We start from the raw sequence: 72,089 nt of genomic DNA on the forward strand, positions 1-72,089 counted from the left end.
ACACTGTGAAGAACAAACAGTCCAGACACAGATTGTCAGCCACAAAGCACCAGGCTAAAGCCCTGATTAGAAGCACTGGAAGTGCAAAGAATGGAGCCATATAGATGTGTGTATATATATATACATATATAACTTACATGAAAATACTGCAAATCATTGGTGTGGTATGTGGCCACATGGCCAGCTGCCCTGCTGATACATAGAGGAGAGGGAAAGGCCATACAAAAGGTTAATGAGCAAAGCTGCCATTTCCAAATGAAAATGCATTCCCTGAGACAGAGCCCTGCAAACAACCGCATGGGCAAGGTGCTCAGCCTGGGGGGGTCAGAGCAGCCAGGAGCAGCTTGGTTGGCTTTGCTGGCTTTCTGCAGCCCCCAACCCTGCTAACACACCCAGCGACGCTGGCCCCACACTTATGGGTATCAGCAGAAAGCAGCAGCTCCGTACCTCTGTGACAGCATGGTTTGAACACAAGAAGAGCATGTGGTGCTCAGGAATTTCAGTACTTTGCAGCTGTGGTTGGTCCCCAGCACCTTGCTTCACTGCGGGTTGTCACCCAGCAGCTGGGAAGCTGGAAAGGTGCTGGTGCTCAGCCCCGAAGCTCCCAGGTTTCACCACATACCATATGGTGTGGGGCAGCCTCACTTATCAGTTCACTCCAGATGGAATTTAGGTTTTAGCACACTGAGGTTTCTCCTTGGACATAAACAAATCACGCATGGAAGAACAAAGGCAACCCAATTCATACTTCGTCAGCTTTTACACTGGGATTTCACCAAGCCCTGAGACAGATGAGGAGCCGAGGAGCCATGGAGCCCAGCACAGACCTGATGTGTGTCTGCAATCACTCTGCTGGTTGCCTGGACTTTAAAAATGCAGGAAGGCATAAGAAATGAACTGCAAGACCGAATAAAGTTGTAAATACAGTGAAAGCAGAAATGCTGAATTCCTACACCAAGCATTTGAAACACTAAAGCAAAACATGCGTAATAGAGCTTTCATAGAATCATTTTGGTTGGAAGAGACCCTCAGGATCATCGAGTCCAACCATAACCCAACTCTAGCACTGCCCCATGTCCTGAGAACCTCATCTCCGTCAGTTCAACTCTCCAGGGATGGTGACTCCACCACTGCCCTGGGCAGCCTGTTCCAATGCCCCACAGCCCATTCTGGGAAGGACTTTTTCCTAATATCCAATCTAAAGAGCCCAAAAGAATGCTTTCACTGCTGGGTGACTTAGGCTCACCAAGTTTTTATCTTGTGACCACTTAGTTGTGCTTTACCATCCATACAAATCAGATGCCAACCTGGAACACATGAGCTGCACCACACCATACCAGCCAGTGGGGATGGCACCAGGACTGAGAGACACTAATCCTGCAAACACAGAAGAATCAATCCCATCTGGTGACCCAGGACCTGGTTGGGTTAAGGTCTTCATCAAGAAACCTGAGTACTGGCCACTACTGAGACGTAGGTGTGGCATGACCCCATCCTTTGCGCAAGAAATATTAGCTATTTAACAACTGCTGGGAAGACCAGCTGGAGAGAGGTGAAAGTCTCTATCTGGAGCCTGGATAAAGACAACACATCCATCATTCAGCATTAAGGAGAGAATAGCTGTGAGCAATGATCTCAAGTCCCTTAATGGTGAGTGAGAGCTCACACAGATGTGTCAGCCCAGCTTTGATGGAGTTTTCACTGCCATGACCAGGGGATATCCCTTTTGGCCGCCAGGAGCTCTTGCCTTGGAGAATGAAGCCTGAAAAGCCAAATACAAGCATAAAATAACAAAATAATGGAAAATGCACATCTCATGGCCCCATGCAGAAGGAGAAGCCAGCACACTGCAACCCTTACTCTGGTGTGTATCAGTTTGTAAGAAAAATAATAGACACAAACCCAAACAAACATGCAAACAAAACACACGGAGCACCACACCTAGCAAAGCCTCTTACTCAGCAGCCATGGTTTCAGGATCTGCAAAGTTTTTTCTCCCCTGAAACACCTTCTGAATTTCAGTGGTATTTGGGAAACGAAAACTCCAGCACGCTCGTTAAACAAATCTCGGCACTTTATCAGCAGAGCAATGAGGGAAAAAGAGACCACTGAAAGTGGTCGGCATGTCAAGCTGAAGGAGAGACCACTGGAGTGGTTCCTTGGTGGGCTCTTCCTTGGTCACACAAGCAGGAGCATTGCAGCTCTGCTCTGAGAGCACATGGCAGCTGCTTCCATGCTTCAGAGAGGAGGCAAGAGCAGGCAAACCTCTGCAAACAACCTGACACAAAAGTGGGAAATTTCACTTTCCAGCCTTTGCACTGCATCAAATCCTGGGGCTCGGATTCTTGGATTTACATTCCTCCATGGTTTCATTTTTTCCTAAAACAAAACAAAAAAATATATAAAAAATCACAAGCTGTTAAGCTTCAAAACTTAATATTTCCTTAACTTGGAGCTTTTCAGCTCCACAGCTCTTGAACATAGACCTCTTCAACTGAAGTCTCCTGAATTAAGCTGTCTCCAGCAAGGCACTATCTGAACCCTTGGCTGTGGAGCCTCCTTCTCTCTGGGATGGCCGATGCCTTCCCACGCCACCACTGCAGGCTCCTGCTCCGGGCAGTGTCCCACCGGCAGGACACTCAGGTGGGGGCTTCAGGGCCACCGGTGTCCCCACACGTGGCACGTGTCACCCCCGGGGCAGTTCAGGATTGTTGCACACAGCAGGTACTGTGACATCTGGTGACATCCCAGACCTCTCAATGCCCCATGCCACTGTCCTCAGGGATGGCACAACTGAATGAGCAACCTTGGAGCAACTCAAGGTGGGCCATGAGACAGAGACAGGACAGCTCTCTCTGAAAACAACACTGGAAGAAGTATGTTTTTACTAATCCTTCTGAAGAGGAGCTGTAGGCCACACCTTGCTTCAGAGCAGGAGCTCAAAAATTAAAACAGATGGGTGGGTCATCTTTCATGTTCACACAAAAATACAGTCAAACGTGGCCTCTTCCTGGAAAATAAATGTCACAGGTCAGCAAAGAGACATCTCCATTCTCCTGGGGCATGCACAAGCATGTCACAGCCCTACAAGCAGGTAAGGCTGGATGCTCCATCCAGCTGGAGGTCCGGTAGCAAGGCAGGGCTCGGCTGTTGTCACCAGCACCCTTCACCGGGGCTGAAATGAGGGCACCAGCCTCTGTGTGCTCTCAGGGACACTTGGCCAAGCAATACAGAAGGGGGAACAGATTCATGCAGGAGCGCCACATTTGCAATGGTGTTCAGGCTTTTTCTGGAGACCGAGAGACCAAGGCTGACCAGGGAAAGACAGTGCTACTCTCAACAGCGATGGGTGGGAAAGACTGGAGGAGGAATTGAGAAGGGTCAGAAGTAATAGAGAGAGAAGACTGAGGATGGACCAAGTCAGCAAGGAGAAGGCTGTAGCAAGATGGAGAACTGGGAATGAGTTGGAAGGGACTATGCAGAACCACAAAGGGGACAAACAGAAGCATATCTCCTAGTGTGAAACCCTAAAAAAGAATCTTCATGTCCTTCTGTAGTCTCTGGAGATCACAAGGGCTGGGTCCCCTTCATCATGGTGATCCTATGACATGTTATTGCTCTTAGCTATGAGAGGGTCACTTAGTTAAAACCTGTTTCCTTGCAGAAAATTTGAAATAATTGCTTAAAAGAATGGGGGAAAGAGTTTAGGGGCAGGGAAGAACATTCTAAAAGCCAGAGGTGGCTTTATTACTAGATTGAAAGCTATTAGCTGTAGTTGTCCACACACATGCACCTGCACACAGGGAACAGTGAAAGGCCACAGGTATTACACTTCGGGAAGCAACACTCCAAGCAATGCTGGCATAATATATACTGCCTCAATATAGCATGATCTGCATCACTAGAAGCTGCTCACCGAGGACATTCTTGGGAAAATATCACAGTTAAAGCTTTGGGACAAACGTAGGGAGTAACGGGAAAAGTTACATGAACCAGGCACAGGTAAGTGGCTACAGCAGAGAAATGCCAAGTACCTCAACAAGCTACAATATGCCTTCAATTCTCCCTGCAGTTATTTCTCATTTAAAAAAATAAAAAACCTTACACTTAGTTTGAAAATACCTTTGAAAATTTATATCCTCATTCAAGAGAAACTTATTTTCTCCTAAATACCAGATAAGTCAACAGAATTGGATAGGGCTTGGCAGGCTTAGGGCCCCAGCAATTAGCTGAAGGGATCTTGAGTAAGACTGCAGGACCCTTCTCACAGAATTGCCTTTGGTTTAAAAGAAAAAAGACAGTTTGTAGTACAAGAATGACCAAACAAGATGAGCCAGGTGCATCAATCCTGCTCTGAGTGGCGTAACTGTGTTCCTTGCTTTTGTCAGATTTCCCTTCCCTTGGCTGGCCAAGTCTCACGTCACTACCCACGTGGTCACCCTGGGGTGCAGGCTCTGTTGGAGGTCTCCTCTCACTTCTAGGCCTCAACCACCTTCTACTCTTTTTCTTTTTTACTCAATGCCCTTTCTCAGTCTTTGTGTTTTTACAGGATCCTTTTCCCAGAAAAGCTCCTCTGGCTTGGTTAGGGAGAGCTGAGAGAAGTGATGGAAGGGGAAAAGTTTCTGAAGGAAGGAGCAGAACCAAAGTCATCCCCCTACAACCAACCACAGGCTATGTGCAGATGTAATTAAGAGTCCAGTAGTCTCTATGAAACACTTTCATAATTTTAATTAACATGTAATAATTTTGATCAATTTATTTGGTCTAGTAAGTCATGGCTTAAAATCCACTCTAAAAATCCTCTTGCGTAACAGACAACTCCAACAGTCACTGAAGAGCTGATCTAACACAACAAAACATACAGAATTGCTGCCGAAAGTGTAAATATAGGTAAGATCCCCTGGTGAGTGCAGGGGATTCCCTCTGCTGTCCGCAAAAAGGACAAGTCAGGCACCTTCAGACACACCTCGTAGTCCTGAGCCGCTTCTCCTGGGCCCAGTGACGCAAGCTCAGCTCTCCTCGTTCAGATTATGAGAGCCAGGGCTCAGACAAAGCCAGTCTTAATAAATACCAGATCACAAAACCTCCAAACCTCGCTCAACACAAGCCCTCGCACTTGCCAGGACCTACTGCCCACCAGACCAGGCCAGGGACGAAAGGCACTCCATTGAATGCTCAGCTCCAAACCACCCCATTCATTTGCAGCTTTTCCTGTGACATTTTATGAAGTAGAATCCAGTCTTAAATTCCTCCTTGGGAAAATGGCAAGACGAGTAAGGATCTGTGCGCTTGTTCCACAGGGAAAGAGGGAAGCTGGGAGAGTTTGGCTGCTAGTCAGTAATGGTACATCAAAAGAAGACAGGACATAGCTTGGGGTATCTGGGTAAGATTCTAGAGGAGAGGACAAGGAGCATGTTCCAGCATGAACTTAGCCCCCGAGGGACTGTCTGGGTGGCAAGAAGCCCAGAACCACCACCCATCCTGGCCCTGTTTTCCATTACCTCAGCCCACACACACTCCCTTCCACCTTCTGCCAGCCACGCTCCAGTTGTTCCTCTCCAAAGGCCACAACAAGCCAAGCAGCACAGGCAAAATAATACAGCCCTGCACTCATCACAGCACTCAGGGTCCAAGGTGCCATTTTGGCAAGCTGGTTTGATTCACAGGAGCAAACAGAACCCTGAGCAAGACAAAGTGGCCACAAGCACTTTTTTTTTTTTTTAATACCTCAAAGGACAAAGACACAGACCAAGCAAGACCTCCCAGAGCTGGAAAAGGTTGTTTTACTGCAGGACAGCATCCTTCTGTTATCACCTCCTCTGAAATGACACTCGGCCACACCAGACTTGGAGATCCAATAACTCCATAGGGAGCAGCTGCAGCCAGCACCATGCAGCAAGGGACAGTGAAGGGTCCAGTGAAGTCATTTTTATGCCATGATGCAGATGCCTCATGATGCTCAGAAATGTGATGTTATACCACGGCTACAGCACAGGAATATATTTTCCTTTACAAGTGCCCATACAGGCTCCACCTGCCCCTGTAACCCCTGTGCTGTGCAGCTGCCCCCCACAGACCCACTTTCCTTGGTGACCTATGGACAGACAACATGCCAGCTTTTCTTCAATGTTTAATACTCTGAATATTTTATTGGCTGGGTAGCCTCTTATTGAAATTACTGTACAATTTTCACTTATTTCAGCCAAAATTGAGGGCAATTTTGCTTAAATAAGCCTGTCTCTGCCATTAGCTCTATTTCACCAGGGATATTTGCTCTCACTTGTGCATATGACATCATCTATTGACATAACCCCACCAAAACAGGCATTTCAAACCCTTATGCTCTGCCATTTCACATGCTGCAATTATGCCCAAACAAATCTTTGATATTAGACTTCCACTGTGTTGCACTCCTCTACCATGCACTTTGGCTTTGTTTTTCCAAAGGGAAATATTTGCTTCTGGAGACTTGCATTGGTTTCCATCATGCCTAGAATCTCAACTATAGCAACTAAGGTTTTAATAATAGCAAAACTTACATATATTTCCAGCGACAATTTTACAAACCAAACTACATATTCAGCTTCTAGAAAAGCTTTGGAAAAACGGCCAATAAAACAGAACACAGTTACATTAACTCTCACACATAGTAGGGATTAAATTAGTTTAATAGTTACCATACAACTGCTTAAATGTTTTTAAAGTATTCTGTCTTCATACCATCACTCGGTTACTACACATATACAGCATTCAAGCATGAGGTGTTACAGCATTTAGACAAGAGCCTTGAGGAAGAGTTCAGTGCCAGGCACGATATCCATGTTTTCCTCCTCTTTATCTGAAAGCCCTTTTAACTTGGCATTTCTACTTCACAGGGCAACTGAGAATGGTCCAAAACCTCATTTTAACTCAGCCTTTACGTACTGTTGGTAGGCAATAATGGTCAGAAAAGCCCAAAGGGATTGTGATAAGACTACGTGCCCATCCAAGCTTTTGGGATTTGCTGGAGATAAGCTGCTCATCACTCCCAAGATTGTCTCCCCTGGCACTGCTCTCCCCCAGTGAGCTCTCCAGACATTCCACCCAGCTCCCTTCTCCCAAAGACCCTCCCAGGAGTCACCTCGGAGGAACAGCACAGTCAGCAATTCCCAAATCAAGAGTATTACATTTTACAAGCAGAGTCACGAGCCCTGCAAACTCAGTTGTTAGAAAGAAACCACAAGCCAAAGAGCAATGAAGTGGGTCAGAAATTGAGATACAGGAAAGGCTGCTTTAGGCAATCATTAGTGGTCACCTCCAGACAAGAATAAAGTCCCATTCACCACTTAAGTCTTCTCACCAATCCTCTGCTTCGTAGCTGTAAAGCTTATAGAATCGGAGTAAAGTTGCTTTTAAAGTTGACAACATAAATGAGATTGATGGGTACTTGGTAAAGGGAAGTAGCTAAAACACTTAGCAGCAGTTCCTATTGGAACTTAAACCTTGTTATCTTCTGGGTTCAGCATGTACACTACCCCCAACCCATAAAGAAAGAAACGATAGTACTTTATTAAAATACCAAAATTTATTTTTTTTTCCACATACATTTAGTCTCCCCAACATTTCCATTTGTCTGACCACCACCACCAACACCATGCCTTATCAAAACATTCCATACATACTTAAAATGAAGCTGAGGGTGGAGTCCTGCCTTTAAAAACTAAACAGGCATTTTGGACAACACATTCTTGGCAAGGTAATCTGGATGACATTTATCAGACACGTTAGGGAAAGCTCTTTCAGCATTTGTAAAAAGGACAGCCAAATAATGGTTACTGAAATAAGACTGCAGACTTTAATGAACTGTTTAAACCGTTTTCTTTTCTTACAGAGTCTGTCTCCACTGCCAGAGAGCTTGAATGACCTGGAAGTGTACACAAAAAGTTAGAAACTGGAATCCATTTTTCTCATGATTTTCCATTTACTACCTCCACTTACACAATAAAATATTGACATTAAATTACAACAAAAAAATACATTCCTTTCGGAGAAAATCAAGTTGAAAGCAAGACATTTGGTCCTTCTGCTGGAAGACTTATTCACAGTAAGTCACAATAGCAGGAATTCAGTGAAGGTAAGTGAGAGGATGGGTGTGGACCCGCTAGGCAAATATTGGCTGAACTCTGCCTACCCTGGCTCCTGTCAGACCAACTCCAGTAGCTGAGGCTCACTGCTTCTAAGCTCTCTTTCAAGAACCTATCAATTTGTCTATCAGACAAGTTTACTCTGAACCACTGAGGGAAGCAGGAAAGCATAAGGAATTCCATCATTGGAACGAAGTTTTAACTCACAGCAATTTTAATAGGAAAATCTAAGACACATTTTGGCCTAGCGTATGTTGAGTAATTCAGAAACTTGCTTCCTGATACCCTCCTACAAGAGCTCAGTTGACTTTGGGAGAAAACGTACCAAGAAAGCTATAATCTCCATCACAGAACAGTTCCCCTCTCAGACACCCTCCCCAACAAAAGGCTGAACTGCAGACTGGTCTAGATGGCCAAATTCAGCAACAAGGAAAACCACAGCTCATTTCCTTAGCCAATATGGTGCCAAAAGGAAAATTCTGTGGGTTTAGTAAGCAAGAGATAATTTAGCAACCATATAAAAACTGGAAAAATGTAATAAAATATTGGCTTTCCCATCTTACCTTAAAACCCTTCCCATTTACTTAATTTAAAGTATTGTTTGTGGTTCCTAACCCGTTGAAACAGTCCAAAGCTTGTAAAGATTAAGAAGTGGAAAAAGAATCCCTAAGTCAGGTTATATTATACAAGTTTTTGGACTTTATCAAGTTCCAATAAATTCAGTTACCTTCTGGTCCTCCGTCCTGAAGCAATTCTTAACATAGTTGGCAAATTTGGGTTCCAGCTTAGGAAGGGAAGAACCCTATTTTGAAAAAACCAAGCTTTAATGTATGCAGGTCATTTAGTGATTCCAATACAGAACTTATGAAGCTTAAACCCTTTGCAATACATGTGGAATTTTACTGAACTCACCTTGCAACATCCCAAACCAATCTGCTTTTAAACATTTTAAAAAGTTTGCTTCTCTACAGTAACCAGGTATTTATCACAGGAGTGCTTACATGCTAAAATGGCTCTACAAGCACTTTGCTCGTGCTCAGAAACACCCCAGTAAACATCCACTGCTAAAATAACCTTGTCTGTAGTAATTCATACACTATTCAGACAAACTTGAACTAATTCCATATTTATGGATTCTTACAAGAGGATGAAACCTGAAACATTACTATCCTTCAACTTCAGCTCTCTAAAGCAAAAAAAAAAAAAAAAAAAAAAAAAATCACAACAAACCAACCCATCTCCTACTTGCTCTTTAAGACTCATCCTAATACACTAGGTCTGTGAATCTAAGAAACTGTTCTAGAGACATGTCTTTGTGGCTCAGAAATTGTCCTTGTGTTTTTTTAAAGCTGCTAACTTGTTCGCTGTCTGCTAGAAATGCTATTGTATACAGCAATGCACAAACCTTTTGCCTTACACTAAGGTATGTTCTAGCACCATCTTGGAAAATATTAAATTAAGCTGCCTGCTACTGCTTCTACACATTTGTGCTTACAGAGCATTTCCCAGTAAAAACTCTTCAGCAGCAGCAAATACATTCTAAAGCTCTTTGTCAGTTATCTGGTCTGTGTGCATCCCTCCATAGGGACATCTGTCTACCACGAGCAGCTTGGCACTTCTGCTTACACTGCAGAAACACCACTAATCCTGCCTCCTGAGACACACAAAACTACACAGCATCACTAGATCAAGACGTTATTTTGACCTGGCAGAACAACACCATCCATCACTGTCAGGTTCACAACTTAGGGATATGCATTTCGATCCTGATCACAAGCTGTCATTGATCACTTTGTATTCACTCTATACTCAAACACCTTTTGCCTTATTTTGCATTTCCTGGGACAAAACTGCCTCAAAATGCCAGGAATCTAAGAAGGAGATAATTGTAATTCTTTAGATGACTTGACTGCCCATGGAAGGGAGGAAAGGTTTTAATCTCAGACCAAACTAAAACAAAAAACAAAACCCACACACAAAAATATTCCCACATAAACATGCAGTTCTTCAGAGCAAAGAATTTGGTTTAGTCACAAATGAGCATATGATCCATATGCACACTCCCGAGTAGTGAAGTAACACCAGAATTCACATAGTCCAGATGTCAGGTCCTCATTAACACATATTCTGCAGAACAGATGTGTACTCAACTGCAGCCCTAGCAAGCACACAGCTTCCAAACTTGGCTAAGGGGGAACAAATTGCTTTTACCCGTTACACTTTTATCCAACCAGCCTATAACTAAAATGCAATTTTATTTCTTGTACTTAAATAGCAGCTAAGAAGAATACTCATACACACAACCATGAAGTGCTAGTCAGGGCTGATAGTAACCAGAAGCTGAGTGACTGCTCTGTGACCTTCCAAAGATGAAACATCCACTGAGGGGAGACTCAATTAACCCTAGACCTCCAGTTCAGAAAGCAAATGCTTTCAGGTTTTAATTGATTCATTAATGGATACCACAAGCACCTATCTCCCCCTTCTGGAAGTTTCAAGGACTTACAAGCATCTGGATATCTAAGTTGGAAACTGCTTCAAGACCAAGCTATTCCAAGCATGTGAAAAACTCTGCTTTATTCTAGTTGCCTAAAAAATGTGTGCACTAGTTAAGACACCTTTGATTTTAATATTTTGTTGGCTTGGGGTTTGTTTGGTTTTCTTCTGTTTGTATTTGCTTTTTTGTTTTTTATTCCCCCCAAATTTTAACTGAGATCATCCACTAATATCAAATTACTGATCATCACTACTGGAAGAATAAAAAAATCAAACCACAAAACAGTGTTTTTGTTTAGCATGAGCACAAAGGCTTTTTTTTTTGTCCCACGTGAATCTTCCATTCTGAGCTTCAACATCAACATACTGAGGTAACAGCACAGCAACCAGTGACATACAACCACTTCTTAAAAGCATTCAGTTCCTCTGACTTATGGAAGTCTAAAGATAAAGCTGACAAACCTACATTTCAAAAAACTCACCTTATCTATGGACGCTTGCATTTTTGCTTTAATCTCCTCTAACGACAGAGGGACTTTTGGTGTTTTTGGAGTTAGAGTTTTATCCTTCTTGGAATCTGGAGTCTGAAAGATTAGTTTCATTAGGAACTTACACATATATACTACACAAAAAGCCCAGAGACTTGTACATTTAGCCATGGGATCACCAATATTCACAAGGGACAGCACGTCTGATTTCCACTGAAGCAATAAACAGTATCCCTTGAATGCTTCATATTAAGATTCAAAAACCTAACTTAATGGTTAGTACACTTAGCATTCAGCAAGAAAACTAGCTTCCAAACAGGAATAAACATTTGTTTTACTCGGTTGTCATCACTTACTTTTGATTTAGATGATGGTGTGGATGGCTTAGAGTCTTTTCCATTTTGCTTTGCTTTCTGTATATTTTTTCCTGGAGCCTCACGGACAGGCTGCAGAGAAAGCACTTATGGTTATTTGCCATGAAAAACTGCTATCAGTTTTAAGCTTGTGAACATAATACTCAAAACTTAGTGACAAATACATACCATTTAACCTTCAACAAAAAAAGCATTATTGCCTATACATAATGATCAGCATCAACTATTTAAGCAAAATATGTATGCTGCAGGAAGACAAATGAAAAACTACTAGTACAGCACAATATAGAAACATAATCAAGTTTTGTTATTTGGGGGCAGATATGGCATGGGACTAATTCTAGGTGGCACCGCAATTCCAAGATCTGACTTGGTGCTTGTCTTCTGTAACATAACCATTACCTCTTGTTTGGCACTTCATACAGAAATATCTCAGATGTCATTGGCAATGTCACATGTATACTTACAAATTCTTATTACAGATTCTTATATTCCTACATAAATCAAGGGACCATTTCATTCAGCCACACTAGATTTAATTAGATGGCAGGAAATCTGCAGTTCAGATTGTCTTCAACAAGCCTTAAACTATTGTGCACCATCACCTACAATAATTCATTAGGACAGAGCAGCAAATAATGAAGTAAAACATTAAACACTTGTTTCTAAACAGCACATACAAACACATAAATTCACGCCAAAGTACACAAGTTCAAACAAATTACTACCTTCTAACTCTGCAGTTGTGAAGCTGTCCTAGATTATTTTACCACCAGATGGCACTCAAGGGCTGATGTAAATTCACATCTGAGCACTTGGCTGACTGAAGTGAACCTTTTCCAATGGGCAGACAGATCTAGATCTCTTTTTTATTGAAAGTTAGGCTGCTAGCAAGACCTTTTTCACAGCATGAAGGGCTAACTGAAATGGCAAAGCACAAGCCACATCTTTGAGCAGGATTCTGTCTGCTTTAGTAGCCAACACAGAATCACGCGAGCCTAGCAACTGCAGGTGTACACACACACCCTTAAGAATCAGCCATTCCACATGGATTGGATACACATTCACACCCATGTTCTAATGTCCAATTAGAATTTCTTTACATAGGCTAAGCTAAATCCAAAGCATCCCATTCACGTATTCCAAAATAGCTGTGCTTAAACTCATTAAGGGACTATCTGCCCAATTACTGTCATCTCTTATACTGATATCTAGTCCATAATAAACCAGAATATCGCTCTAAGAAGAGGACACCTCAATTAGCTTCTGCATTATAATAAATGCAGAGTGCAAATGCCAACAGTTATCTCACTTACACAAAGACTGCTTCCCCTCATTCCCTGTCCTGTTTTCAGCTGTGTGTGGTGTTTAGCTGCCTGCCAGGTTCAACTACAATACCCCCCTTCTGTTTCAGGGGTCTTTGTAGGAATCCTCAAAGATGACTCCATCAGGACAGTTAATAAACACCTATTAGCAAGTCAAAGGGTATTAGCACTTGCTCCCCGTCTGAATACACTTAGCTGCAGGTATTAAGTCCATCTGGTCTTACCACTCACTTCCTTTTAAGTTTATTTAAACGGGCTGTCTAACTTCACCTTCATGGGTAAAGATGGTCACAACGTGTGTGTGTATATATATATATATATAGATATATATGGCACTTACTTTCTTCATTGGTGTTTTTATTTCTTCCTCATCATCCTCCAAGTCATCCTCATCACTAGAATTGGAAAGGTAGTCACTCACAACTCAGGATTCATACTCACAGTTTTAACCACTTCCCTCCCCAATAACATGCTTTACTCATGAAGGGAGCAAGTAATCTTCCCAAGTCTACCTTATACCTTGTTTTAACATGTGGCAAGGTGTTAGGCCAAATACTCTACTTCCTACTGTTAAAGCAGTTAAATGCATTCCCTTCTGCTTTAATACTGAAGGAGTGTATCTTAGGACTGACTAATAATAAAGACATTCTAAATTTATTTAATGTTAATGAATTATATAAAACTAAGTTTCATCACCCAGCATGACACATCTGAACAACACTAATTTAGTTTACATTGGTGATAAACTTGAGGTAATTCTACTTATTTTTGCAGCTAAGATAAAAAAGTAGTTCACTCACTTATCATCCAGTTATGTCACAACTCATTCTGAAAATTAACCCTGTATTCCAAAATACATTATCAAAACAAGAGTACGTACTCATCATCCTCATCATCGTCATCTTCATCATCCTCCTCATCATCTTCTGACAATTTTGGTTTTTTCTTTAAAAATATCAAGTATGTTAAATGTCAGTATCATTTTGTCTTAATAAACAGCAGCCTTGATCCAAAATGATTTGTGGCATTAATTACAAGACTAATCTTCCACCATTTTAACTAAAGAACAAGTTACTGCTGCCAAGCCAAAAAGCTATTGACAAATTTACAGCATGCTCTGAGCACATGAACCCTTTCTTCTACACTACAGAACTTCAATCAGCATTTAAACTCTTGCAGAACACTGATGTTTATACCAGAATCTGCACATACCCAGTTACTGCAGTGGACAAAACTTCCACATTAGCTTTCATATTAGCCCCTCCAGCAAAGCTCTGGTAACTATCCGTACTTAACTACACTTCTGTAATTGAGTACTTGTCAAGACTCAAAACACAATTCTTCCCCACAGATGTCAACAGGCCACCTAGCATATAATCACAGCAAAACATCTAACTGCTTGCTCCTAGAGGTAGCATTATTATCAAACCACAAGAAAATTCTGCAGACAAGGTGACTGAAAGTATATGTACCTGTGGTGTTTTGGCTCCTCCTCCACTTGCTGGTCTCTTTGTCGAAGTGTTCACAATTTTTGTATCATCTTCCTCATCATCTGATTCTGGTTCCTCCTCTAATGCTGATAAAATGATGGCAATGTATAAAAAACTCCATTTAAGAACAGTTAAAACAAGATTGCTAGTAAGAAACAAACGGAAGAGTGTCACTCACAACTAAATAGGCAAGGTCTTACTGAGATACTGAATCAACAGGAAGAAGCTTCTTACTAGCAAACTAACCACTGAGATCCAAAACGGGTGAATAACCATGAATTGCCTGTAACATTCCTCACAGAAGATAAGCTACAGAAAGCCAAGAATTACCTTTTCTCAATTTCTAAAGAGAGACATTTAAGAGAACTTCTAAAGACCAGTTTCAAAGACAATTCTACTAAGGAGGTTAGTCCTGGCTTAGTTTTTGGTGCAAACTCAAAACTTTCATAGGCAGTCTCCTCAGACTCTCAACTGAGAAGCAGAAAGCTCTCAGCTTTCTGCTGTGGGACACACTGTGAACCTAAAACCCATTTGTAAGGAGAGCGATTAGAACTCAAACTGCAAGGTTGACAAACTCCCTCCTTTATCCACAAAAAACACAGGGCAAGAAAAGGTAGGCAAGCATTTCTCTGAACTCCTTTGTCCCACAGTTACCTCACACCTCTGAAGACAGGGAATTAAAGATTCAGAGGGTCAGTTTTAGAGAAAGTACCACTTGAGATATCAGATACATCATCTAAGTTCTGTTGGTGCTGACAGGTTAGCAAGATCACAGATTAGCAACCAAGTAACACATACCTACAAGATGTTGACCGCTGATGTAAACAGGCCCTGAACCACATTTCAACCTCAAAGCCACTGGCGGTGTGATCTCAAAGCCACCTAATGAAACCTAAGCAAAAAAACCCCACCACTTTATTTATTCAAATATTAAAGACAAAGAAAGTTTAACAGATAATCCATTCTAATGAAACCAGGAGCACAAACATCTGTAGGCTCCCTAATATAATTACCAGACCTATCCACATTTGTTTCTACTCAGCAGCATTACCAACTTCAACATTATCCATCTCATCCACCCCCAGCATTGTGGAGTTCCACTTGTACAGCATCAGTAACACTGATTCAAAGAAATCAAGACAGGCTACAGATGCAGCTGCCTGCAAACACATACATTTGAATACATAGAGATTATATGCATAATTACTAAAACTTATTTATAAAAATGTATCATCGGAGATCCAATTTATTGTAGATTTTCCCAGGTTCCTGTACTTACTGTAGGCTGCACTGACATTTTCAGAGATGCCAGTACTACTTTAACAGGGTTGCCTTCATAGTCCAGTGCTTCTGCTTCTACAACATGTAGTTCGTCTTTGGCTCCAGCCCCTAAAGTAACCTGTGAAGTAAAGAAGAGTGGACATTCTGAGAGTCTTCCCAAATATTCTGAAGTCTTTTAAACTAAACTGCATTAACTGCCCAAGGGAAGAAGTACAAATGCAAGTGTAGAGGAAGGGAAACAACAGCTATCACTACTACAGAACCACCACCTTTATCCTTATCCTTCCTGCCATGTTTCATCTGTCAATTGCTTCACTTTTTACAACACTACCTGCTTTCTGCTTATTTGACATTCAGTCTTGAGACTGAACACATGCTCAAACTCAGTGCTGTCATTTATGCATGTGCCTTCTGCATTAATTTACCAAGGACTGGAGCTGCTGTTCCAGAGCATTCAAATTTCAAGTGCCTGGATTCCTTACCCTGGGTACCAAGTCTGGCACTTCGTGAAGATTCAAAATCATAGCTGCAGGGAGGCAAATGAATGACAGACATGGGACAGGCCTGAAATTCCAGTTCTCTGAACCTCTGACATCTGAGTCAGGATTACATGCAAGAGGTGTGAAAACCAAGAATCCCTTGAAGTATTACAATTATTCCCAAGACCAGTGAACAAGGCTGTGTTTCCTTTCCCAATGCTCGTGACAAGAAAGCTTTCACCCTCCCTGGAAGATGTGGGTGTAAACATTTCAGGCAGAGACACCTAAGCTCCCATTCTCTGGTTGCTATAGCAACCCAGACAAGATGTATCAGGCTGAACGCTGAGAAACAGAATATATAATTCAGTACTCCTGACAAGTTCTGTTACTGTAAGTTTAAAGAGGCAAATTGTTGCACTGATCTCACCTCTCAAATAGGCTGACAACAACAATAACCTATCTAGTTGGTGGAACTACCCACCAGGACAAGAATTTAAGAGCATGCCCTCCACCACCAGTTCCTCCTGTCATTTGCACCAGTTCAAGCAATACTGCAGCACTTACTATTAATTTATTTACTGAATGTCTGGCAAGTATCCATTCATGTACTTTTATTTCTGCACTGAAGGAACGCACACTGGCAATAAACATGCAATGAAGCAGTGACCATCCCTCTTTATGTTTTCAGTTGTCATTGGTAAGACACCTACAGAAACCCTCATGACACTTTCCACCTCTACACACTTCCATCCTCCTGCCCTTTCAATTTTAGCCTTGTTTTCTCCCCACCTCTTTCTGTACCTCGCACCCATGTCATCTCCACAATTATATCTTAACTGATGTGCCAGTCTTTATATATCTAATCTTATCAGGTACACAGATCAGTAACCAAGTATTCGCTACCTTCACACTTTACCTTCCATCAACTTCTTCCTCCACTTGCCAAGGTATGTCCTGTTTGTAGTTATGTTTAAGATCTTGCAGGCCTCTTAGACATTTCTAGTTTGCAATTTGCTATTTCAACCTCCATTTCTCCTATATATAATATTTTGCCTTTAAAATGACAGGTTATTGAATTAAGACTTTTTTCCTACAACCATAAAAACTAAGCATTGGTTATGCATCCAATCTGCTTCATCCCCTGAGAAGAGTGCACACCATCAAAAGAGATGCTATAGGTAATTTTCCAAAAAATAGGATTTTTGGATAAGGCCATACAATTTGAGTATCACTGATCAATTACATCTGCAGGAAAATCATTCAAATATGAGAACTAGCCACATGAACTTGTCCTATACACACTCTATGGTTATATTCTTCCCTCAAAGGACATCCTAATTAAGAACAAATTAGTCACTGCCAAGGCTGTAATTTTCATAAAATTCAAGGACTTAAGACACATGATTCACTAACTGTATGTGTTCTAAGTACCACTGTGAATAAGTTTGGATACCGTTATTGCACAAGTCTCCTGTAGGAAGCAATTCTGCTGTAGGAATTAACCCACAATTATAACACTCATTTGTTTTCAGGTATCATTAAGGCATCTCTGTGTTTAAATTGTAATAAACTCTAAAGCAAAGAGATGCTACAGCTCTTTAATTCTTTGACCCTGAAGTTGCGGCATATTATGATTCTGCTAACGAAAAGTAACATGCACAGGCCAGAACAAAGGCCTTAAAATATTATATCTCGCTTGTGTGGTTGCAGAAAGATTTAAGGACATGTATAAGCACTCTCAATGAACAGATTCTGATTTCCAGGGTTACCATGCTCAGTGAATAGTCTGTTAGATGAACTAGCTGAATGAAACCAAGCATTTCCCAGTTACATCTTTAGAGAAAATAACACTAGGGACAATAAGTCAAAACATAAACCTTCTTCCCCCCTTAGTTATTAGCGGCTTAGGGAAAAAAAATGTTACTGGAATTATATTTGGAGAATATAAAAAAAAAATATAAAAAAGCTTTTCAAAATAAAGTTTCTAATAAATTCTGCTAAACTGTGCCCATGCATGATTCTTTTAAGTCTATCCTTCCCCTATGCTCCTGTAGCATCTGAACCATTGTATTAGAGATGTCAGTGTATACTCCAGCCTTTAATTCCAATTAGTACACATGTTACCCTACTGTAAATTTATTTTTAAACTTTTCCAGTCTTGCATTGCTTGCTGTAAACAATAAAACATCAGTAGATATTTTAACCTTTTTTTTTTTCCAATACAGCAAATTTTTTGGGTGACATGATATGCTCCACTCCCAATAAGAATAGCTTATTATTTTAACAGGTTCACATAAAAATACCAGTAAAATAAATTTATTAAAGGAAACAAATGTACATTAAAAAAATCACGTCTCAAAATATCACACAGCAATTATTAAAAATACAAAAAGATACTTGCCGTTCTCAAAGATAACTGATGCTCATTTTCTTCATCATCTACTTTGAACTGATACTCCTTGTCTGCTTTAAGCTCACAGCCTGAAGAAAAAAAAAAAAACACAACACATTAAATTATAAGCATACTATTTTATTTACACATGGTATTCACTAACCACTCCTTATTTTAAAACTTGCTGCTTCATTGCTCCGCACTGAGATGGAAAACCAACGGCACTCCAGGCGCACAGGAAAAGAAGCACGTGGAATGGGGAAAAGCCCAGGCGAGCCCACGGCCTACAGCCAGCCTCGCAGCTCCCAGCCTGCTCCGTTAAAGCCCATCCGCCGGCAGACCGTTCGCGATCCACGCTCTCCGCGAATATAACCTCTCCCGGGACGCCATACGCCAGCGGTCGGGCCTCCTCCGGGACCGGCGGGCGCGCCACGGCCCGTCACCCTCCACGTGCTCCATCGCCCGCCGCGCCATGTGCTCGGCAGCCGGCCGCTCCGAGAGCGCCCGCGCCTATAGAAACGGGCGGGCGGTGCGGAGAACAAAAGAACGCGGGGCCAGGCCGCGCCACCGCCACGTGCGAACAGCACGCCACGTGGGGCAGCGCGCGACGCCAACGGCCGCCGCATGACCCCTCGCCCCACAAGGCCCCTCTCAGCCTCCCGCCCCGCTGAGGCGCCACGTAAGACGCACACCAGACCGCGGCCCCCACGCCGGCCCCGCCGCCTCGGACCGCCTCTCGCTCAGCCCCAAGGCCTAAGGAAGCGGGCGAGAAGGATCAGCAGGCACGGGGAACGCGAGACTGGGGGAGCCACAGGCCGTTACCGAAAAGGAAGGTCTGCGGGCGCAGGGGTCCCATGCTCTCCATGTCCATGGCGCTGTCCTCCATCTTCTTGGCCTGCTGCGGCGAGAGGCACGAACGGCAATGCTGCGCTGCGGGCGGACGCGCACTAAAGGAAGCACCCTGCCCGCCCACTCGCAGATATAGACCGCGCGCTCTCGCGAGACCCGCGCGCCGGCCACGCCTCCTCTCGTCCTCCGTGCGGCCTCTGCGCATGCGCCGCCCGCGAGCGCGGGGGAGGGTCGCGAGCGCGGTCTGCAGCGGTCTGTGGGGTTGAGGCGCTTCAAGATGGAGGCGGCCGGGGTGGAGGAAGCGCGCGCCGCGGGGATATTCGCTCCTCTGCCGCGTGTGGGGCCGGCGGGGCTTCGACAGCGTGCGGGGAGAGGGGAGCGAGCGCCGCCCAGGCAAGTGCCCGGTCGCCGCTGTCACCTGAAGGGACCGGCCGGGCGGCGGCATGAAATGCCTGCAGGGGCCCGGCGGGGTGGACCCGGTCGCTCCGGGGGGGGCGGAGCCTGCCTGCGCGGTATCTGACTGCGTCCCGCTGGGCCCCTCAGATGCCTCCCCGGGCCTGGGGAGGGCTTTGTCTTGGTGGGATGCTCTCGGTATTTTATTGTGTGCACCGTAGAACCATTTTGCTGGAAAAGACAATTCAATTTTATCGAGTCCAAGCATTAACCCAACCCTGGCACTGACCCATGGCCCTGAGGACCTCATCTCCGCAGTGGCACCAAACACCCACCTTCAGGCACCATAAATGTTCATGAGCTCACAGCCCTTGTCAGCTTTAATTTAAAACCTTGAAAAGCAGCCACTTTCCTGTCTCCACACCCGTTTGGGTGAGCTGCCATTCTGAGTTACTGCTGCCTGTGCTGCTGGGCTCTCAGGACCAGCAAGCAGCAAGTTTGGGAACCTCCTTTCAGCTGGTGTGTGATGGGAGGGAAATACTCCATGTGAATTGGCACGTGGGGACTTCTGTGTGTCACAACACAAAAATCAGAATTTGGTTGTTTGCTTGTTTTTTGTAGTAAGAGACACAAGCCCTTCAAAGGCTTGTGTATGCATTACCACCTTCGCTGGCTGTGGGCACATCTTGGAACTGTTCCAGGCTGCCCTCGTGTCCAGACGCTAGTCTGTAAAAGTCAGATGTGTTGGGTGCTGTAAACTAGCTACTCTCAGAATTTCTTTACCTGAACACCTGCTCTTCAAAAATAAAAGCATATAACCTCTTCATGCTCATGTCTCTCCGTTAATTTGATATATGTAGTTTGTATTCATAGCACTTGCGTTCATATTTATAAAGTAAGACAAATTTTGTTGCTGAAAATGAGACAAACTGAAACAAAAAAGAACTGACACAGTGGTAAAATGAATCTTACCTGTCAAAACGTGGCATTCCCCTCCTTTCTCACTCTCCCAAAAGCTCACCCCATTGAAAAATAGTAAATACAGTTCTGCAGTACATATGCATTCTGCTTATTTTCAAATGTAAAGTCTCTCATTTGCAAGACACAATTATTTTTCCAAATTCAAAGTGACTTGAGCCGTGGGTTCATTGGGATACGTCCCCCTACGATCCTGTTAAAGCAGATCATCTGCTGGTGCAGTATCTAATACTAATTAGAGCTGATTTGGAAATGCTGATACAAGATTGTCAGGATTGTTTTGGTGGTTTTTTGTTTGTTTGTTTTTCCTATTTCTCATCCATCTTCCTACCAGCTCTTCTCTTTGCTTAAATACAAAGTGACACATAACATTTGGCAAGAGTATTTAAGCAAAACCAGAAAAACTAACCATCTTTTTATTTCCTTTCCATCCTGTAGTAGAGGCATTGCTAATTTGCAACCTGTGCGTCACTGGTACGTGTAGAAATAACCCCCTGATGCATGTTAAGTCAAGGAAGAGGAGAGCGGGGCAATCACTTAAGCATCAGGAACCACCCTCCCCATTCACTCCTTGTAAAATCTCCCTAGGAAACCAGAGAAGGAAGAGTGTTTATTTCATTTTCTAGCCTTTGCTTTCGTTCATTTCATATTATTTTAAGAAGCAATTACTTCTAAGGGTGGCCCTTGATGTAGGAAGAGAGGCATTTGGTAATGCAGGACAGAGGAGATAAAGGATTTGTGAAGCGGCAGAGGCAGGAAAACACGGATCGTGGTGGCTGGTGTCACTGACAAGGGAAGGACACCGTTAACTCATCAGACATTTCAGCCAAGATGAGCTGTACAGATACAGATAAAACATTTGTTTGATGTGGCTTGAAAATGGGAACTAGTATCGACATTTAAAATGGAGTTTTGGCATCACCCGAATGACAAACAGAAGGTGAATGCTACATGGTAATAGTGAGAGAGGCTGCAGCTGTTAGCATGTGCATTACCTGGTGCAATGCCAAAAGGAGGACATGGCTACTGGTGAAAACAACCCCAAAACCTACTCCACGCAGCAAAAATCTCCTCAAAAAGCAGACTGAGGTTACAGCATTCCACCCAGCACTGTCAAAGGGGAGTGGTGCAGCCACAGCATGTTCTTATTCATACAGAGTTGCTTTTAATTCGAATACAGTCTTCCATTACTGGGGAAATAAATGTGGGAGGATACAAAGGACAGTCACAGAGAAGCAAAACAGGGGTAGGAAGTAGGAGATATAGGCTTACTGCACCTTGTTTGGCTCCACAGGGCTTTAGAAGGGCTGTCGTGTATCATGACATCTATTATTTCTGTCATGTACTAGGATGAGAAGTCCATTACAATATCGGTCATTTTACTCTGCTCAACCCTACACTGTGTAGTACTCAGGATAGCTGAAAAAGCTTACAAGTGATTTAGAAATAGCTGTACAGGGAGAACTGAGGAAGAAAATCGGAGTCAACATGGTTTCCCTTAATTGAATACTTTTTTCAGTAAGCTTTTACAAAACTTAGGAAATTGCATTTTAAACATGGTTAAAGCCACAGCACAGTTGCAGTCAAGCAATCAGAAGCCACAGACACTATAAAGATTTCCTATGCAATCTTAATTTACCCACTGACATGATCTTCAGTTGACATAACCTCTTCACCGGCCTCCTACTCCTCTGACCAGTCAATAATTTCTGCCTCAGAGAACTCAAGGCTGAAATCTTGAAAGGCTTCAAAACATTTACCCTTCCTTGACATCAAAAAGGCTGCTTGAAAACCTGAAAGTCCAAATCTTTCCATTTAACCCGAAATAACCGCAGATTGCAATCACCAGATGGAGCAGCACAAGGCAGGTGCTAGCTATGATCATTAATACACCATTAGTGATGCCTGGCAGCAAGAGCAGGATGTTGCAGCGAGGACAGGGCTGTCCTGCAGCCCTTGGATCATCTCAGGCTCTCAGGCCAGCCTAAGGTGCCCTAGAGCTAGAGGTGCTGCTTTGAGCACACTTGTCCTCCAGGTTATCATCCCCCTCTGCTTCCAGGTGGGTTTGCATCCAGCTCCAGCCAGGGAGATGTGATGGAAAACCATCCTCATCTGCTTGTCTTCTTTCTTACCTGCAGCTTTTTACTGCTGATCCTGCCGTGGGTGGACACTAGAAGTTTTCTTCATCCTCCTTCGCTAATGTATTGTCCGTTCCATCCCCAGCTTTGCCTAGAACACTGTCCTGGTTTTGTTAAAGACAAGTTTCTCTTTCAGTGAATTTTGCCTGTCAGCTAAAGCCTTCATATTAACTGCATTTTCCTGGAGAACCAGACACATGTTTTGGTAAAACCTAGCAATGGAATGCAAACTTATTGATAAGCATGGATGGACATCTCGTGAGAGGGGTGACAAGAAACAAGTGACCAAGAAACCGACCAACTGTGTATAACATTCCATTCACGTGAATACTTCATATAAAAGTGGGAGATCACGAGGATCTCGTCCCTTTTTTTGCCTTTGCTTTTTTTTTTTCCTTATGGCCGACATTAGGAGAGGACCTTGCTAGTCGTCCCTGCGAACTGAGGCCTAGTGAGAGCCTGAATCCAGCTCCGGTTGGCTTCAGAGTCCAATTCCAGGACTTTGGGTGCCGGCTCTGCAGTTGCTGAGACTTTCAAGATTGGTTTTGTATATTTTGTATTGTTTTCTCTATTCTTATTAGTAGCATTAGTAAAACATTGTTAATTTTTTCCGACTCTCTTCTCTCTGTTCTTCTTTCCCTCCTGATCGCCTCTCCTTAGTGGAAGAGGGGAGAGGGAGGGGCAAAGGAGAAAGTGGGGGGGAGAGGGGGTTAACAAAACATCTGCCAGGGTTTTATTGTCACCCCACAATCTAAACCCTCGACAAACACGTTATTTATGCAGGGCACTGTCACGTTCTGCATCAGAAGGTCCTTCAGCACTGAAGAAAGCTTTGTGTTGGAAGAGGAGCCAGCCTGGTGACCTGGCTGACAGAATGTGCTGGTGCTGCTCTGTCTCTTCTATATCCTTGCATATAGCTTTCCAGGGATGCTGCTCATGTTAGGGCCCAATTTCAGACATTCATCCCCAAAAGGGAAGAATGACAGACAAGCCAGGGTGTTCACAAAGAAGGCACTCGGGTATCAGGGTGATGGTAAGAAACAAGGTTACATAGGTAGATTGCACCAAATGTTAGTGTCACTACAGTAAAATTTGAGATAGCCTGAAATTTATCTTTATTTTTTTAAAAATCTTGAATACTCTAAAGGCCTTACCAATAGACACAGGATCTAAACATTTGGTGTGAAAAATCAAGCCTTGAGTATGGGACAATTAGTTCTAATTTAGAAATAATACAACACATACCTGAATGTAGGTCTGTTAACAAAAATACATCAAAATTGTACACTTGGAGGTTATTTTTGCTTGCAGCTGATGTTCAGATATGGCTCTGCTCATGCCCAAACAGATGGTACTAAACTGGATCTCAGCAATAATAAACAGTAAAAGTTGGATTTTTGCAGTGACTTGGACAGGTCACAAACCAGGATCTGTAGTGGGGTCAGGGCTTTGAGTGTCACAGGACCCAGATGTCCCAGTGCCTGGGCTTGCAGGGCCACACTGTGGGGAGGAAGGGATGAGAGGAGACAGGGTGTACGTGGAATGCTTCTCCTATTGAGTTTACGACCTGAAGCAGGGCTGAGCTTTCTCTGCTCACCTGCCCTCATGCTGGACATGAGCTAGAGCCATACCTTTAAAGAGGGAAAAACTGTGTACCAGATACTAATACAACTCCACGGGAAATAGTATCCCAAATGTTTTCACTAGCCCTTGCCAATATTCAGGACAGTCCTTACCAAATGAGGGTCTCTGAGCCTTAAACAGGATATAATCAGTAGATAAACTGAATTCTACCAGCTTCTGTATGTTGTACACATACACTACTCTGTAGCAACATTTTGGATCGGGATGTTCCTTCTTCCCCAGGAACCATGACTCCAGGGCATGGCTTATGTATAGATTGCTTCTCCACCTGCACACTTTTCTGGGCTGTTTTTTCCTGGAAAAAAATGGCCCTGAAAGTCAACATGCTTTGAAACTTTCTGTGCCCTGCTATTCTTGAAGAAGAGACTACCTCCCAGTAAAAGGAGCAGGATGGAAGAGACCCTCAAGATCATAGAGTCCAGTGATAACTCTGGCACTAAACCACGTCTCTAAGAGCCTCTTTTATATGTCTTTAAATTCACTCCAGGAATGGTGACTCCACCCTGGGCAGCCTGTTCCAGTGCTTCACAACTCTTTCTGGGAAGAATCGCAGTATCCAACCTCAACCTCCCCTGGCGCAACTTGAGGCCATTTTCTTTTGTCCTGGCGGTTGTTCCTGGGGAGCAGAGCCTGACCCCCCCCGGCTCCAAGCTCCTTTCAGGCAGTTCAGAGATCAGAAGGTCTCCCCTCAGCTCCTGTTCTCCAGCTGAACCCCCCAGGTCCCTCAGCCGCTCCTCATAAGACATCCACTACTCTGCTCCAGTGATACCAGATGCCCTTGCCCCATGAGCCTGTCTACAAACCCTCCCCCTGGAATATCATTTACTGCTGTGCACTACTGCACCTCCTGCCAGCCCACAGTACTTCTCTGCTTGTTAAACCCAATGAATTTGATCCCCAAATGATGCTCTGCATCACTGATGATGTGTATGAGCTCTGCTCAACACCTACAGGTGACTGAGGCTGTGGAAATGGAAGGGAATATGTGGTACTCCACATCAAAGCAGCCTGCTCTGGTGGCCTCTCTTCACACCTACTTCTACAGTACAGGATTTCAAATATTCTTCCAAATATTGTCCCCTGTGCCTCATGGTTCCTGCAGGCTTGGGGAAGGGCAGAGCTGAGGCCACAAGGTTGGGCACAGCACACACTTGTCCAATTCTTGATTTTCCTGTGTTTATTGTACTCCTTTGTCACTATACCTTCACCGTCAGAGGCTGAAGCGCAGATGCGATGTTCAGGAAACGTGTAAGATGCCACCAGTCAACTATCATTTTGGGCAGATACTCCAGCTACAAGTTGGGAGAGAGATTTCCTCTTCTGAGAGCTGTCTGTTCTCATTTCAAGATCAACAGCACCATCTAGTGACCCCAAATCAGCTTCCTACAGCCCTGTCTGCCTTATCTCCCACATTCCATAGGTCCCTCCAGGCCTCCCAGGTGAGGTTTATCTGTTTGTGCCTATTTACACCTTCCCTGCCAGAGGATTGCTCATTAGAAGGTCTTGCACGCTGGAGGCTGAGGGTACTCACCTCTGAGCTGGGATGACCCAAATTAACTCATAGGCTGAGAAACATCACTGAGCTGTGTGCCAGACTCCGTTTGGCTCAGGGGGGATCTTTCCTGCCTGCCTGGGCACCTCTAACAGCTTCCACATGCACGAGAAATCTGCTCAGGGTAAGAAAATCATCCTCCCTTATTCTTCCCTCTGTTCTCTGCTGTATTTGACCTTGCTCAAATGTTGTGTAAGGACCTCACGTGCACGAGTCAAAGGTCATGTTTTGTCCCCAAGATTCCACTGGCTGATAATACAGATGTCAAGAGAGTCAGAAGCATGGCCAGAATTATTTCTGGTCTCTCAACGTAGAGCAATATGCAGAGAGGCATCTCCAAAACTCCAGTGTTCTGTTCCTCTCCCCTGGTCACCCTTCCAGGCAGAAAACTCATAGAAAAGATCTGCAGAATCCGCACACAAACCTGGAGAAACCGATGTTTACTTACTATCCCAGCTCCTGCACTGCTGCATTTCTCTCCATTCCTTGACTCCCCCTTTGGGCACCTTGCAGGCTGAGGATGCTGCAGGGAGAGAAATTAAAGGACCACACGTTTTCAGCTGCTCATGGTAAGGAATTTCGAAGGATTTGTCAAGCCTTGTTGGGCTCTGTCATTCTCCGTTGCGCTCCGTTGGGGCTTGTTGGGCTCTGTCGAGCTCTGTCAGGTTTGTCGAGCCCTGTTAGGCTTCATCAGCATCTGTTGGGCTCTGCTGGACTTTATCAAGACCTGTTGGGCTTTGTCACACCCCGTTGGGCTCTGTCATCTTTGTGTTGTCTGGAAGCCCCATGGAGAAACACAGAGATGAAGCGAAAATCTTGTTGGGTTTGTGAAATGAGCCATATGTGTCCTGGGCCAAAAGTGGGGTGCTGAGACATTAAGAAAGGGTGAGATATATCGTGGTCTGAGGTGGGTCCCTCTGCTCTCAGCAGTGCCTGGTGGCTTTTCAGAGTAACATGGGAGTGTGACCAGCCTCCACCTCAGAAAGGTGCCAGCCCAGGGCAGCTGGGAGCAAGACAAAGGGACAGACCAGCTCCCCTCACTCTGCACTGACCCTCAGACCATCCTCTTGCCTTGCAGGATTCGTTCTGTTATCTCTGAGTGCAGCAGAAATGCTGAGGTTTTCTGACATCCAAGAAAATTCTCCAGGAGAGATGGTGGGGGAGCTGCAAAAAACCTGTGACTTTTAAAATCCCTTTAAAATTATTTTTATCACTGAGAGTACTGTAAGGCCAGTTTGTATTAGCAGTGATTTCATCAGAAAAATTTGACCCTCAGAACTGACCTCTATCTAGGGCCAATTCTACAGAGTTGGGCTGACTTATTAAGAGACCACAGGCAGAGACCGTGGTCTTGATTACACATTTGGCCAGCACCAAGCAGGGTTCCAGCCACAGAGCTGAAAGAAGGTCTCATAGAAAAAGAAGTGTGTCTGTGTGTCACAGGGTAAGGTTTGTGGGACATGTCTTTGGTTTGTCCGAGAGAACTGTGCTCTAAATTGTCACTGTCTTTTCCTCCTATGAGATCGTCCCAGGCCCCCTGCCAGCAAATGTCCAACAGCAGCTCCATCACCCAGTTCCTCCTCCTGGCATTTGCAGACACACGGGAGCTGCAGCTCTTGCACTTCTGGCTCTTCCTGGGCATCTACCTGGCTGCCCTCCTGGGCAACAGCCTCATCATCATCACCATAGCCTGGGACCAGCACCTCCACACCCCCATGTACTACTTCCTCCTCAACCTCTCCCTCCTTGACCTGAGCTCCATCTCCACCACTGTACCCAAATCCATGGCCAGTTCCCTCTGGGACACCAGGGCCATTTCCTATAGAGAATGTGCTGCACAGCTCTGTTTGTCTTATTAACTTTGGCAGAGTATTTTCTTCTCACCGTCATGTCCTGCGACCGCTACGTTGCCATCTGCAAACCCCTGCACTACGGGACCCTCCTGGGCAGCAGAGCTTGTGTCCACATGGCAGCAGCTGCCTGGGCCACTGGGTTTCTCACTGCTCTGCTGCACACAGCCAATACATTTTCACTGCCCCTGTGCAAGGGCAATGCCCTGGACCAGTTCTTCTGTGAAATCCCCCAGATCCTCAGGCTCTCCTGCTCACACTCCTACCACAGGGAACTTGGGCTTATGGTGGTCAGTGCCTGTTTAGCTTTTATGTGTTTTGTGTTCATTGTGGTGTCCTATGTGCAGATCTTCAGGGCCGTGCTGAGGATCCCCTCTGAGCAGGGACGGCACAAAGCCTTTTCCACCTGCCTCCCTCACCTGGCCGTGGTCTCCCTGTTTGTTAGCACTGGCATGTTTACCTACCTGAAGCCCCCCTCTATCTCCTCCTCATTCCTGGATCTGATGGTGTCTGTTCTCGGTGGTGCCTCCAGCAGTGAACCCCCTCATCTACAGCATGAGGAACCAGGAGCTCAAGAATGCCCTGTGGAAACTCATATCTTAGTGTTTTCTGAATCAATAAACTGCTCATCTGCTTCTACACAGGAGTTTTAATGTAGCTAATTACAGGCTCAACCTGTAATCTGGATTTTCTGTTGTTTTCTTATTGCGGTGATGTTTTCAGCCCCTTTCTGATCCACTGTCAGCTTTTCTTTTAAAAGCACTGGCTGTGTAAATGAGGAACAGTACTCTTCTTGTCTCTAAAAAAAATAAAGATTCCTGTAGTGACTTGTTTTTTCACTATATCCTTCCTGCAAGGACTCTTTGGAGCTGCAGAGACAGTTCCTGTGCATGGGTGGAGGGAAAACTCTAGCATGGCAGCACTGCCAGGGAGCACCAGTGCTTGTTCTTCCAGAGCTGTTCTGGTTCCACTCCCACACTCTCCTTCTCATCCCTTGTGTTGGTGCAAGGCCTGAGTTGCTCTGGCAGCTTGGTCACCATCCTGCTGTGTGTCAGTCCTGTGAGCGCAGGCAGGGACAGGCAATGGGCACTGCTGTGACAGAGCTGGCCTCACAACAGCCTTTGCAGTTAGAAAGGTGATCTCCTATGGGTGGGGCCTGAAGGTTTAGGTCTTCTTCAAGTTTCTGTCAAGAACATGCACAAGAAAGTGTCCCACAGATGAAAACACCATTTTGCAGCTAAACAGTATGTGTGTGCAGGGCTGGCACACAGCAGTGTCCTCTCACAGCCAGGCCTCCTGCCAGAGACCTGCAGGACCAGCAGAGAAGGGGCTGGGCTGTGCCCCTGTGCACCAGACACCCCTTTGGAAGCAGCCTCAGGTCAATCACCATGGACTGGCCCCTCACAACCACCATTTCCAGCACTGGCCTCTTACCCACAGGGGTTGTTCTTCCCTCCATGGCTGGCCAATGAATGAGTAGTTCAGCAGTCCATTGTTTCCTTTGTACAGATGAGATGTGAGCATGTACATCATGTATGTGAGGTGAGATGAACACGAGTGAGCACAAATACCATCAGCTATTCCTGGGGCTTCCATGAAGGCCTGTGGCACAGACATGGTCTTGAGGTCAGTTAACATTGGAAGCAACAGCCCATGGGAAACCATCCACTCACTGGGATCTTCTTCTTTGAACTGAGGTCCCTGTGTCCATTCCTCATGATGTGGGACATCCCAGGTGAGTGCAGAACAGGTGACACACCTGTCACGGTTGAGACGGACAAACGACATGGACCAAATTCTTTCAAGATGAAAGTAATAGGTGCCATTTATTGCTACAAGTGCATTTTTATACAATTCTACCAGTTCATGTGTCTTTTCACTATTGGTTACAAGTTACAGCACTAACATCTCATTGGTTAATTTTTCTATCATCCGTGTTATTCTTCTATCCCCTTCTCTCTCACGGGTACATCTCTCCTCTCTCCGGATACTCCTTTACTCCCATCCTTCTCAAGGGTAAATCTTAATATCTCAAGGCTGATCTCTACTCTCATATTTTCTGTCAAGGATTCCACAGACCCGTTGCAGTTTCCCACAATTCCCCCTTTTTTTATTTGTGCTAAAAATGCTGCCCTCATTGTCTGCTGCAGGGCCCTTTGCAGCAGAGAAATCATGCATGGCAACATCAGTAACACAACCACAACAATCATCAAAACAATCAGTCCTGTTTTCACTACTGATAACAACCATCCTGAAAGCCCCCAGCTACTAAACAATTTATTTAACCAATCCCATCCATCATCAACTTGTAACCTTTGAACCCCTTCTTTCAATAATTGTCTGCTTTTATGAATTGACTCAGAATGATCTGACAAGTTCATACAGCACATACCATCAAAATCTTCACACCTGTGCCCTTGAGCTAATAACAAAAAATCTATTGCAGCTCTATTCTGCAGTGTACCATGTCTTATAGAATCTACATCTAGCAGAAGTCCACTTAAGGCCTTAGAAGTTCTGTTAGTTTGCTTAGCTAGCCAACATCCTAATTTTTCTAAAGTATTTAGAGCTTTAGCTGTGCCAACACCAGGTACAAGAGATCCTAAAACCCTTAATCCTGATCCCCAAGAATCTACTCTGTCATCACATTTTGACTTATATGCATGCAAAAAACATTTTTCCCGTGTCGCTTTTCTGTGATCGACTATCATGGATACATTTGGCATTAAGAGAGTTAATTGTCCCAAACTACATGGTCCTCCAACAGCATTAGAAGGAATTCCTGGCCAGGCTCTATCTCCGCAGATCAAGAATATACCATATAGGAGGTTTTGGGGTCGCTGTCCCACATTGTTAACAACACCCCTTGGATTCTTCTGCAAGGCATTGCAGCAACGAGTTTCATTTCTGTAGTCATCAAGGGTAGCATTAACATTTTGCAGTCTTATCCATTCATGCTTTAGCATATTGTCCTGGCACTTTTCACAAATCAGCTGGATACAAGCATCCATAGGCACAGATCCCAGCAATTCCAGTTCCTGTGGTTCAATGTCTATTTCCGGGAGATGGTTAATCCAAAGTGCCATGTTAGTATTATTACAGTTTGTTGCAATGCCTCTGCACCGACCACTATTTTGAAACAGTTGTGTGATGCTACTGTAGTCATCAAGGAGGATGCCAACCAAGCATGTGTGGAACGGATTTTCCGGAGATGCCATAGCTAGGCATACGGAGTCCTGGCCAGTCATGTTGGCTAAAGTAATCCACATGTTAGTTTTTGTCTGTGCAGGCATCCAAGATGAAGCAGCTGCAGCAATCATCAGTAGGAAGGCAACACAGGTTTCACATTTCGCGCAGGCAACCATTGTGGTCCTTGATCTGTAGAGACACAAGCATAGCCTCTCCCCTAGGTTAATAATTCATGTGGACCCGTCCATTGTCCTGTGCGCAAATCCCACACCAACACTTTTGCCCCTGGACCCACCCTTTCTTGAGCCACTAAAGAGGAAAAGTGACGTAGAATGGGCGGCATCTGGGCATCATCAGAAACCTGCAAAAAGTTTAAAACATATGTGACTTTAGCCAAGCGTGCATCAGGTGGTTCACCCAACATTCCCCCTTTTTGTTTTAAAAGAAAATGCTTGAGCGTGCCATGAGCACATTCCACAATACTTTGCCCTGTGGGAGAATGAGGAATACCTGTAACATGAGATACTCCCCAGAGCTGCAGAAATGAAGCAACTTTTCGGGATACATATGCTGAACCATTGTCTGTTTTTACCTGTTGTGGAACACCCAAGAAGGAAAATGCATGCTGCCAATGACGTATTACATCTCGTGCAGATTCTGCAGTATGAGCAGTGGCAACGATAGCAGAAGAAAAGGTGTCTATAGAGACATGAACATACTTCAAGCGCCCAAATTCAGGTACATGTGTAACATCAGTTTGCCAAATTTGCAAGGCTCAAGGGCCACGGGGATTGGTACCATAATAAGTAGGAATATGCTGACCTTGACAATCAGGGCACGCAGCAACAATAGCACGTGCCTCAGGATTTGAAATGCCAAAGTGTCGTCTCAAAGCACGATAGCCTTGATGATAGAAATGATGTGACGCTATTGCCTGTTGTTTAACATCAGGAACAGGTCCTAAAGTCACTGCTGAAACTAGAGAATCTGCTTTTGCATTTCCTTCTATTATGAAACCTGGTAACGTAGTATGACTTTTAACATGCATGACATAATATTCATGATGTCCAAATAAAGCTTCTGAATTTCAAGCCATAACAGTTTTAAAATACCAAATAACTTTTCATGAGACACATGTCCCAATACAGCTTTATCCAACCGTTGTACAAGCCCAGCCACATAAGCAGAGTCTGTCACAATATTCACAGGGCCAGGAAAGGCCTGAAATGCCATGGTCATTGCTCTAAGTTCGACCACTTGTGGTGATCCTTCCTGATATTCTACTTGATGTTGCCACTGTGGCCCATCCTGCCAAACAATGGCTGCCTTGCCCATCCTTCCTGATCCATCTGTAAATACTGTAGGTCCATTTACTGGGCTTGATTGATTCAATTGCTTCTGACCAAATCTTACCTGACTGCCTAACTTAATCACTGGATGTGAGGGCAAATGATAACTGATTTGACCCGTATAATTCATTATAGCTGCTTGTAGTGCAGAGCTATTAGCCATACACCACTCAAAATAATCACTTTGCACAGGAAGCATGATTGTTTCTGGATCTCTTGCCATTAATTCCATGCAACGTGATCTGATTTTAATAATTGCCTGAGCCACCAGTTCAAAAAGACCTGGGGCTGTCTTTTTTTGATTTGGCTGGCAAAAAGACCCACTCTAAAATATGTAGAGGATCTTCCCACTTCTCATGCCATTGTGCGATCATAGCAAAAGGAATGCATTGATCAATCAAAATAATTGCTTGTACAGACACTGTCAAATCAATTCTCCATACGTGCTTACTACTGATTGCTTGTTCAATTTTCGCAATTACCTGCTGTGCTTCTGTTGTCAAGGTGCGAGGGGCAGAAATATCAGTGTCTCCTCACAAGAGATCAAACAATGGCTGTAATTGAGAAGAGAGGATTCCTACATAAGGCTTCACCCAACTGATCATTCCTGCCAATTTTTGCACATCATTCAGTGTTTTGGTTTTTACTTGCAGTTTTATAGGTTGTGGTATCACTGTCTGATCCAAAATTTTCATGCCCAAATAAAGCTATGGCTGTTGTCGTTGCACCTTCTCAGGTGCAATAACCAGCCCATACTGATTTAATGACTCACGTGCTTTATTTTCCATTTCACTCAATTCTTGTGGCGTTGCTGCGGCCAACAAAATGTCATCCATATAATGATAGCAATATCCTGATGGAAACAAAGCACGTACTGGACTCAAAGCTTTTGCCACATACCATTGACATATGTTAGGTGAATTTTTCATCCCTTGTGGCAGCACTTTCCAATGATGCCTTTTCACTGGCTCTCCGTTATTTACAGATGGAACAGTAAAGGCAAACTTTTCTATGTCTTGTTCTGCTAAAGGAATAGTAAAGAAACAATCCTTCAAATCTATTACAACAATTTCCCATTGCATTGGAATCATTGTAGGAGAAGGTAAACCTGGTTGCAAGGCTCCCATAGTTGCCATAACCTCATTAACCTTTCGTAGGTCATGTAATAACCTCCATTTTCCAGACTTCTTTTTGATAACAAATGCAGGAGTATTCCAAGGGCTATGTAAGGCCTCTATGTGTCCCGCAGCTAGCTGTTCCGTCGCAGGAGATTGCAGGGCTGTAAGTTTTTCCTGAGCAAGGGGCCACTGATTGACCCATACTGGTCTTTTAGTTAACCATTTTAGTGCTAAAGTGGGCCGAGAAACACCCTGCAGCACAGTGACCCCTGTTAAAAATCCGTAGTTATCCGTACTCCCCACTACCCTAGGCAATCCCTCCCCCATAAATTCAGTGGGGCTGGGGCCACATAAGGTCTCACTGTAGCCCTTTGGTTTTCAGGATTAGCAATCACTATTGGTTTAGCTGACATCAAACTGTTTGCGACTCCACCCAGTCCCATCACACCCACAGTATTTGAAACCAAGGGCCAAGAAGGAGGCCAGTCCTGTTGTGAAATTATAGTGACAACTGCTCCTGTATCAAGCAGTCCAGTAAGGGTCACCTGGCTGGGAACAAAAGCATTCATTATGAGTGTACAAACCATTTGTGGCCTTTTCTCTGCCACTGTTTGAGACCAAAAAATAAGTGGCTTTCCAGTTGAACCAGATCCATTGTCCCCACGAAGAACTTGCTCAGTCCTAGGAACAGAACCCAAAAAAGGCACAAGTTGACCTAAAAGTGTTCCTTTTTGTATTGTCACAGGTTTGACGTGAATTTGTAAAAATTTTGAAGAGGATTTGGAAAATTTGAGTGAGAATTTTAAAAATTTCAACAGTATTTCAAAAATTTTGACAGGAATTTGAAAAATTTCAAAGGGAATTTGAATAATTTGGACGGGAATTGAAAAATTTTGAAGGGAATTTGAAAAATATCAACATTAATTTTAAGAATTTCAACTGGAATTTTAGAAAAATTGAAATGAAATTGTAAAAATTTTGACGGGAATTTGAAAAATTTTGATGGGGATTTTAAAAATTTTGAAGGAAACTTTAAAAATTTCAACATTAATATTACAAATTTCAACTGGTATTTTAGAAATTTTTATGTAAAATTGTAAAAATGTTGACAGGAATTTGAAAAATTGTAATGGGAATTTGAACATTTTTGACAGGAATTGAAAAATTTAAGTAAGAATTTTAGAAGTTTCAACAGGATTTGAAAAATTTTCACAGGAATTTGAAAAATTTCAAAGGGAATTTGAACAATTTTGATGAGAATTGAAAAATTTTAGTGAGAATTTAAAAAATTTCAACAGGATTTGAAAAATTTTGACAGGAATTTGAAGAATTTCAATGGGAATCTGAACAATTTGGACAAGAATTGAAAAATTTTTAAGAGAACTTTAAAAATTTCAACATTAATTTTAAGAATTTCAACAAGAATTTTAGAAATTTTGACGTGAAATTCTAAAAGTTTTGACAGGAATTTGAAAAATTTCCATGGGAATTTGAACAATTTGGATGGGAATTGAAAAATTTTGAAGGGAATTTCAAAAATTTCAACATTAATTTTAAGAATTCCAACTGGAGTTTTTAAAAATTTTGACATGAAATTGTAAAAGTTTTGACAGCACTTTGAAAAATTTTAGTGAGAATTTAAAAAGTTTCAGCAGGATTTGAAAAATTTTGACAGGAATTTGAAAAATTTCAAAGAGAATTTGAACAATTTGGATGTGAAATTGAAAAATTTGAATGGGAATTCTAAACATTTCAAAAGGAATTGACAAAATTTTAACAGGGATTTTAAAAATTTTGATAGGAACTTTAAAAATTTGAACATTAATTTTAAGAATTTCAACTGGAATTTTAGAAAATTTGACATGAAATTGTAAAAATTTTGATGGGGATTTGGAAAATTTGAGTGAGAATTTTAAAAGTTTCAGCAGGATTCAAAAATTTTGACAGGAATTTGAAAAATTTCAAAGGGAATTTGAACAATTTGGACGGGAATTGAAAAATTTTAAAGAGAACTTTTAAAATTTCAACATTAATTTTAAGAATTTCAACTAGAATTTTAGACATTTTTACATGAAATTGTAAAAATTATGACGGGAATTTGAAACATTTCAAGGGGAATTTGAAAATTTGGACGGGAATTGAAAAATTTTGAAAGGAATTTTAAACATTTCAACATTAATTTTAATAATTGCAAGTGGAATTTTAGAAATTTTGACGTGAACTTGTAAAAATTTTGATGGGGATTTCAAAAATTTTCGTGAGAATTTTAAAAGTTTCACCAGGATTTCAAAAATTTTGACAGGAATTCAAAAAATTTGAACATTAATTTTAAGAATCTCAACTGGAATCTAGAAATTTTGACGTGCAATTGTAAACATTTTTATGGGAATTTGAAAAATTTCAATAGTAATTTGAAAATTTCAGCAGGATTTTAAAATTTTAGATGAGAATTGAAAAATTTCAATGGGAATTTGATCAATTTTATGGGAATTGAAAAATTTAGAAGAGAACTTTAAATATTAGAACATTAATTTTAAGAATTTCAACTGGAATTTTAGAAATTATGAGGTGAAATTGTAAATATTTTGAAGAGGATTTGGAAAATTTGAGTGAGAATTTTAAAAGTTCCAACAGTATTTGAAAAAATTTGACAGGAATTTGAAAAATTTCAAAGGGAATTTGAACAGTTTGGATGGGAATTGAAAAATTTTGAAGGGAATTTGAAAAATTTCAACATTAATTTTAAGAATTCCAACTGGAGTTTTCAAAAATTTTGACATGAAATTGTAAAAATTTTGATGGTAATTTGAAAAAATTTAGTGAGATTTTAAAAAGTTTCAACAGGATTTTAAAAATTTTGAGAGGAATTTGAAGGATTTCAAATAGAATTTGAACAATTTGGATGTGAAATTGAAAATTTTGAATGGGAATTTTAAACATTTCAAAAGGAATTGGCAAAATTTTGACAGCAATTTTAAAAATTTTGATAGCAACTTTAAAAATTTGAATATGAATTTTAGGATTTTCAGCTGGAATTTTGGAAATTTTACATGAAATTGTAAAAATTTTGAAAGGAATTTGAAACATTTCAAAGGGAATTTGAACAATTTGGAGAGGAATTGAAAAATTTGAATGGGAATTTTAAACATTTCAACAGGAATCGACAAAATTTCAACGGGAATTTTAAAAGTTTTGATGGGAACTTTAAAAATTTCAACATTAATTTTAAGAATCTCAACTGGAATTTTAAAAATTTTGACATGAAATTTTAAAAATTTTGACAGAAATTTGAAGAATTTTGACGGGATTTAAAAAATTTTGATGGGAACTTTAAAAATTTGAACATGAATTTTAAGAATTTCAACTGGAATTTTAGAAATTTTGACGTGAAATTGTAAAAATTTTGATGGGAATTTGGAAAATTTCAAGAGGATTTTATTATTTTTGATGAGGATTTAAAAATTTCAATGGGAATTTGAACATATTTGACGGGAATTTTAAAATTTGAGTGAGAATTTTAAAAGTTTCAACAGGATTTAAAAATTGTGACAGGAATTCGAAAAATTTGAACATTAATTTTAAGAATCTCAACTGGAATTTTAGAAATTTTGATGTGAAATTGTAAAAATTTTGACAGCAATTTGAAAAATTTCAACAGGATTTAAAAATTTTTGATGAGAATTTAAAAATTTCAATGGGAATTTAAAAATTTTAGTGAGAATTTTAAAAGTTTCAACAGGATTTCAAAAATTTTGACAGGAATTTGAAAAAATTCAATGGGAATTTTAATAATTTTGATGGGAATTGAAAAATTTTGTAGAGATCTTTAAAAATTTCAACACTAATTTTAAGAATTTCATTGGGAATTTTAGAAACTTTGACATAAAATTGTAAAAAAAATTGACAGGAATTTGAAACATTTTGATGGGGATTTAAAAAATTTTAAAGGAAACCTAAAATGTCAACATTAATTTTAAGAATTTCAAATGGAATTTTAGAAATTTTTAGTTGAAATTGTAAAAATTTTGATGGGAATTTGAAACATTGCAAAGGGAATTTGAAAAATTTGGACAGGAATTGAAAAATTAGAATAGGAATTCTAATCATTTCAAGAGGAACTGACAAAATTTCAATGGGGGTTTTAAAAGTTTTGATGGGAACTTTCAAAATTTGACCATTCATTTTATGAATTTCAACTGGAATTTTAGAAATTTTGACAGGGATTAGGAAAATTTCAAAAATAATTTGAAAAATATCAACAGGATTTTACAATTTTTGATGAGGATTAAAAAATTCGAATAGGAATTTGAACAATTTGGAAGTGAAATTGAAAAATTTGAATGGGAAACTTAAAAATTTCAAAAGGAATTGACAAAATTTCAATGGCGATTTTAAGAAGTTTCATAGGAACTTTAAAAAATTGAACATCAATTTTAAGAATTTCAACTGGAATTTTAGAAATTTTGAAATGAAATTGTAAAAATTTTGAAAGGAATTTGAAACATTTCAAAGGTAATTTGAACAATTGGGACAGGAATTGAAAAATTTGAATGGGAATTTTAAACATTTCAAAAGGAATTGACTAAATTTCAACGGGAATTTAAAAAATTTTGATAGGAACTTTAAAAATTTCAACATTAATTTTAAGAATTTCAACTGGAATTTTATAAATATTGACATGAAATTGTAAAAACTTTGATGGGGATTTGGAAAATTTTAGTGAGAATTTTAAAAGTTTCACCAGGATTCCAAAAATTTTGACAGAAATTTGAAAAATTTAAAAGGGGATTTGTACAATTTTGATGGAAATTGAAAAATTTTGAAGGGAATTCGAAACATTTCCACATTAATTTTAAGATTTGCAACTAGAATTTTAGAATTTTTGACAGGAAATTGTAAAAATTTTCACAGGAATTTGAAACATTTCAAGGGGAATTTGAACAATTTGGACAGGATTTGAAAAATTTGAATGGCAATTTTAAACATTTCAACAGGAATTGACAAAATTTCAACAGGAAATTTAAAAATTTTGATAGGAACTTTAAAAATTTGAACATTAATTTAAAGAATTTCATCTGGAATTTTAGAAATTTTTACTTGAAATTGTAAAAATTTTGACCGGAATTTTTAAAATTTTAGTGAGAATTTCAAAAATTTAGTGAGGATTTCAAAAATTTTGACAGGAATTTGAAAAATTTCAATAGGAATTTGAAAAATTTCAACAAACCCCATTGGACAGTGTGTGTGTCACAAACCACATTGGACAGCGTGTGTGTCACAAACCCCATTGGATAGTGTGTGTGTCACAAAGAGTCTTCAAAAAGTCTTCAAAAAGGGCAAGAAGGAGGACACAAGTAATTATAGACCAGTCAGCCTCACCTCTGACTCTGGGAAAGTAATGGAACAGCTTATCCTTGGTGCCATCTCAGGGCATATCAAGGATAAGAGGGTTATTAGGGGCAGTCAGCATGGCTTTACCAAGGGTAAGTCATGCTTGACCAACCTCATAGCCTTTCAAGAGGATTTGATTATTTTTGATGAGGATTTAAAAATTTCAATGGGAATTTGAACATTTTTGACGAGAATTTTAAAATTTGAGTGAGAATTTTAAAAGTTTCAACAGGATTTCAAAAATTGTGACAGGAACTCGAAAAATTTCAACATTAATTTTAAGAATATCAACAGGAATTGGGTCTCTTTAGTTTGGAGAAGGGGAGACTGAGGGGTGACCTTATTAATGTTTATAAAGATATAAAGAGTGAATTCCACGAGGATGGAGAGAGGCTCTTCTCGGTGGCCAACAATGATAGGACAAGGAGTAATGGGATCAAGCTGGAACATAAGAGGTTCCACTTAAATTTGAGAAAAAACTTCTTCTCAGTAAGGGTGACAGAGCACTGGCCCAGCCTGCCCAGGGAGGTTGTGGAATCTTCTTCTCTGGAGACATTCAAAACCCGCCTGGACATGTTCCTGTATGAGAATGTAACAAGGCGGATGGATGATGGCAGAGCGGTGGATGTGGTCTACCTTGACTTCAGTAAAGCCTTTGACACAGTCTCCCACAGCATCCTCACAGCTAAGTTGAGGAAGTGTGGTCTAGACAATATAGTGAGGTGGGTTGCAAACTGGCTTAAGGAGAGAAGCCAGAGAGTGGTAGTCAATGGTGCGGAGTCTAGTTGGAGGCCAGTATCTAGTGCAGTGCCTCAGGGGGCAGTACTGGGGCCAATACTATTCAATATATTCATTAACGATTTAGACGAGGGAATAGAGTGTACTATCAGCGAGTTTGCTGATGACGCTAAGCTGGGAGGAGCGGCTGACACGCCAGAAGGCTGTGCTGCCATCCAGCGAGACCTGGACAAACTGGAGAGTTGGGTGGGGAGTAACCTAATGAAATTTAACAAGGGCAAGTGTAGAGTCCTGCATCTGGGCAGGAACAGCCCCAGGTTCCAGTATAGGTTGGGAAATTACATATTAGAGAGCAGTGTAGGGGAAAGGGACCTGCGGGTCCTGGTGGACAACAGGATGACCATGAGCCAGCACTGTGCCCTTGTGGCCAGGAAGGCCAATGGCATGCTGGGGTGTATTAGAAGGGGGGTGGTTAGTAGATCGAGAGAGGTCCTCCTTCCCCTCTACTCTGCCCTGGTGAGACCCCATCTGGAATATTGTGTCCAGTTCTGGGCCCCTCAGTTCAAGAAGGACAGGGAACTGCTGGAGAGGGTCCAGCGTAGGGCAACAAAGATGATTACGGGAGTGGAGCACCTCCCTTATGAGGAAAGGCTGAGGGAGCTGGGTCTCTTTAGTTTGGAGAAGAGGAGAATGAGGGGTGACCTTATTAATGTTTATAAAGATATAAAGAGTGAACTCCATGAGGATGGAGAGAGGCTCTTCTTGGTGGTCAACAATGATAGGACAAGGGGTAATGAGATCAAGCTGGAACACAAGAGGTTCCACTTAAATTTGAGAAAAAACTTCTTCTCAGTAAGAGTGACAGAGCACTGGCCCAGCCTGCCCAGGGAGGCTGTGGAGTCTCCTTCTCTGGAGACATTCAAAACCCGCCTGGACATGTTCCTGTGCGACCTCACCTTGGCATTCCTGCTCCAGCAGGGGGATTGGACTAGATGATCTTTTGAGGTCCGTTCCACTGCCAAAAATACTGTGATATTGTGATACTGTGAAACTCCCCTGGACAGTGTGTTACAAACCCTGTTGGACAGTGTGTGTGTCACAAACCCCCCTGGACAGTGTGTCTGTCACAAACCCCATTGCGCAGTGTGTGTGTCACAAACCCCATTAGACAGTCTGTGTTTTAAAACCCCCCTAGACAGTGTGTGTGTCACAAACCCCCCTGGAGAGCGTGTGTGTCACAAATGCTATTGGACAGCGTGTGTGTCACAAACCCCTTTGAACAGCGTGTGTGTCACAACCCCCCCTACACAGTGTTTGTCACAAACCCCCGTGGACAGCATGTGTGTCACAAAACGCCCTAGACAGTGTGTGTTTCACAAACCCCCCTACACAGCGTGTATGTCACAAACCCCCCTGGACAGTGTGTGTGTCAAAAACCCCCTTGGACAGTGTGTCTGTAAAAAAACACACTGGATAACGAGTGTGTCACAAATCCCCCTGGACAGCGTGTGTGTCACAAACCCCATTGGACAGCGTGTGTGTCACAAACCCCCCTAGACAGCATGTCTGTCACAAACTTCATTGGACAGTGTGTGTGTCACAAACCTCCCTGTACATGGTGTGTGTCACAAATAACATTGCACAGCGTGTGTGTCAAAAAACCCATTGGACAGTGTGATGTGTCACAAACCCCATTGGACAGTGTGTGTGTCACAAACCCCCCTAGACACTGTGTGTATTACCAACCCCATTGGGCAGTGTGTGTGTCACAAACCCCCCTAGACAATGTGTGTATCACAAACCCCGTTGGACAGCGTGTGTGTCACAAACCCCACTGGACATTGTCTGTGTCACAAAAGCCCCTGGACAGTATGTGTGTCACAAGTCCCTCTGGATATTTTGTCTGTCACAAATAGCATTGCACAGAGTGTGTGTCATAAAACCCATTGGACAGTGTGTGTGTCGCAAACACCCGTGGACAGCGTGTGTGTCACAAAACCCCCTAGATAGTGTGTGTTTCACAAAACCCCCTACACAGCATGTGTGTCACAAACCCCTTTGGACAGTGTGTGTGTCACAAACCCCCTTGGACAGTGTGTCTGCCAAAAAACTCACTAGACAACGAGTGTGTAATAACCCCCCTGGACAGCGTGTGTGTAAAAAACCCAATTAAACAGTTTTTGTGTCACAAAGCTCTCTGGACAATGTGTGTGTCAACAAATGCCATTGGACAGTTTGTGTGTCACAAACCCTGTTGGACAACGTGTGTGTCACAAACCCAATTCGACAGTTTGTGTGTAACAAACCCCATTGGACAGCGTGTGTGTCACAAACCACATTGGACAGTGTGGGTGTCACAAAGCCCATTGGGCAGCGTGTGTGTCACAAACCCCTTTGGACAGCATGTGTGTCACAAACCCCACTGGAGAGTGTGTCTGTCAAAAACCCCACTGGACAATGAGTGTGTCACAAACCCCCCTACACAGTGTTTCTCACAAACCCCATTGGACAGCGTGTGTGTCACAAACCCCCCTAGACAGCATGTGTGTCACAAACTCCATTGGACACTATGTGTGTCACAAACCCCCCTGTACATTGTGTGTGTCACAAATAACATTGCAACGCGTGTGTGTCGAAAAACCCATTGGAGAGTGTGTGTGTCACAAACCCCATTAGAGAGTGTGTGTGTCACAAACCCCCCTGGACAGCGTGTGTGTCAAAAACCCAACTGGATGGTTTGTGTGTCAGAAAGCCCTCTGGACAACGTGTGTGTCGCAAACCCCATTGGACAGCATGTGTGTCACAAACCCTATTGGAAAGCGTGTGTGTCACAAATCCCATTGGACAGTGTGTGTGTCACAAACCCCCATGGACAGCGTGTGTGTCACAAAACCCCCTAGACAGTGTGTGTTTCACAAACCCCCCTACACAGCGTGTGTGTCACAAACCCCTTTGGAAACTGTGTGTGTCACAAACCCCCCTGGACAGTGTGTCTTTCAAAAACCACACTGGACAACGAGTGTGTCAGAAACCCCCCTGGAGAGCGTGTGTGTCAAAAACCCAATTGGAAATTTTGTGTGTCACAAAGACCTCTGGACAATTGGTTTTCACAAACGCCATTGGACAGTTTGTGTGTCACAAACCCCATTGGACAGCGTGTGTGTCACAAACCCCATTGGACAGTTTGTGTGTAACAAACGCCATTGGACAACGTGTGTTTAACAAACCCCCCTAGAAAGCGTGTGTCTCACAAACCCCTTTAGACAGCGTGTGTTTCACAAACCCCCCTGGACAGTGTGTGTAACACAAACCCCATTAGACAGTGTGTGTGTCATAAACTCCATTAGACAGTGTGTGTGTCAGAAACCCCTTTGAACAGTGAGTGTGTTACAAACCCCATTAGACAGTGTGTGTGTCACAAATACCATTGCACACTGTGTGTGTCACAAAACAAATTGGATAGTGTGTGTGTCACAAACTCCCCTGGACACTGTGTGCGTCGCAAACCCCATTGGACAGCGTGAATGCCACAAACTGCATTGGACACTGCATGTGTCTCTAACCCCATTGGACAGTGCGTGTGTCACAAACCCTATTGGACAGCGTGTGTGTAACAAACGCTACTGCACAGCGTGTGTGTCACAAACGCCATTGGACAGCCGTTGTGTCACAAACGCCCCTTGACACTGTTGGTGTCAAAAACCCCATTGGACTCTGTATGTGTCACAAACTCCATTGGACAGTGTGTGTGTCACAAACCGTATTGGACAGCGTGTGTGTCACAAAACACACTGGACATCGTGTGTGCAACAAAACCTCCTGGACATTGTGTGTGTCACAAACACTATTGAACAGCATGTGTCTCACAAACCCTATTTGACACCGTGTGTGTCACAAACGCTATTGCACAGCATGTGTGTCCCAAACCCCTTTGGACAGCGTGTGGGTCACAAACACCCCTGGAGAGTGTGTGTGTAACAAACCACATTAGAGAGTGTGTGTGTCAAAACACACCCTGGACATTGAGTGTGTCACAAACCCCATTGGACAACGCTTGTGTCACAAATCCTTTTAGACAGTGTGTGTGACACAAACCCTATTGGACAGCGTGTGTGTCACAAAACACATTGGACAGAGTGTGTGTCACAAACCCCCCTGAACAGTGTGTGTGTCTCAAACCCCATTGGACAGTGTGTATGTCACAAGGCTTCCTGTACAGTGTGTGTGTCAGAAACCCCATTAGACAGTGTGTGTTTCACAAACCCATCTACACAGTGTGTGCGTCACAAACCTCATTGGACTGTGGGTGTGTCACAAAACCCCCTGGACAGTGCGTGTGACAAGCACTATTGAACAGCGTGTGTGTCAAAAACCCAATTGGACAGTTTGTGTGTCACAAACCCCATTGGACAGCGTGTGTGTAACAAACCCTATTGGACAGCTTGTGTGTCACAAACCCCTTTGGACAGTGTGTGTGTCACAAACCCTATTAGAAAGCGCATGTGTCACAGACCGCATTGCACAGCGTCTGGGAGTCACAAAACCCACTAGACAGTCTGTGTGTCACAAACCCAATTGGAAAGTTTCTGTGTCATAAATCCCATTGTACAGCATATGTGTCACTAACCTCCCTGGACAGTATGTATGTTACAAACCCAATTGGACAGTGTGTGTGTCACAAAACACATTAGACAGCGTGTGTGTCACAAACCCCGTTGGACAGTGTGTGTGTCACAAAACCCCCTGGACAGTGCGTGTGTCACAAACACTATTGAACAGCATGTGTGACACAAACCCTATTGGACAGCGTGTGTTTCACAAACCCCCCTGGACAGTGTGTGTATCACAAAGCCCATTGGACAGCGTGTGTGTCACACACCCCCCTGGACAGTCAGTGTGTCACAGACCCCATTGGACAGCATGTGTGTCACAAACTCCCCTGGAGAGTGTGTGCTTCGCAAACCCCATTGGACAGCATGTGTGTCACAGACCCCTCTGGGCAGTGTGAGTGTGACAAATACCATTGGACAGCCTGAATGTCACAAACCGCATTGGACAATGCGTGTGTCTCTAACCCCATTGGACAGTGCGTGTGTCACAAACCCTATTGGACCACGTGTGTGTCACAACGCCCCCTGGACAGTGTGTGTGTCACAAACCCCATTGGACAGTGGGTGTGTCACAAACTCCCCTGGCCAGTGTGTGTGTCTCAAACCCCATTGGACAGCGTGTATGTCACAAAGCTTCCTGAACAGTGTGTGTGTCAGAAACCCCGTTAGACAGTGTGTGTTTCACAAACCCACCTAGACAGTGTGTGCGTCACAAACCCCATTGGACAGTGGTTGTCTCACAAACCCCGGTGGACAGTGTGTGTGTCAAAAACCCCATTGGAAAGCATGTGTGTCACAAACCCCCCTGGACAGTGTGTGTGTCACTAACCTCATTGGACAGCGTGTGTGTCAAAGAACCCATTGTACAGCGTTTGTTTCACAAACCGCATTGGACAGTGTGTGTGTCACAAACAACCCTGGACAGTGTGTGTGTTACAAACCCCATTGGACAGCGTGTGTGTCACAAAACCCCCTGGACAGTGCGTATGTCATAAACACTATTGAACAGCGTGTGTGTCACAAACCCTATTGGACAGAGTGTGTGTCACACACCCCCCTGGACAGTCAGTGTGTCACAGACCCGATTGGACAGCGTGTGTGTCACAAAACCCCCTGGACAGTGTGTGTGTCACAAACCCCATTAGACAGCGTGTGTGTCACAAATCCCCCTGGACAGTGTGTGTGTCAAAAACCCCATTGCACAGTGTGTGTGTCACAAACCGCCCTCTACATTGTGTCTGTCGCAAAAATAATTGCACAGTATGTGTGTCAAAAAACCCATTGGACAGTGTGTGTGTCACAAACCCCATTAGAGAGTCTGTGTGTCACAAACCCCCCTGGGCAGTGTGTATATGACAAACCCCATTGGACAGCGTGTCTGTCACAAACCCCTGTAGACAGCGTGTGTGTCACAAAACCCCCTAGACAGTGTGTGTTTCATGAACCCCCCTACACAGCGTGTGTCACAAACCCCATTGGACAGCGTGTGTGTCACAAACCCAATTGGACAATTTGTGTGTCACAAACCCCATTGGACAGCGTGTGTTTAACAAACCCTATTGGACAGCTTGTGTGTCACAAATCCCTTTGCACAGTGTGTGTGTCACAAACCCTATTGGACAGCGTGTGTTTCACAAACCCCCTGGACAGTGTGTGTATCACAAAGCCCATTGCACAGAGTGTGTGTCACACACCCCCCTGGACAGTCAGTGTGTCACAGACCCCATTGGACAGCGTGTGTGTCACAAACTCCCCTGGAGAGTGTGTGCTTCGCAAACCCCATTGGACAGCATGTGTGTCACAAACCCCTCTGGACAGTATGAGTGTGACAAATACCATCGGACAGCCTGAATGTGACAATCCGCATTGGACACTGAGTGTGTCTCAGACCCCACTGGACAGTGTGTGGGTTACAAACCCCGTTGGACAGCATCTTTGTCACAAACCCCTTTGAACAGCTTGTGTGTCACAAACCTCCCTGAACAGTGTTTGTGTTTCAGACCCCATTGGACAGCATGTATTTCACAAAGTTTCCTGGACAGTGTGTGTGTCAGAAACTCCGTTAGACAGTGTGTGTTTCACAAACACACCTAGACAGTGTGTGCGTCACAAACCCCATTGGACAGTGGGTGCGTCACAAACCCCCCTGGACAGTGTATGTGTCACTAACCCCACTGGACAGCGTGTGTGTCACAACTTCCCCCTGGACAGTGTGTGTGTAAAACCCCATTAGAAACCGTGTGTGTCACAAGTCCCCCTGGACAGTGTATGTGTCAAAAACCCCATTGGACAGTGTGTGTGTAACAAACCCCCTGTACATTGTGTGTGTCACAAATAAAATTGCAGAGCGTGTGTGTCAAAAAACACATTGGACAGCGTGTGTGTCACAAATCGCATTGGACAGTGTGTCTGTCTCAAACTCCACTAGACAGTGCATGTGTCACAAACCCTATTGGACAGCGTCTGTGCAACAAACCCTACTGGACAGCGTGTGTGTCACAAACGCTATTGCACAGCATGTGTGTCACAATCCCCTTTGGACAGCGTATATGTCACAAATCTCCCTGGACAGTGTGTGTTTCAGAAACCCCATTGGACAGTGTGTGTGTCACAAATCCAATTGCACGCTTATGTGTCACAAAACCCATTGTACAGTGTGTGTGTCACAAACTCCCCTGGAGAGTGTGTGCTTCGCAAACCCCATTGGACAGCATGTGTGTCACAAACCCCTCTGGGCAGTATGAGTGTGACAAATGCCATCGGACAGCCTGAATGTGACAATCCGCATTGGACACTGAGTGTGTCTCAAACCTCACTGGACAGTGCGTGGGTTACAAACCCCGTTGGACAGCGTCTTTGTCACAAACCCCTTTGAACAGCTTGTGTGTCACAAACCCCCCTGGACACTTCGTGTATCTGAAACCCCATTCAACAGTGTGCTTGTCATAAACCCCCCTGGAAGCATGTGTGTCACAAACTCCCCTGGACACTGTGTGTGTTACAAAACCCATTGGACAGTGTCTGTGTCACAGACCACATTGGACAGCGTGTGTGTCAAAAACCCTATTGGATAGCGTGTGTGTCACAAACCCTATTGGACAGTATGGGTGTCACAAACCTTATTGGACAGTGTGTGTGTCACAAACCCCATTGGACAGCGTGTGTGTCGCAAACCCCGTTGGACAACGTGGGTGTCACAAAGCCCATACGACAGTGTGTGTTTCTCCTAAGCCCCTGGATATTGTGTGTGTCACAAATCCCATAGCACAGTGTGTGTGTCACAAAACCCATTGGAAAGTCTGTGTGTCACAAACCTCATTGTACAGGGTGTGTGTCACAGACCCCCTTGGACAGCGTGTTTTTCACAAACCCAATTGGACGGTTTGTCTGTCACAACCCCCATTGGACAGTGTGTGTGTGTCACAAACCTCATTGGACAGCGCGTGTGTCACAAACTTCATTGGACAGCGTGTGTGTCACAAACGCTATTCGACAGCGTGTGTGTCACAAACCCTATTGGACAGTATGAGTGTCACAAACCCTATTACACAGCGTCTGTGTCACAGATTCCATTGGACAGCGTGTGTGTCACAAACCCCACTGGACCGTCTCTGTGTCAAAAACTAATTGGAGAGTTTGTTTGTCAAAATCCCCATTGTACAGCATATGTGTCACCAACCCCCCTGGACAGTGTGTGAGTGTTACAAACCCCATTGGACAGTGCGTGTGTCACAAACCACATTGGACAGTGCGTAACAATACCCATTGGACAGTTAGTGTGTCAGAACCCCCCCTAGACAGCGTGTGTGTAAAAAACTCCACTAGAAAGTGTGTATATCAGAAACATCATTGGACAGCATGTGTGTCACAAACCCCAATGGACAGTGTGTGTGTCACAAACCCCATTGGACAGTGTGTGTTTTACAAACCTCATTGGACAGCGTGTGTTTCACAAACCCCCCTAGACAGTGTGCGTTTTACAATCCCCCGTGGACACTGTGTGTATCACAAACCCCATTGGACAGCATGTGTTTCACAAACCCCCCTAGAAAGCGTGTGTTTCACAAACCCCCCTGGACAGTGTGTGTATCACAAACCCCATTAGACAGCGTGTGTGTCACAAACACCCCTGGACAGTGTGTGTTTCACAAACCCCAGTGGATAGTATGTGTGTCACAAACTCCATTGGACAGTGACTGTGTCACAGACACCTTTGGACAGTGAGTATCTCACAAACCCCGTTGGACAGTGTGTGTATCACAAACCCCATTGGAAAGCGTGTGTGTCACAAGACCCCCCGGACAGTCTGTGTGTCTCAAACCCCATTGGACAGCGTGTGTGTCTCAAAGCTTCTTGGACAGTGTGTGTGTTAGAAACCCCGTTGGACAGTGTGTGTTTCACAAACCGACCTAGACAGTGTGTGTGTCACAAACCCCTGTGGACAGTGTGTGTGTCACAAACACTATTGAACAGCGTGTGTGTCACAAACCCTATTGGAGAGCGTCTGTGTCACAAACTGCATTGGACAGTGTGTGTGTCACAAACTGCATTGGACAGTGTGTGTGTCACAAACCTCCCTGTACATCGTGTGTGTCACAAATAACATTGCACAGCGTGTGTGTCAAAAAACCCATTGGACAGCGTTTGTGTCACAAACCGCATTGGACAGTGTGTGTTTCTCAAACCCCACTGGACAGTGAGTGTGTCACAGACTCTATTGGACAACGTGTGTGTCACAAGCCATATTGGACAGTGTGTTTGTCACAAACGCTATTGGACAGCATATATGTTACAAACCCCTTTGGACAGCGTGTATGTAACAAACCCCCCTGGACAGTGTGTGTGTCACAAAGCCATTGGACAGCGTGTGTGTCTCAAAACCCCCTGCACAGTGTGTGTGTCACGAACACTGTTGAACTGCGTGTGTGTCACAACCCCTTTGGACAGCGTGTGTTTCACAAACACCCCTGGACACTGTGTGTGTCACAAACCCCATTGGACAGCGTGTGTGTCACAAAACCCCCTGGACAGTGCGTGTGTCACAAACACTATTGAACAGCATGTGTGTCACAAACCCTATTGGACAGCGTGTGTGTCACAAACTCTATTGGACAGCATGTGTGTCACAAAACCCTTTGGACAGCATGTGACACAAACACCCCTGGACAGTGTGTGTGTCAGAAAACCCATTGGACAGCATGTGTGTCACAAAAACCCCTGGACAGTGTGTGTGTCACCAAAGCCATTGGACAGCGTGAGTGTCACAAACCCCCCTAGACAGCACGTGTGTCACAAACTCCATTGGACAGTGTGTGTGTCACAAACCCCATTAGAGAGTGTGTGTGTCACAAACCCCCCTGGACAGCGTGTGTGTCACAGTCCCCCTAGACAGTGTGTGTATCACAAACTCCATTGGACAGTGTGTGTGTCACAAATCCCCCTGGACATTGAGTGTGTCACAAACCCCATTGGACAGCGCTTGTGTCACAAACCCCCCTTGACACTGTTTGTGTCACAAACCCCATTGGACAGTTGTGTGTGAGAAACTCCCCTGGAGAGTGTGTGTGACACAAATACCATTGGACACCGTGAATGTCACAAACCGCATTGGACAGTGTGTGTGTCTCAAACTCCATTGGACAGTACGTGTACCAAAACCCTATTGGACAGCGTGTGTGTCACAAATGCTATTGGACAACGTGTGTGTCACAAAACTCTGGGCAGCGTGTGTGTCACAAACTTCCCTACACAGTGTTTGTCTCAAACCCCATTGGACAGCGTGTGTATCACAACCCCTCCTAGACAGCATGTGTGTCACAAACTTCATTGGACAGTGTTAGTGTCACAAACGTCCCTGGACAATGAGTGTGTCACAATTCCCATTGGACAGTGTGTGTGTCTCAAACCCCATTGGACAGCATGTGTGTCACAAATCTTACTGGACAGTGTGTATGTCAGAAACCCCGTTGGACAGTGTGTGTGTCAGAAACCACATTGGACAGTACGTGTGTCACAAACCCTATTGGATAGCATGTGTGTCACAAACCCTATTGGACAGTATGGGTGTCACAATCCTTGTTTGACAGTGTGGGTGTCACAAATCCCATTGGACAGCGTGTATGTCACAAAACCCATTGGACAGTGTGGGTGTCACAAACCCCATTGAACAGCGTGTGTATTAAAACCACCCTAGACAGCGTGTGTGTCACAGACCTTATTGGACAGCGTCTGTGTCACAAACCCCATTCAACATTGTGTGTGTCACAAACCGCCCTGGACAGCGTGTGTGTCACAAAACCCCCTAGACAGTGTGTGTGTCACCAACCTTTTTGGACAGTGTGTCTGTCACAAACCCCACTGGACAGTATGTGTGTCACAGACCCCCCGGGACAGCGTGTGTGTCACAAACGCATTGGATAGATTGTGTGTCATAAAACCCATTGTACAGCATATGTATCACAAACCCCCTGGACAGTGTGTGTGTTACAAACCACATTGGACAGCATGTGTGTAAAAAACTCCTCTGGAAACTGTGTCAACCACAAACCCCATTGCACAGCATGTGTGTCACAAACCCAATTGGACAGTTTGTGTGTCATAAACCCCATTTTACAGCGTATGTGTCACAAACCACCCTGGACAGTGTGTGTGTTACAAAACCCATTGGACAGTTTGTGTTTCAAAAACCACATTGGACAACGTCTGTGTAACAATCCCCATTGGGCAATTTTTGTGTCAGAAACCCTCCTGGACAGCGTGTGTGTAAAAAACTCCCCTGGAAAGTGTGTGTATCACAAACCCCTTTGAACAGACTGTGTGTCACAAACCCCCCTGGACACTTTGTATATCTGAAACCCCATTCAACAGTGTGTTTATCATAAACCCCCCTGGCAGCGTGTGTGTCACAAACCCCCCTGGACTCTGTGTGTGTTACAAAACCCATTGGACAGTGTCTGTGTCACAGACCACATTGGACAGCGTGTGTGTCAAAAACCCTATTGGATAGCGTGTGTGTCACAAACCCTATTGGACAGTGTGGGTGTCACAAACCTTATTGGACAGTGTGTGTGTCACAAACCCCATTGGACAGCGTGTGTGTCGCAATCCCCGTTGGACAGCGTGGGTGTCACAAAGCCCATACGACAGTGTGTGTTTCTCCTAATCCCCTGGATATTGTGTGTGTCACAAATCCCATAGCACAGTGTGTGTATCACAAAACCCATTGGAAAGTCTGTGTGTCACAAACCCCATTGTACATGGTGTGTGTCACAGACCCCCTTGGACAGCGTGTTTTTCAACAAATCAAATTGGACGGTTTGTCTGTCACAAACCCCATTGTACAGGGTGTGTGTCACAGACCCCCTTGGACAGCGTGTTTTTCACAAATCCAATTGGACGGTTTTTGTGTCACAACCCCCATTGGACAGTGTGTGTGTCACAAACCTCATTGGACAGCGCGTGTGTCACAAACCCTATTGGACAGTATGAGTGTCACAAACCCCATTGGACAGTGTGGACGTCACAAATCCCATTGGATAGCGTATGTGACACAAACCACATTGTACAGCCTGTGTGACACAAACCCCATTGTACAGCGTCTGTGTAACAAACCCCCCTACACAACGTATGTGTCACAAAGCCCATTGGACATTGTGTGTGTCACAAACTCCCCTGGACAACGATTGTGTCACAAAACCTAATTGGACCAGGTTGTGTGTCACAAACCCCATTCAACAGCATATGTGTTACAAAGCCCCCTGGAAAGCGTATATGTCACAAACGCCCCTCGACAGTGTGTGTTATCAAAAAGGCCATTGGACATTGCTGTGTGTCACACACCTCCATTGACGGCATATGAGTCACAAACCTCATTGGAAACTGTGTATGTCACAAACCCCATTGGAGAGTGTCTGTGTCACAAACACCGCTGAACAGCATGTGTGTCAAAAATACCTTTGGGTAGCGTGTGTGACACAATCCCTATTAGACAGCGTCTGTGACACAAACCCTATACGACAGTGTGTGTTTCTCCAAACCCCCTGGATATTGTGTGTGCCACAAATCCCATAGTACAGTGTGTGTGTCACAAACCCAATTGGACAGTTTGTGTGTCATAAACCCCATTTTACAGCGTATGTGTCACAAACCACCCTGGACAGTGTGTGTGTTACAAAACCCATTGGACAGTTTGTGTTTCACAAACCACATTGGACAACGTTTGTGTGACAATCCCCATTGGACAGTGTGTGTGTCACAAACCCCATTGGACAGTGTGTGTGTCGCAAACCCCTTTGGACAGTGTGTGTGTTACAAACCCTATTTCATAGCGTGTGTGTCACAAACCCTATTGGACAGTATGGGTGTCACAATCCTTGTTTGACAGTGTGGGTGTCACTAACCCTATTGGACAGTGTGTGTGTCACAAAGCCCTCTGGACAGTGTGTGTGTCACAATCCCCATTGTACAGTGCGTGCGTCACACAGCCCTCTGGACAGTGTGTGTTTCACAAACGCCATTGCACAGTGCATGCCTTACAAATCCCCCTGGACTCTCTGTTTGACACAAACCCCATGGGTCAGTGTGTGTGTCACAATCCGTATTGGACAGCGTGTGTGCCTCAAACCCCATTTGACAGTGCGTTTGTCACAAACCTCATTGGACAGCGTGTGTGTCACAAACCCTATTGGATAGCGTGTGTGTCACAAACCCTATTGGATAGTGTGTGTGTCACAAACCCTATTGGACAGTATGGGTGTCACCATCCTTGTTTGACAGTGTGGGTGTCACAAATCCCATTGTACAACGTGAGTGTAACAACCCCCCTACACAACGTATGTGTCACAAACCCCATTGGACAGTGTGTGTTTCACAAACCCCCCTGGACAGCGTGTGTGTCACAAACCCAATTGGACAGGTTGTGTGTCACAAAACCCATTCGAGAGCATATGTGTTACAAAACCCCTTGGAAAGCGTATGTGTCACAAACCCCCCTGGTCAGCGTGTGTGTTCACAAAGCACGTTGGACAGCATGTGTGTCAAAAACCCTATTGGATAGCGTGTGTGTCACAAACCCTATTGGACAGTGTGGGTGTCACCAACCTGATTGGACAGTGTGTGTGTCGCAAACCCCATTGGACAGCGTGGGTGTCACAAAGCCCAGACGACAGTGTGTGTTTCTCCAAACTCCCTGGATATCGTGAGTGTCACAAATCCCATAGCACAGTGTGTGTGTCACAAAACCCATTGGAAAGTCTGTGTGTCACAAACCCCATTGGACAGCGTGAGTGTAAGAAACCCCTCTGACCAGTATGCGTGTCACAAATACCATTGGACAGCGTGTGTGTCACCAACCCTTTTGGACACTGTGTCTCTCACAAACCCCACTGGACAGGGTGTGTGTCACAGACCCCCTTGGACAACGTGTTTTTCACAAACCCAATGTGACGGTTTGTGTGTCACAACCCCCATTGGACAGTGCGTGTGTCACAAACCTCATTGGACAACGCGTGTGTCACAAACTTCATTGGATACTGTGTGTGTCACAAACCCTATTGGACAGTATGAGTGTCACAAACCCCATTGGACAGTGTGGACGTCACAAATCCCATTGGACAGCGTGTGTGACACAAACCACATTGGACAGCGTGTGTGACACAAACCACATTGTACAGCGTATGTGACACAGACCCCATTGTACAGCGTGTGTGTAACAAACCCCCCTACACAACGTATGTGTCACAAAGCCCATTGGACATTGTGTGTGTCACAAACTCCCCTGGACAGTGATTGTGTCACAAAACCTAATTGGACCAGATTGTGTGTCACAAACCCCATTCAACAGCATATGTGTTACAAAGCCCCCTGGAAAGCGTATATGTCACAAACGCCCCTCGACAGTGTGTGTGATCACAAAGGCCATTGGACAGCATGTGTGTCACACACCTCCATTGACAGCGTGTGAGTCACAAACCTCATTGGAAACTGTGTATGTCACAAACCCCATTGGAGAGTGTCTGTGTCACAAACACCGCTGAACAGCATGTGTGTCAAAAATACCTTTGGGTAGCGTGTGTGACACAATCCCTATTAGACAGCGTCTGTGACACAAACCCTATACGACAGTGTGTGTTTCTCCAAACCCCCTGGATATTGTGTGTGCCACAAATCCCATAGCACAGTGTGTGTGTCACAAACCCAATTGGACAGTTTGTGTGTCATAAACCCCATTTTACAGCGTATGTGTCACAAACCACCCTGGACAGTGTGTGTGTTACAAAACCCATTGGACAGTTTGTGTTTCACAAACCACATTGGACAACGTCTGTGTGACAATCCCCATTGGACAGTTTGTGTGTCAGAAACCCTCCTGGACAGCGTGTGTGTAAAAAACTCCCCTGGAAAGTGTGTGTATCACAAACCCCTTTGAACAGACTGTGTGTCACAAACCCCCCTGGACACTTTGTATATCTGAAACCCCATTCAACAGTGTGTTTATCATAAACCCCCCTGGCAGCGTGTGTGTCACAAACCTCCCTGGACACTGTGTGTGTTACAAAACCCATTGGACAGTGTCTGTGTCACAGACCACATAGGACAGCGTGTGTGTCAAAAACCCTATTGGATAGCGTGTGTGACACAAACCCTATTGGACAGTGTGGGTGTCACAAACCTTATTGGACAGTGTGTGTGTCACAAACCCCATTGGACAGCGTGTGTGTCGCAAACCCCGTTGCACCACGTGGGTGTCACAAAGCCCATACGACAGTGTGTGTTTCTCCTAAGCCCCTGGATATTGTGTGTGTCACAAATCCCATAGCACAGTGTGTGTATCACAAAACCCATTGGAAAGTCTGTGTGTCACAAACCCCATTGTACAGGGTGTGTGTCACAGACCCCCTTGGACAGCGTGTTTTTCACAAATCCAATTAGACGGTTTGTCTGTCACAAACCCCATTGTACAGAGTGTGTGTCACAGACCCCCTTGGACAGCGTGTTTTTCACAAACCCAATTGGACGATTTTTGTGTCACAACCCCCATTGGACAGTGCGTGTGTCACAAACCTCAATGGACAGCGCGTGTGTCACAAACTTCATTGGACAGCGTGTGTGTCACAAACACTATTCGACAGCGTGTGTGTCACAAACCCTATTGGACAGTATGGGTGTCACCATCCTTGTTTGACAGTGTGGGTGTCACAAATCCCATTGTACAACGTGAGTGTAACAACCCCCCTACACAACGTATGTGTCACAAACCCCATTGGACAGTGTGTGTTTCACAAACCCCCCTGGACAGCGTGTGTGTCACAAACCCAATTGGACAGGTTGTGTGTCACAAAACCCATTCGAGAGCATATGTGTTACAAAACCCCTTGGAAAGCGTATGTGTCACAAACCCCCCTGGTCAGCGTGTGTGTTCACAAAGCACGTTGGACAGCATGTGTGTCAAAAACCCTATTGGATAGCGTGTGTGTCACAAACCCTATTGGACAGTGTGGGTGTCACCAACCTGATTGGACAGTGTGTGTGTCGCAAACCCCATTGGACAGCGTGGGTGTCACAAAGCCCAGACGACAGTGTGTGTTTCTCCAAACTCCCTGGATATCGTGAGTGTCACAAATCCCATAGCACAGTGTGTGTGTCACAAAACCCATTGGAAAGTCTGTGTGTCACAAACCCCATTGGACAGCGTGAGTGTAAGAAACCCCTCTGACCAGTATGCGTGTCACAAATACCATTGGACAGCGTGTGTGTCACCAACCCTTTTGGACACTGTGTCTCTCACAAACCCCACTGGACAGGGTGTGTGTCACAGACCCCCTTGGACAACGTGTTTTTCACAAACCCAATGTGACGGTTTGTGTGTCACAACCCCCATTGGACAGTGCGTGTGTCACAAACCTCATTGGACAACGCGTGTGTCACAAACTTCATTGGATACTGTGTGTGTCACAAACCCTATTGGACAGTATGAGTGTCACAAACCCCATTGGACAGTGTGGACGTCACAAATCCCATTGGACAGCGTGTGTGACACAAACCACATTGGACAGCGTGTGTGACACAAACCACATTGTACAGCGTATGTGACACAGACCCCATTGTACAGCGTGTGTGTAACAAACCCCCCTACACAACGTATGTGTCACAAAGCCCATTGGACATTGTGTGTGTCACAAACTCCCCTGGACAGTGATTGTGTCACAAAACCTAATTGGACCAGATTGTGTGTCACAAACCCCATTCAACAGCATATGTGTTACAAAGCCCCCTGGAAAGCGTATATGTCACAAACGCCCCTCGACAGTGTGTGTGATCACAAAGGCCATTGGACAGCATGTGTGTCACACACCTCCATTGACAGCGTGTGAGTCACAAACCTCATTGGAAACTGTGTATGTCACAAACCCCATTGGAGAGTGTCTGTGTCACAAACACCGCTGAACAGCATGTGTGTCAAAAATACCTTTGGGTAGCGTGTGTGACACAATCCCTATTAGACAGCGTCTGTGACACAAACCCTATACGACAGTGTGTGTTTCTCCAAACCCCCTGGATATTGTGTGTGCCACAAATCCCATAGCACAGTGTGTGTGTCACAAACCCAATTGGACAGTTTGTGTGTCATAAACCCCATTTTACAGCGTATGTGTCACAAACCACCCTGGACAGTGTGTGTGTTACAAAACCCATTGGACAGTTTGTGTTTCACAAACCACATTGGACAACGTCTGTGTGACAATCCCCATTGGACAGTTTGTGTGTCAGAAACCCTCCTGGACAGCGTGTGTGTAAAAAACTCCCCTGGAAAGTGTGTGTATCACAAACCCCTTTGAACAGACTGTGTGTCACAAACCCCCCTGGACACTTTGTATATCTGAAACCCCATTCAACAGTGTGTTTATCATAAACCCCCCTGGCAGCGTGTGTGTCACAAACCTCCCTGGACACTGTGTGTGTTACAAAACCCTTTGGACAGTGTCTGTGTCACAGACCACATAGGACAGCGTGTGTGTCAAAAACCCTATTGGATAGCGTGTGTGACACAAACCCTATTGGACAGTGTGGGTGTCACAAACCTTATTGGACAGTGTGTGTGTCACAAACCCCATTGGACAGCGTGTGTGTCGCAAACCCCGTTGCACAGCGTGGGTGTCACAAAGCCCATACGACAGTGTGTGTTTCTCCTAAGCCCCTGGATATTGTGTGTGTCACAAATCCCATAGCACAGTGTGTGTATCACAAAACCCATTGGAAAGTCTGTGTGTCACAAACCCCATTGTACAGGGTGTGTGTCACAGACCCCCTTGGACAGCGTGTTTTTCACAAATCCAATTAGACGGTTTGTCTGTCACAAACCCCATTGTACAGAGTGTGTGTCACAGACCCCCTTGGACAGCGTGTTTTTCACAAACCCAATTGGACGATTTTTGTGTCACAACCCCCATTGGACAGTGCGTGTGTCACAAACCTCAATGGACAGCGCGTGTGTCACAAACTTCATTGGACAGCGTGTGTGTCACAAACACTATTCGACAGCGTGTGTGTCACAAACCCTATTGGACAGTATGGGTGTCACCATCCTTGTTTGACAGTGTGGGTGTCACAAATCCCATTGTACAACGTGAGTGTAACAACCCCCCTACACAACGTATGTGTCACAAACCCCATTGGACAGTGTGTGTTTCACAAACCCCCCTGGACAACGTGTGTGTCACAAACCCAATTGGATAGGTTGTGTGTCACAAAACTCATTCGAGAGCATATGTGTTACAAAACCCCTTGGAAAGCGTATGTGTCACAAACCCCCCTGGTCAGCGTGTGTGTTCACAAAGCACGTTGGACAGCGTGTGTGTCAAAAACCCTATTGGATAGCGTGTGTGTCACAAACCCTATTGGACAGTGTGGGTGTCACCAACCTGATTGGACAGTGTGTGTGTCGCAAACCCCATTGGACAACGTGGGTGTCACAAAGCCGAGACGACAGTGTGTGTTTCTCCAAACTCCCTGGATATCGTGTGTGTCACAAATCCCATAGCACAGTGTGTGTGTCACAAAACCCATTGGAAAGTCTGTATGTCACAAACCCCATTGGACAGCGTGAGTGTAAGAAACCCCTCTGACCAGTATGCGTGTCACAAATACCATTGGACAGGGTGTGTGTCACCAACCCTTTTGGACACTGTGTCTATCACAAACCCCACTGGACAGGGTGTGTGTCACAGACCCCCTTGGACAGCGTGTTTTTCACAAACCCAATGTGACGGTTTGTGTGTCACAACCCCCATTGGACAGTGCGTGTGTCACAAACCTCATTGGACAGCGCGTGTGTCACAAACTTCATTGGATACTGTGTGTGTCACAAAACCTATTGGACAGTATGAGTGTCACAAACCCCATTGGCCAGTGTGGACGTCACAAATCCCATTGGACAGCGTGTGTGACACAAACCACATTGGACAGCGTGTGTGACACAAACCACATTGGACAGCGTGTGTGACACAGACCCCATTGTACAGCGTCTGTGTAACAAACCCCCCTACACAACGTATGTGTCACAAAGCCCATTGGACATTGTGTGTGTCACAAACTCCCCTGGACAGCGATTGTGTCACAAAACCTAATTGGACCAGATTGTGTGTCACAAACCCCATTCAACAGCATATGTGTTACAAAGCCCCCTGGAAAGCGTATATGTCACAAACGCCCCTCGACAGTGTGTGTGATCACAAAGGCCATTGGACATTGCTGTGTGTCACACCTCCTTTGACGGCATATGAGTCACAAACCTCATTGGAAACTGTGTATGTCACAAACCCCATTGGAGAGTGTCTGTGTCACAAACACCCCTGAACAGCATGTGTGTCAAAAATACCTTTGGATAGCGGGTGTGACACAATCCCTATTAGACAGCGTGTGTGACACAAACCCCATACAACAGTGTGTGTTTCTCCAAACCCCCTGGATATTGTGTGTGCCACAAATCCCATACCACAATGTGTGTGTCACAAAAGCCATTGGAAAGTCTGTGTGTCACAAACCCACTTGGACAGCGTGTGTGTCACAAATCCCATTGGACAATGTGTGTGTCTCAAACCCCATTGGACAGTGCGTTTGTCACAAACCTCGTTGGACAGCGTGTGTGTCACAAACCCTATTGGATAGCGTGTGTGTCACAAACCTTGTTTGACAGTGTGGATGTCACAAATCGCATTGGAAAGTGTGTCTGTCACAAACCCCTTTGGACAGCGTGTGTGTCAAAAAACGCCCTAGACAGTGTGTGTTTCACAAACCCCCCTGGACAGCGTGTGTGTCACCAACCCTTTGGGACAGTGTGTCTGTCACAAACCCCACTGGACAGGATGTGTGTCACAGACCCCCCAGGACAGCGTGTGTGTAACAAACCCTATTGGACCGTTTGTGTGTGAGAAACCCCCTGGACAGCGCGTGTGTTAATAAAATCCCCTGGAAACTGTGTGTCCCACAAACCCCTTTAGACAGCGTGTGTGTCACAAACCCCTCTGGATAGTGTGTGTGTCACAAACCCTATTGGATAGCGTGTGTGTCACAAACTCTATTGGACAGTATGGGTGTCACAATCCTCATTTGACAGTGTGGGTGTAGCAAATCCCATTGTACAAAGTGAGTGTAACAACCCCCCTACACAACGTATGTGTCACAAACCCCATTGGACATTGTGTGTTTCACAAACCCCCCTGGACAACGTGAGTGTTCACAAACCACATTGGGCAGCGTGTGCGTCACAAACCCTATGGGACAGTGTGGGTGTCACCAACCTGATTGGACAGTGTGTGTGTCACAAACCCCATTGGACAGTGTGTGTGTCGCAAACCCCTTTGGACAGTGTGTGTGTCACAAACCCTATTGCATAGCGTGTGTGTCACAAACCCTATTGGACAGTATGGGTGTCACAATCCTTGTTTGACAGTGTGGGTGTCACTAACTCTATTGGACAGTGTGTGTGTCACAAAGCCCTCTGGACAGTGTGTGTGTCACAATCCCCATTGTACAGTGCGTGCGTCACACAGCCCTCTGGACAGTGTGTGTTTCACAAACGCCATTGCACAGTGCATGCCTTACAAATCCCCCTGGACTCTCTGTTTGACACAAACCCCATGGGTCAGTGTGTGTGTCACAATCCGTATTGGACAGCGTGTGTGCCTCAAACCCCATTTGACAGTGCGTTTGTCACAAACCTCATTGGACAGCGTGTGTGTCACAAACCCTATTGGATAGCGTGTGTGTCACAAACCCTATTGGACAGTATGGATGTCACAATCCTTGTTTGACAGTGTGGGTGTCACAAATCCCATTGTACAACGTGAGTGTAACAACCCCCCTACACAACCAATGTGTCACAAACCCCATTGGACAGTGTGTGTTTCACAAACCCCCCTGGACAGCGTGTGTGTCACAAACCCAATTGGATAGGTTTTGTGTCACAAAACCCATTCGAGAGCATATGTGTTACAAAACCCCTTGGAAAGCGTATGTTTCACAAACCCCCCTGGTCAGCGTGTGTGTTCACAAAGCACGTTGGACAGCGTGTGTGTCACAAACCCTATTGGATAGCGTGTATGTCACAAATCCTATTGGAAAGTGTGGGTGTCACCAACCTTATTGGACAGCGTGTGTGTCACCAACCCTTTTGGACACTGTGTCTGTCATAAACCCCACTGGACAGAGTGTGTGTCACAAACTCCCTTGGACAGCGTGTTTTTCACAAACCCAATTGGACGGTTTGTGTGTCACAACCCCCATTGGACAGTGCGTGTGTCACAAACCTCATTGGACAGCGCGTGTGTCACAAACTTCATTGGATACTGTGTGTGTCACAAACCCTATTGGACAGTATGAGTGTCACAAACCCCATTGGACAGTGTGGACGTCACAAATCCCATTGGACAGCGTGTGTGACACAAACCACATTGGACAACGTGTGTGACACAAACCACATTGGACAGCGTGTGTGACATAAACCCCATTGTACAGCGTGTGTGTAACAAACCCCCCTACACAACGTATGTGTCACAAAGCCCATTGGACATTGTGTGTGTCACAAACTCCCCTGGACAACGATTGTGTCACAAAACCTAATTGGACCAGATTGTGTGTCACAAACCCCATTCAACAGCGTATGTGTTACAAAGCCCCCTGGAAAGCGTGTATGTCACAAACGCCCCTCGACAGTGTGTGTGATCACAAAGGCCATTGGACATTGCTGTGTGTCACACACCTCCATTGACAGCGTGTGAGTCACAAACCTCATTGGAAACTGTGTATGTCACAAACCCCATTGGAGAGTGTCTGTGTCACAAACACCGCTGAACAGCATGTGTGTCAAAAATACCTTTGGATAGCGTGTGAGACACAATCCCTGTTAGACAGCGTGTGTGACACAAACCCCATACGACAGTGTGTGTTTCTCCAAACCCCCTGGATATTGTGTGTGCCACAAATCCCATACCACAATGTGTGTGTCACAAAAGCCATTGGAAAGTCTGTGTGTCACAAACCCACTTGGACAGCGTGTGTGTCACAAACCCCATTGGACAATGTGTGTGTCTCAAACCCCATTGGACAGTGCGTTTGTCACAAACCTCGTTGGACAGCGTGTGTGTCACAAACCCTATTGGATAGCGTGTGTGTCACAAACCTTGTTTGACAGTGTGGGTGTCACAAATCCCATTGGAGAGTGTGTCTGTCACAAACCCCCATGGACAGTGTGTGTGTCAAAAAACCCCCTAGACAGTGTGTGTTTCACAAACCCCCCTAGACAGCGTCTGTGTCACCAACCCTTTGGGACAGTGTGTCTGTCACAAACCCCACTGGACAGGGTGTGTGTCACAGACCCCCTTGGACAGCATGTTTTTCAAAAACCCAATTGGACAGTTTGTGTGTCAGAAACCCCCTGGACAGCGCGTGTGTAAAAAAAATCCCCTGGAAACTGTGGGTGTCAGAAACCCCTTTGGACAGTGTGTGTGTCACAAACCCTATTGGACAGTATGAGTGTCACAATCCTTGTTTGACAGTGTGGGTGTCACTAACTCTATTGGACAGTGTGTGTGTCACAATCCCCATTGTACAATGCGTGCGTCACACAGCCCTCTGGACAGTGTGTGTTTCACAAACGTCATTGCACAGTGCATGCGTTACAAATCCCCCTGGACTCTCTGTTTGACACAAACCCCATGGGTCAGTGTGTGTGTCACAATCCGTATTGGACAGCGTGTGTGCCTCAAACCCCATTTGACAGTGCGTTTGTCACAAACCTCATTGGACAGCGTGTGTGTCACAAACCCTATTGGATAGCGTGTGTGTCACAAACCCTATTGGACAGTATGGGTGTCACCATCCTTGTTTGACAGTGTGGGTGTCACAAATCCCATTGTACAACGTGAGTGTAACAACCCCCCTACACAACGTATGTGTCACAAACCCCATTGGACAGTGTGTGTTTCACAAACCCCCCTGGACAGCGTGTGTGTAACAAACCCAATTGGACAGGTTGTGTGTCACAAAACCCATTCGAGAGCATATGTGTTACAAAACCCCTTGGAAAGCGTATGTGTCACAAAGCCCCCTCGTCAGCGTGTGTGTTCACAAACCACATTGGACAGTGTGTGTGTCAAAAACCCTATTGGATAGCGTGTGTGTCACAAACCCTATTGGACAGTGTGGGTGTCACCAACCTGATTGTACAGTGTGTGTGTCACAAACCGCATTGGATAGCGTGTGTGTCGCAAACCCCATTGGACAGCGTGGGTGTCACAAAGCCCAGACGACAGTGTGTATTTCTCCAAACTCCCTGGATATTGTGTGTGTCACAAATCCCGTAGCACAGTGTGTGTGTCACAAAACCCATTGGAAAGTCTGTGTGTCACAAACCCCATTGGACAGCGTGAGTGTAAGAAACCCCTCTGACCAGTATGCGTGTCACAAATACCATTGGACAGGGTGTGTGTCACCAACCCTTTTGGACACTGTGTCTCTCACAAACCCCACTGGACAGGGTGTGTGTCGCAGACCCCCTTGGACAACGTGTTTTTCACAAACCCAATTGGACGGTTTTTGTGTCACAACCCCCATTGGACAGTGCGTGTGTCACAATCTTCATTGGACAGTGCGTGTGTCACAAACTTCATTGGATACTGTGTGTGTCACAAACCCCATTGGAGAGTGTGGACGTCACAAATCCCATTGGACAGCGTGTGTGACACAAACCACATTGGACAGCGTGTGTGACACAGACCCCATTGTACAGCGTCTGTGTAACAAACCCCCCTACACAACGTATGTGTCACAAAGCCCATTGGACATTGTGTGTGTCACAAACTCCCCTGGACAGCGATTGTGTCACAAAACCTAATTGGACCAGGTTGTGTGTCACAAACCCCATTCAACAGCATATGTGTTAAAAAGCCCCCTGGAAAGCGTATATGTCACAAACGCCCCTCGACAGTGTGTGTGATCACAAAGGCCATTGGACAGCATGTGTGTCACACACCTCCATTGACAGCGTGTGAGTCACAAACCTCATTGGAAACTGTGTATGTCACAAACCCCATTGGAGAGTGTCTGTGTCACAAACACCGCTGAACAGCATGTGTGTCAAAAATACCTTTGGGTAGGGTGTGTGACACAATCCCTATAAAACAGCGTGTGTGACACAAACCCCATACGACAGTGTGTGTTTCTCCAAACCCCCTGGATATTGTGTGTGCCACAAATCCCATACCACAGTGTGTGTGTCACAAAAGCCAATTGGAAAGTCTGTGTGTCACAAACCCACTTGGACAGCGTGTGTGTCACAAACCCCATTGGACAACGTGTGTGTCTCAAACCCCATTGGACAGTGCGTTTGTCACAAACCTCATTGGACAGCGTGTGTGTCACAAACCCTATTGGATAGCGTGTGTGTCACAAACCTTGTTTGACAGTGTGGGTGTCACAAATCCCATTGGAGAGCGTGTCTGTCACAAACCCCCCTGGACAGCGTGTGTGTCAAAAAACCCCCTAGACAGTGTGTGTTTCACAAACCCCCCTAGAGAGCGTATGTGTCACCAGCCCTTTGGGACAGTGTGTCTGTCACAAACCCCACTGGACAGGGTGTGTGTCACAGACCCCCCGGGACAGCGTGTGTGTAACAAACCCTATTGGACCGTTTGTGTGTGAGAAACCCCCTGGACAGCGCCTGTGTAAAAAAAATCCCCTGGAAACTGTGTGTCCCACAAACCCGTTTAGACAGCGTGTGTGTCACAAACCCCTTTGGACAGTGTGTGTGTCACAAACTCTATTGGATAGCGTGTGTGTCACAAACCCTATTGGACAGTATGGGTGTCACAATCCTTGTTTGACAGTGTGGGTGTCACTAACCCTATTAGACAGTGTGTGTGTCACAAAGCCCTCTGGACAGTGTGTGTGTCACAATCCCCATTGTACAGTGCGTGCGTCACACAGCCCTCTGGACAGTGTGTGTTTCACAAACGCCATTGCACAGTGCATGCCTTACAAATCCCCCTGGACTCTCTGTTTGACACAAACCCCATGGGTCAGTGTGTGTGTCACAATCCGTATTGGACAGCGTGTGTGCCTTAACCCCATTGGACAGTGCGTTTGTCACAAACCCCTTTGGACAGTGTGTGTGTGTCACAAACCCTATTGGATAGCGTGTGTGTCACAAACCCTATTGGACAGTATGGGTGTCACAATCCTTGTTTGGCAGTGTGGGTGTCACTAACCCCATTGGACAGTGTGTGTTTCACAAACCCAATTGGACAGGTTGTCTGTCACAAAACCCCTTCGAGAGCATATGTGTTACAAAACCCCTTGGAAAGCGTATGTTTCACAAACCCCCCTGGTCTGAGTGTGTGTTCACAAACCACATTGGACAGCGTGTGTGTCAAAAACCTATTGGATAGCGTGTGTGTCACAAACCCTATTGGACAGTGTGGGTGTCACCAACCTGATTGGACAGTGTGTGTGTCACAAACCCCATTGGACAGTGTGTGTGTCGCAGACCCCTTTGGACAGTGTGTGTGTCACAAACCCTATTGCATAGCGTGTGTGTCACAAACCCTATTGGACAGTATGGGTGTCACAATCCTTGTTTGACAGTGTGGGTGTCACTAACCCTATTGGACAGTGTGTGTGTCACAAAGCCCTCTGGACACTGTGTGTGTCACAATCCCCATTGTACAGTGCGTACGTCACACAGCCCTCTGGACAGTGTGTGTTTCACAAACGCCATTGCACAGTACATGCCTTACAAATCCCCCTGGACTCTCTGTTTGACACAAACCCCATGGGTCAGTGTGTGTGTCACAATCCGTATTGGACAGCGTGTGTGCCTCAAACCCCATTTGACAGTGCGTTTGTCACAAACCTCATTGGACAGCGTGTGTGTCACAAACCCTATTGGATAGCGTGTGTGTCACAAACCCTATTGGACAGTATGGGTGTCACAATCCTTGTTTGACAGTGTTGGTGTCACAAATCCCATTGTACAACGTGAGTGTAACAACCCCCCTACACAACCAATGTGTCACAAACCCCATTGGACAGTGTGTGTTTCACAAACCCCCCTGGACAGCGTGTGTGTCACAAACCCAATTGGATAGGTTGTGTGTCACAAAACCCATTCGAGAGCATATGTGTTACAAAACCCCTTGGAAAGCGTATGTGTCACAAACCCCCCTGGTCAGCGTGTGTGTTCACAAACCACATTGGACAGCGTGTGTGTCAAAAACCCTATTGGATAGCGTGTGTGTCACAAATCCTATTGGAAAGTGTGGGTGTCACCAACCTTATTGGACAGCGTGTGTGTCACCAACCCTTTTGGACACTGTATCTGTCACAAACCCCACTGGACAGAGTGTGTGTCACAGACCCCCTTGGACATCGTGTTTTTCACAAACCCAATTGGACGCTTTGTGTGTCACAACCCCCATTGGACAGTGCGTGTGTCACAAACCTCATTGGACAGTGCGTGTGTCACAAACTTCATTGGATACTGTGTGTGTCACAAACCCTATTGGACAGTATGAGTGTCACAAACCTCATTGGACAGTGTGGACGTCACAAATCCCATTGGACAGCGTGTGTGACACAAACCACATTGGACAGCGTGTGTGACACAAACCACATTGTACAGCGTGTGTGACACAGACCCCATTGTACAGCGTCTGTGTAACAAACCCCCCTACACAACGTATGTGTCACAAAGCCCATTGGACATTGTGTGTGTCACAAACTCCCCTGGACAGCGATTGTGTCACAAAACCTAATTGGACCAGGTTGTGTGTCACAAACCCCATTCAACTGCGTATGTGTTACAAAGCCCCCTGGAAAGCGTGTATGTCACAAACGCCCCTCGACAGTGTATGTGATCACAAAGGCCATTGGACATTGCTGTGTGTCACACACCTCCATTGACGGCATATGAGTCACAAACCTCATTGGAAACTGTGTATGTCACAAACCCCATTGGAGAGTGTCTGTGTCACAAACACCCCTGAACAGCATGTGTGTCAAAAATACCTTTGGATAGCGTGTGTGACACAATCCCTGTTAGACAGCGTGTGTGACACAAACCCCATACGACAGTGTGTGTTTCTCCAAACCCCCTGGATATTGTGTGTGCCACAAATCCCATACCACAATGTGTGTGTCACAAAAGCCATTGGAAAGTCTGTGTGTCACAAACCCACTTGGACAGCGTGTGTGTCACAAACCCCATTGGACAATGTGTGTGTCTCAAACCCCATTGGACAGTGCGTTTGTCACAAACCTCGTTGGACAGCGTGTGTGTCACAAACCCTATTGGATAGCGTGTGTGTCACAAACCTTGTTTGACAGTGTGGGTGTCACAAATCCCATTGGAGAGTGTGTCTGTCACAAACCCCCCTGGACAGTGTGTGTGTCAAAAAACCCCCTAGACAGTGTGTGTTTCACAAACCCCCCTAGACAGCGTCTGTGTCACCAACCCTTTGGGACAGTGTGTCTGTCACAAACCCCACTGGACAGGGTGTGTGTCACAGACCCCCTTGCACAGCGTGTTTTTCACAAACCCAATTGGGCAGTTTGTGTGTCAGAAACTCCCTGGACAGCGTGTGTGTAAAAAAAATCCCCTGGAAACTGTGTGTGTCACAAAACCCTTTGGATAGTGTGTGTGTCACAAACCCTATTGGATAGCGTGTGTGTCACAAACCCTATTGGACAGTATGGGTGTCACAATCCTTGTTTGACAGTGTGGGTGTCACTAACTCTATTGGACAGTGTGTGTGTCACAATCCCCATTGTACAATGCGTGCGTCACACAGCCCTCTGGACAGTGTGTGTTTCAAAAACGTCATTGCACAGTGCATGCGTTACAAATCCCCCTGGACTCTCTGTTTGACATAAACCCCATGGGTCAGTGTGTGTGTCACAATCCGTATTGGACAGCGTGTGTGCCTCAAACCCCATTTGACAGTGCGTTTGTCACAAACCTCATTGGACAGCGTGTGTGTCACAAACCCTATTGGATAGCGTGTGTGTCACAAACCCTATTGGACAGTATGGGTGTCACAATCCTTGTTTGACAGTGTTGGTGTCACAAATCCCATTGTACAACGTGAGTGTAACAACCCCCCTACACAACGTATGTGTCACAAACCCCGTTGGACAGTGTGTGTTTCACAAACCCCCCTACACAAAGTATGTGTCACAAACCCAATTGGACAGGTTGTGTGTCACAAAACCCATTCGAGAGCATATGTGTTACAAAACCCCTTGGAAAGCGTATGTGTCACAAAGCCCCCTGGTCAGCGTGTGTGTTCACAAACCACATTGGACAGCGTGTGTGTCAAAAACCCTATTGGATAGCGTGTGTGTCACAAACCCTATTGGACAGTGTGGGTGTCACCAACCTGATTGGACAGTGTGTGTGTCACAAACCCCATTGGACCGTGTGTGTGTCGCAAACCCCATTGGACAGCGTGGGTGTCACAAAGCCCAGACGACAGTGTGTATTTCTCCAAACTCCCTGGTATTGTGTGTGTCACAAATCCCATAGCACAGTGTGTGTGTCACAAAACCCATTGGAAAGTCTGTGTGTCACAAACCCCATTGGACAGCGTGAGTGTAAGAAACCCCTCTGACCAGTATGCGTGTCACAAATACCATTGGACAGAGTGTGTGTCACCAACCCTTTTGGACACTGTGTCTATCACAAACCCCACTGGACAGGGTGTGTGTCACAGACCCCCTTGGACAGCGTGTTTTTCACAAACCCAATGTGACGGTTTGTGTGTCACAAACCCTATTGGACAGTGCGTGTGTCACAAACCTCATTGGACAGTGCGTGTGTCACAATCTTCATTGGATACTGTGTGTGTCACAAAACCTATTGGACAGTATGAGTGTCACAAACCCCATTGGACAGTGTGGACGTCACAAATCCCATTGGACAGCGTGTGTGACACAAACCACATTGGACAGCGTGTGTGACACAAACCCCATTGTACAGCGTCTGTGTAACAAACCCCCCTACACAACGTATGTGTCACAAAGCCCATTGGACATTGTGTGTGTCACAAACTCCTCTGGACAGCGATTGTGTCACAAAACCTAATTGGACCAGGTTGTGTGTCACAAACCCCATTCAACAGCATATGTGTTACAAAGCCCCCTGGAAAGCGTATATGTCACAAACGCCCCTCGACAGTGTGTGCAATCACAAAGGCCATTGGACAGCATGTGTGTCACACACCTCCATTGACAGCGTGTGAGTCACAAACCTCATTGGAAACTGTGTATGTCACAAACCCCATTGGAGAGTGTCTGTGTCACAAACACCGCTGAACAGCATGTGTGTCAAAAATACCTTTGGGTAGGGTGTGTGACACAATCCCTATAAGACAGCGTGTGTGACACAAACCCCATACGACAGTGTGTGTTTCTCCAAACCCCCTGGATATTGTGTGTGCCACAAATCCCATAGCACAGTGTGTGTGTCACAAAAGCCAATTGGAAAGTCTGTGTGTCACAAACCCACTTGGACAGCGTGTGTGTCACAAACCCCATTGGACAACGTGTGTGTCTCAAACCCCATTGGACAGTGCGTTTGTCACAAACCTCATTGGACAGCGTGTGTGTCACAAACCCTATTGGATAGCGTGTGTGTCACAAACCTTGTTTGACAGTGTGTGTGTCACAAATCCCATTGGAGAGCATGTCTGTCACAAACCCCCCTGGACATCGTGTGTGTCAAAAAAACCACTAGACGGTGTGTGTTTCACAAACCCCCCTAGAGAGCGTATGTGTCACCAGCCCTTTGGGACAGTGTGTCTGTCACAAACCCCACTGGACAGGGTGTGTGTCACAGACGCCCCAGGACAGCGTGTTTTTCACAAACCCTATTGGACCGTTTGTGTGTCAGAAACCCCCTGGACAGCGCGTGTGTAAAAAAAATCCCCTGGAAACTGTGTGTCCCACAAACCCCTTTAGACAGCGTGTGTGTCACAAACCCCTTTGGACAGTGTGTGTGTCACAAACCCTATTGGATAGCGTGTGTGTCACAAACCCTATTGGACAGTATGGGTGTCACAATCCTTGTTTGACAGTGTGGGTGTCACAAACCCCATTGGACAGTGTGTGTTTCACAAACCCCCCTGGACAGCGTGTGTGTCACAAACCCAATTGGATAGGTTGTCTGTCACAAAACCCCTTCGAGAGCATATGTGTTACAAAACCTCTTGGAAAGCATATGTGTCACAAACCCCCCTGGTCTGAGTGTGTGTTCACAAACCACATTGGACAGCGTGTGTGTCAAAAACCTATTGGATAGCGTGTGTGTCACAAACCCTATTGGACAGTGTGGGTGTCACCAACCTGATTGGACAGTGTGTGTGTCACAAACCCCATTGGACAGTATGTGTGTCGCAAACCCCTTTGGACAGTGTTTGTGTCACAAACCCTATTGCATAGCGTGTGTGTCGCAAACCCTATTGGACAGTATGGGTGTCACAATCCTTGTTTGACAGTGTGGGTGTCACTAACTCTATTGGACAGTGTGTGTGTCACAAAGTCCTCTAGACAGTGTGTGTGTCACAATCCCCATTGTACAGTACGTGCGTCACACAGCCCTCTGGACAGTGTGTGTTTCACAAACGTCATTGCACAGTGTATGCGTTACAAATCCCCCTGGACTCTCTGTTTGACACAAACCCCATGGGTCAGTGTGTGTGTCACAATCCGTATTGGACAGCGTGTGTGCCTCAAACCCCATTTGACAGTGCGTTTGTCACAAACCTCATTGGACAGCGTGTGTGTCACAAACCCTATTGGATAGCGTGTGTGTCACAAACCCTATTGGACAGTATGGGTGTCACAATCCTTGTTTGACAGTGTGGGTGTCACAAATCCCATTGTACAACGTGAGTGTAACAACCCCCCTACACAACCAATGTGTCACAAACCCCATTGGACAGTGTGTGTTTCACAAGCCCCCCTGGACAGCGTGTGTGTAACAAACCCAATTGGACAGGTTGTGTGTCACAAAACCCATTCGAGAGCATATGTGTTACAAAACCCCTTGGAAAGCGTATGTGTCACAAAGCCCCCTGGTCAGCGTGTGTGTTCACAAACCACATTGGACAGTGTGTGTGTCAAAAACCCTATTGGATAGCGTGTGTGTCACAAACCCTATTGGACAGTGTGGGTGCCACAAACCTTACTGGACAGTGTGTGTGTCACAAACCCTATTGGACAGTGTGTGTGTCGCAAACCCCATTGGACAGCGCGGGTGTCACAAAGCCCAGACGACAGTGTGTATTTCTCCAAACTCCCTGGATATTGTGTGTGTCACAAATCCCATAGCACAGTGTGTGTGTCACAAAACCCATTGGAAAGTCTGTGTGTCACAAACCCCATTGGACAGCGTGAGTGTAAGAAACCCCTCTGACCAGTATGCGTGTCACAAATACCATTGGACAGCGTGTGTGTCACCAACCCTTTTGGACACTGTGTCTGTCACAAACCCCACTGGACAGGGTGTGTGTCACAGACCTCCTTGGACAGCGTGTTTTTCACAAACCCAATTGGACGGTTTGTGTGTCACAACCCCCATTGGACAGCACGTGTGTCACAAACCTCATTGGACAGCGCATGTGTCACAAACTTCATTGGATACTGTGTGTGTCACAAACCCTATTGGACAGTATGAGTGTCACAAACCCCATTGGACAGTGTGGACATCACAAATCCCATTGGACAGCGTGTGTGACACAAACCACATTGGACAGCGTGTGTGACACAGACCCCATTGTACAGCGTGTGTGTAACAAACCCCCCTACACAACGTATGTGTCACAAAGCCCATTGGACATTGTGTGTGTCACATACTCCCCTGGAGAGCGATTGTGTCACAAAACCTAATTGGACCAGGTTGTGTGTCATAAACCCCATTCAACAGCGTATGTGTTACAAAGCCCCTGGAAAGCGTATATGTCACAAACCCCCCTCGACAGTGTGTGTGATCACAAAGGCCATTGGACAGCATGTGTGTCACACACCTCCATTGACAGCGTGTGAGTCACAAACCTCATTGGAATCTGTGTATGTCACAAACCCCATTGGAGAGTGTCTGTGTCACAAACACCGCTGAACAGCATGTGTGTCAAAAATACCTTTGGGTAGCGTGTGTGACGCAATCCCTATTAGACAGCGTGTGTGACACAAACCCCATACGACAGTGTGTGTTTCTCCAAACCCCCTGGATATTGTGTGTGCCACAAATCCCATAGCACAGTGTGTGTGTCACAAAAGCCAATTGGAAAGTC

The 72,089-nt window shown here is 44.9% G+C and overlaps 1 protein-coding gene and 1 pseudogene across 3 annotated transcripts; one reads left to right on the plus strand and one right to left on the minus strand.

Annotated features, from left to right (window-relative positions):
* Window positions 1–2,088: 2,088 nt before the first annotated feature.
* Window positions 2,089–19,378, minus strand: NPM1 (nucleophosmin 1). 2 transcript variants are annotated; one of them, XM_080353487.1, is made up of 11 exons: window positions 19,271–19,378; window positions 18,458–18,537; window positions 15,576–15,695; window positions 15,095–15,188; window positions 14,279–14,382; window positions 13,687–13,751; window positions 13,147–13,201; window positions 11,464–11,553; window positions 11,102–11,203; window positions 8,851–8,925; window positions 2,089–2,379 (listed from the first exon to the last, which is right to left on the minus strand). In XM_080353487.1, the coding sequence occupies exons 1-11, from the start codon at window positions 19,332–19,334 to the stop codon at window positions 2,239–2,241; spliced, it is 990 nt and encodes a 329-aa protein (XP_080209613.1). In that variant the 5' UTR covers window positions 19,335–19,378; the 3' UTR covers window positions 2,089–2,238. The 2 variants fall into 2 exon arrangements, with proteins under 2 accessions (XP_080209613.1, XP_080209614.1); XM_080353488.1 differs by lacking the exon at window positions 2,089–2,379 and adding an exon at window positions 7,564–7,903.
* Window positions 19,379–27,549: 8,171 nt separating this feature from the next.
* Window positions 27,550–28,455, plus strand: LOC308045597 (olfactory receptor 14J1-like; annotated as a pseudogene). The gene has a single exon. The product of its transcript is annotated as an olfactory receptor 14J1-like (transcript).
* Window positions 28,456–72,089: the final 43,634 nt, after the last annotated feature.

Source organism: Nesoenas mayeri (assembly GCF_963082525.1).
Source record: "Nesoenas mayeri genome assembly, chromosome: 14".
Taxonomy (NCBI): Eukaryota; Metazoa; Chordata; class Aves; order Columbiformes; family Columbidae; genus Nesoenas; species Nesoenas mayeri.

Excerpts from the sequence above, each read along its gene's own strand:
- NPM1 (XM_080353487.1), bottom strand. The coding sequence starts at position 19,334 with ATGGAGGACAGCGCCATGGACATGGAGAGCATGGGACCCCTGCGCCCG. Across the intron at positions 18,538-19,270 it reads CCCGCAGACCTTCCTTTTCG|GCTGTGAGCTTAAAGCAGAC; the intron begins GTAACGGCCTGT and ends TTTTTTCTTCAG. Across the intron at positions 15,189-15,575 it reads AAATGTCAGTGCAGCCTACA|GTTTCATTAGGTGGCTTTGA; the intron begins GTAAGTACAGGA and ends TTTTTTGCTTAG.